The sequence below is a fragment of the Hibiscus syriacus genome, unplaced genomic scaffold, assembly GCF_006381635.1.
Source record: "Hibiscus syriacus cultivar Baekdansim isolate YM2019G1 unplaced genomic scaffold, ASM638163v2 tig00008386_pilon, whole genome shotgun sequence".
NCBI lineage: Eukaryota > Viridiplantae > Streptophyta > Magnoliopsida > Malvales > Malvaceae > Hibiscus > Hibiscus syriacus.
Genome location: NW_024062163.1, coordinates 263,856 through 324,803, shown reverse-complemented (window position 1 = coordinate 324,803; position 60,948 = coordinate 263,856). Strand labels below are relative to the sequence as shown.

At 36.4% G+C, this 60,948-nt stretch overlaps 6 protein-coding genes across 10 annotated transcripts; 3 read left to right on the top strand and 3 right to left on the bottom strand.

The window, feature by feature from the left end:
• The first annotated feature begins 2,483 nt into the window (after nucleotides 1-2,483).
• LOC120202277 (ER lumen protein-retaining receptor erd-2.2-like) lies at nucleotides 2,484-20,160 on the top strand. 2 transcript variants are annotated; one of them, XM_039202716.1, is made up of 7 exons: nucleotides 2,484-2,494; nucleotides 16,914-17,211; nucleotides 18,179-18,378; nucleotides 18,950-19,090; nucleotides 19,175-19,255; nucleotides 19,642-19,766; nucleotides 19,857-20,160. In XM_039202716.1, the coding sequence occupies exons 2-7, from the start codon at nucleotides 16,989-16,991 to the stop codon at nucleotides 19,903-19,905; spliced, it is 819 nt and encodes a 272-aa protein (XP_039058647.1). In that variant the 5' UTR covers nucleotides 2,484-2,494; nucleotides 16,914-16,988; the 3' UTR covers nucleotides 19,906-20,160. The 2 variants fall into 2 exon arrangements, with proteins under 2 accessions (XP_039058647.1, XP_039058646.1); XM_039202715.1 differs by lacking the exon at nucleotides 2,484-2,494 and having other exon boundaries at nucleotides 16,803-17,211.
• On the bottom strand, nucleotides 4,141-4,726 carry LOC120202279. Its single transcript, XM_039202718.1, has one exon. It carries the CDS (start codon nucleotides 4,670-4,672, stop codon nucleotides 4,286-4,288), a length of 387 nt encoding a protein of 128 aa, XP_039058649.1. The 5' UTR covers nucleotides 4,673-4,726; the 3' UTR covers nucleotides 4,141-4,285.
• LOC120202278 (probable alkaline/neutral invertase B) lies at nucleotides 13,177-14,896 on the top strand. The gene is made up of 2 exons (XM_039202717.1): nucleotides 13,177-13,494; nucleotides 14,470-14,896. Exons 1-2 carry the CDS (start codon nucleotides 13,192-13,194, stop codon nucleotides 14,725-14,727), a joined length of 561 nt encoding a protein of 186 aa, XP_039058648.1. The 5' UTR covers nucleotides 13,177-13,191; the 3' UTR covers nucleotides 14,728-14,896.
• Nucleotides 20,161-25,132: 4,972 nt separating the features above from the next.
• Nucleotides 25,133-35,122, top strand: LOC120202275 (pentatricopeptide repeat-containing protein MRL1, chloroplastic). Of its 4 annotated transcripts, none has more exons than XM_039202711.1 (20): nucleotides 25,133-25,508; nucleotides 25,903-26,205; nucleotides 26,275-26,806; nucleotides 26,965-27,196; nucleotides 27,410-27,473; nucleotides 27,580-27,724; nucleotides 27,833-27,948; nucleotides 28,350-28,478; nucleotides 28,578-28,751; nucleotides 28,819-28,983; nucleotides 29,622-29,762; nucleotides 30,597-30,696; nucleotides 31,210-31,318; nucleotides 31,444-31,535; nucleotides 32,064-32,154; nucleotides 32,529-32,760; nucleotides 32,859-32,951; nucleotides 33,412-33,460; nucleotides 34,134-34,227; nucleotides 34,562-35,122. In XM_039202711.1, the coding sequence occupies exons 1-20, from the start codon at nucleotides 25,185-25,187 to the stop codon at nucleotides 34,794-34,796; spliced, it is 3,420 nt and encodes a 1,139-aa protein (XP_039058642.1). In that variant the 5' UTR covers nucleotides 25,133-25,184; the 3' UTR covers nucleotides 34,797-35,122. The 4 variants fall into 4 exon arrangements, with proteins under 4 accessions (XP_039058642.1, XP_039058643.1, XP_039058645.1 ...); XM_039202712.1 differs by having other exon boundaries at nucleotides 25,185-25,508; nucleotides 25,903-26,133; nucleotides 34,562-34,796; XM_039202714.1 differs by lacking the exon at nucleotides 25,133-25,508 and having other exon boundaries at nucleotides 26,008-26,133; nucleotides 26,275-26,426; nucleotides 26,552-26,806; nucleotides 34,562-34,796.
• Nucleotides 35,123-47,649: 12,527 nt separating this feature from the next.
• On the bottom strand, nucleotides 47,650-47,955 carry LOC120202238 (auxin-responsive protein SAUR23-like). Its single transcript, XM_039202686.1, has one exon. It carries the CDS (start codon nucleotides 47,953-47,955, stop codon nucleotides 47,650-47,652), a length of 306 nt encoding a protein of 101 aa, XP_039058617.1.
• A 1,760-nt stretch (nucleotides 47,956-49,715) lies between these two features.
• LOC120202237 (auxin-responsive protein SAUR22-like) lies at nucleotides 49,716-49,967 on the bottom strand. Its single transcript, XM_039202684.1, has one exon. It carries the CDS (start codon nucleotides 49,965-49,967, stop codon nucleotides 49,716-49,718), a length of 252 nt encoding a protein of 83 aa, XP_039058615.1.
• Between the last annotated feature and the right edge of the window lie 10,981 nt (nucleotides 49,968-60,948).

The following is a 60,948-nucleotide window of genomic DNA, read 5'->3' as shown; positions in this document are numbered from 1 at the left end:
ACATAGATGCCCAAAACAAAAGAAAATAAAATAGACATTAAACCAAATATATTTAAAAAAAACAGAAAATGACTAAAATAAAAGCAATTAGAACTTGAAGCCAAAAATTAAAAAATGCAAAGTTATATTAAGTGATTAAAATAAAATAATTACACAATACGAGATCAGATTCCAACATTCACGAAAGTAGTAATATAAAAGAGTAAGGACTAAAATGAAATAAACAGAAACATAAAAGATCACAAAGTAATTAAACCAAACATCAAACAATGACTAAAATAGAATATATACGAATATGGTGACCAAATTCAAATAACAGTAAAGATAATAAAATGCATGGGATCAGTGATTAAATTGAAATATTTGAAAATATTAAATCCAGAATCAAATATAGACAAATATGATATAAAACATGAACAGTGACTAATATATAACATTTGCAAATTTCATGACCAAATCCGAATATCAAAGGAAAATGCACAATAAACTGAAACAGTGACTAAAACGAAATAAATATAAATATCACAACCAAATTATAATATCAGCAAACATAATATATAAATTAATGACTGAAATGCAATCATTAAAAACTAAAAGGCTCGAAATAAAACAATAATAATTTCATTAAATGACTTAAATAAAGCATTACAAAGGAGAAGGGACCTAAAGTGTAGTTACCCCATGCTTGCAAAACACGGGTGCCCAGACCCTTGAAACGGCGTCGTTTTGAAACCCGTTTAAATACCCCCTTTATATGTTTGAAAATTCGTCTCTCTTCATTCCTCTCCCCTTCCATTTCACAGAAAGAGGGAAAGAGAGGAAGCTCTCTGGAGCTTCAACCGAAGCCCAGAATCTGAGGAGGCTTCGCCGTGCCGGCCGCCGTTGGTCGGCGATCACCGCCGTACGTCGCCGCCAGAAAAGAGAAAGGAGGGCACCAACTGAAACGCCTCAACGCCCTGGTCATGAATACGGGGTTAGTTTCCCCGAAAATAGGCTCAAACGCTGTGAATCTATGAAGAACCCTTCGGATTCTTCGACTCCGGTGACCTTAGATTTCAACGAGGGAACGAGGTAAGGGTTTCTCTCCTTGGTTCCTCTACACTCCCTGTATTTTTTCTATTTCCTTTCTTTTTATGTTTTTATTTTTTTTTCTCTCCTCTCTGATTTTCTTTTTTTTTCTGTCTCGAATCTCTCTTTTTTTATTCTCTGTTTTTTTTTATCCCCAACCGAATGTCCCCCCTTTTCCTCTGATATCTTTGCTTGATTTATGGTTGATTTTGCTTCGTTTGGTGAGATGATGATGATGCTAGCGTAGGGGTAAGGGTCTCTGATCTTGGTAGGGACAAATTTCTCGATTTATCGGGATTTAGGTATTTTTTTAATTTAGGGTTTTGATTTGTTTACTATTTCCTTTGATTGGTTTGATTTGGAACTGATGGGGTTACTGTTGGTGCAGGTGGGAGCAGTCGGAGTGGAGCGAGACGGGCCGGAACAGTGACGGTGGCGCGGCTGCTCATTTGCTACTGGCGGCGGCGGCTGGATGATGATATGTTTAGGGTTTAAAACCCTAATTACTTGGGCCAGATCCAGGCCTGGTTCGGGTATTGGGCCTGAACAGGGTCTGGGCTCCAAGTCTTGTAATTCTGGGTCGGGTTTGGTATCTGATGGGCTTCGGGTTTGAGCCTGCAAAAATTTGTAATAATAAATAATAATAAAATAATAAGATAACGATAATAATAATAATAATAATAATAAAATAACGAAAAAAAAACCCGGACAAAAACGGGTGTCTACAGTAAACATATTGGAAGCTGTTTGCTAACCTTTGTCTTTTTCATAGTTTTGGGTATTTGGTCCTAATTCTGTGTCTTTGATATGATTCATCTGATTTTCCCTGTAGCGTGGAACGACTAAAAGATATTGGCTGCAAATGGGTCATTCTGGGGCATTCTGAAGGCAGACATATTATTGGTGAAGATGACCAGGTAAAAGTTTCAGTACTCACGTTCTGCAAATGAGTCGAAGGGCATAGTTTTTTGTGGTAATTAATGCAAAATATGTAAATACTCAGTACTGACTGTAGATTTATTGTCTTGGAGTGATGGCTTGTATCGGTGAATTATTAGAAGAAAGAGAAGCAGGGAAAACTTTTGATGTATGCTTCCAGCAACTGAAGGCTTTTGCTGGTAAGTTTTTTTTTCTATGATATGAAAAGTTAGAGATTCTATGATTGTTTATTTCTAAGGATCCTTGTTGTGTGATGGCATGTTGTCATAATTTGCATGATCTTCTTTATACAATTGTATGTGTAAGCAGAATGTACTTGCCCAAATTCAGTTCTGAGAGCGTTCTTCGTTCCACTTTTCTGTGATCTGAGGAAGGGGATGTTGTATCATCCTGCCAAGTTTGATTAGTTGTTTAGTGGCTAATTTGAGGATGATTTATAAGATCGTGCCATAGCTTTTGAATTTATCCTATTCTTCTAGATCGAACTGTCTTTGCTAGCTAATGACTCTCTACATCTCTCTTGCAGGGTCCGTGAATGGAAGCAACTGTGGTGAGCGAGCTTGCAAAGCAAGCTGATACTGATAGGAAAAATATCTGTTGTATCTTTCTAATGTGCTATAAGTTTAATTTCTGTTAAACTGTTGTGGGCACTATACGTAATTCACTGCCATTGATAGAAGAGTGCATAATGCACTCCAAATGCTTACTGTTTGATTCTCATTTGCTAATCTAAACTTCATTTACTCATTTGGTTTGTTTTAAATTGTGGATTGAACCAAGAAAAAATGCACTTTTTTTTATACTACATTATGATATTGTATTTGAGTCTTGAGAATGGTGCAATTGCTTGAAAACTATGGAAGAATCGCGATCTAATTATTTTTTATTTTTATTTTTAATTAGTATGAAGTAATTATAAAATAATATTTATTTAAAAAATTAATTATTATTAATAAACACACATGTTAATATGTTATCGATGCATCTGTTTAAACTAGGACTTTTAAGAGTAATAATTATCTTTTTTTTTTTTTCTTTTATCACTAACGTCCTTGATTTTCTAATAAGGTTTAATACCAAAATAAATGCCTAAACTATAATGCTTTTTTCAAATAGATGTCTAAACTATTTTTTGACTCATCCAGGTGTCTAACGTTACAAATTTTTTTTTAAATATCATTATATTTATAAAAAAACTTCAATTTCTCTTAAATTATAAAAAGCCCCAAAAGACCTAAAATTCCCAAATCCTATCATTAACCCACCGTTGTCGCCCTTTCCAGCCACGACCACCACCGCCATATAGTCTCTGCCATCCTCCTAGCCATACGTTGTCGTAGTTGCGGTCGATTAGCCGTCGAGATCGCGATTTTCATCTCAGAGTTCTCAAGGTATAAAACGTCAATTCGTCGTCGATTAGTTACGATTTTATGAGGGTTTTGGTTGCTGTGGGAGATGAGGTCGATTGGAGTTTCGTCGACAACAAAGGGCAATGACCGACGTGGGTTTAGGGATTGAAATGACGGTTTTCAAATCGATGTGGGTATAGGGTTCAGTGACACGTGTCACAATATGATGCTTTTAATTTTTAATAAAATTTTTAAAAGCACCAGATTATGACACATGTCACTAAAGGGAAAATTAATGTCATTGACTGCCTGGGCACCTAGATGAGTAACGTTTGTAACATTAGGCATCTGAATGAGTAAAAAAATAGTTAAGACACCTATTCTAGAAAAGTGGTATAGTTTGAGCACTTATTTTGATATTTAGTATTCTAATAATTGTCTTTTTTCTATCACTAACGTCCTTGGAGAGTTCTAATGACCCAATTATTGACTGGTGAATAACTAGACGAAATAGTCGATGTTACTTGGGATGGATATTCATGGCTTGATAAAACACTGGACCACTTGGCCAGCGGTAGGTTAGATTCCTGTTGAATGTTGCAGTCATCATGGCTTAAAAACAGGGACAGCTCGTCTGTCATGACACAAACCCGAAACCGAAAGCGTCAAATTTGAAACCGACGTTTCATTTGGTCGACAAATCGAGAATCAACACTGGGATGGTCGGTTATCTTTTTTCAAGTTCAATCTTCCCAGAAATGAACTTGGGTTTTTGGAAGTTAAATAAACTAAGCAAAATCCACTGTCAATCTTATTGTTTTCAGAACTGTTACTAGCGTACATATCATCTTGGCTCTAACAAGGCAAAACCCAGTTAAAGGAAAAAGAAAACTACAGCATAGTTTCACAAACTATAGTACTAGTACTTATCATACAAGCCAGCTCTCACGAAAAACTGACTGGTACTGCAACAGGACCAACAGCAACACAATTAAAGCAGCCACCGCCCACGGAGACATGCCTTCCGAAGAGAGTTGATGAGTCCGGCGGATATGTTGGTACGCTGATGAACCAAACAGCATACCGGAAACATCCACAGACGAAAGCCACCTTGCCAAGAGGATCAACACTACTGGTGTGGCGAAAAGCACCCAACTCGTTTGCTCTTCAGCAGATTCCACTGCTGATTCGTAGTTAAGGTAGGTTGATATTCCGAGGAACAAGGACGTGAGAGCTAGGATTAGCAGAACCGGGTAAGGCAGAGGGCTTAAAGAGAATGAATCGAAGATGGAGTCTTTTCTTCCATAATAAGCCATTGAAGAGGTCAGTATTTTCTGGCGTGTGAAATAAAGAGTGTATTTATAAATAGCACAAGAGGATGTCTAGTCTGGTTTTTGTGGTTCACAGCTTAGATTGAACCAGGGTGCTTCTGGACCGTTGATATTGCTCGTAGTTTATACTGTCGGAACTAACTGGATTCAGGTTTTTGAACTTGGCATTGTGGGACACACAAGGGTTGAAATATTTGTCGTCTTGTTCTTCCTATTGTCTTGGTTATGGTTTTTAAACATACATAGGGTAGGAGAGATGTTGAAAACCTCCATCAAAATGTTGCTTTTTCAATACAAGACTTGGTATCCAAAGCATTTATTAATTATTACTTGTTCAAAACTCTTCAAAGAAAAAAAAATTCTCAACAACTCAAGTCTTAAATCATCATTGTTTATCTTATTATCATTCTGATTTGAATGGGAATTTCTCTTAACTATAATAAAAGATTAAACCAGATAATTCAAGGAAGATGAGAGTTTGCAGAAAGGTTAATTCTTGGAAATGCTGCTGTCTGCAATACAAGAATTTTGAATAATTAAACATTTAACAAACAGAAGGGAAGGTGGGGCAATGGCAAGCACCTAGGAATTTGTTGCTTGGGAAACATACGTTGAATCTCCCTAATCCAACGTCTTAAAAATTAGCAAATATGTTACAACCTGTTTCACTTATCCCTACTACAAACTATTTAAAATCAGAATCATCTCATTCAAAAAGGTTTTATTTTGAGGCTAAATTATATTCAGAAACTATGATAGTGTATGGGCCATTGTTGAAGAACAGAATACAAAGATCAGTATATTTCTTATCTGTTTTCAGTTCACAAGTATGCCAGCTTTATAGCTGGTGTTGAGCTAATAACTGCTCTAACAATCTAACAAACTCTGGCGCCAAATATAACCGAAACTATCCACATGCTATAGCCATGCTATTGTACGTGCACGTCTACAGCTTACATTCCCTCTACTCTTTTTTTCTTTTTTTTACTAAGACAATGTTACAACCCTGGTACAACACACACATTGCGGCGAAATTCTTCAAATGCAGACTTGGAGAGTGGTTTGGTGAAACCATCAGCTATTTGATGCCCGGCTGGTATGTAGTTAACCCTCAACTGACCAGCTGCAACCTTCTCCCGAACGAAGTGTATATCGAGGTCTATATGCTTCGATTGAGCATGATACACAGGATTAGCACTCATGGCTACTGCTCCTGTGTTGTCACACCAAAGCACTGGCTCTCTCAACTGCTGAAACCCCAAATTTGCAAGAAAAGAGCTCGTCCAAGCGACTTCAGCTGTTGCGTCAGCCAAACTCTTATATTCAGCCTCCATTGTGGATCGAGATACGGTTTTTTGTTTCTTTGAACTCCATGCAACTAAACATTTGCCAATGAACACACCATAGCCAGAGATTGACCTTCGATCGTCTACATTTGCTCCCCAATCAGCATCTGCAAATGCTGATACAGTCAGTTCTGCCTTGCTTGCTTGAAACATTAACCCGTAATCTATCGTACCAACCAGATATCGAAGGATTCGCTTGACTGCAAGCCAATGCATTTCTCGTGGTGCATGCATAAATTGCGCCACCTTTCCCACACTATAAGACAAATCAGGTCGGGTGTGACATAAGTATAGCAATGACCCTACTACGCTGCGGTATTCACTTGGATTCGGCAGTAACTCTCCAGCATCCTTTGACAGCTTTGGTGCCAGAACCATTGGTGTATGGCAAGCAGCTGCCCTTGTCATGTTCGTTTTTTCTAGCAACTCTAGCACAAACTTCTTCTGATTCAAGAAGAGACATTCACGGGAGCGATGAACTTCAATTCCCAAGAAGAAATGAAGTGCACCAAGATCCTTAAGCGAAAAAGCAGAACTGAGTAACTGAACTACTGCTTGAATTTCACACGACGAGGGCCCCGTAATGACGATATCATCAACGTATGAACGTATACTAATGCATACACATTGCCAGTATCTCGTTTGCAAACAAAAAAGGATGCATCTGCTCGTGAAGCTGTAAAACCCATCTGTACAAGACTGTTGCGGAGCTTAGCGTGCCAATTCCTGGGCGCCTGGCGCAGTCCATACAAGGCCTTTTGAAGCTTGCAGACCAGTGTAGATCCATCTTCAGCAAATTGTTCAAATACTGGTGGTTGCTTCATGAATACATCCTCAGTAAGATCACCATTGAGGAAGGCATTGTTCACATCAATGTGTCTCAACTCCCAGTTATTAGACACTGCTAGTGCCAAGATTGCATTAAGGGAGGCGAACTTAACAACCGGGCTATATGTATCGAGGAAATCATGTCCTGGTATTTGCGAGTAGCCTTTCGCAACTAGTCGTGCCTTATAGCGGTGTATAGAACCATCAGGGTTACGCTTTAGCTTAAACAACCATTTGCACCCAATAGGAGTGCGACCTTCTGGCAATTTGACCAGTTCCCACGTATTGTTCCTTTGAAGTGCTTCGAACTCGGCTTGCGTTGCCTCCTTCCACTCGGTCGTCTATAGCGCCTCTTGTACCGAGGAGGGAATCTCATTATCAAAATGAATAGAATACAACTTGGGTTTGTAAATACCACGTTTACTGCGTGTTATCATCGGATGATGACTTTCCATCACTGGTAAAGTAGGTGCAACAGTAGGTGACACCAATTCTTCATGCTCTCGATTTGAGCTAGTTACTGCATCAGTATCATTTACAACAGGCACATTGAATTCTGCCCCCGAGCCAGCTATAGGAATTAACCCTTCACCTTGTGGTCCCAACATTGTTGTTATTTGATTCAACCATATTCTGGCACTGTTGTTCATCACTGTCTTCAACAACTGCAGCATCCTGATGGTTTGTAGACATAGTATCAAGACTCAACTTCTTTACATCAGCTACAATCGGAATATTTTGCAAGCAAACACCCTGCGAACCACGTGATGAGCAGGCTGCGTTTTTTTCTGCAAATGGAAAAACAGATTCGTTAAATACCACATGCCTAGAGATGTAGACTCTACCATTGTTTGCCAAGCACTGGTAACCCTTGTGTTGAGGGCTAATGCCAAGAAATATGCAGGATTGTGATCGAAAACATAGTTTGTTATTCTGGAAGGGTCTGAGATGTGGAAAGCACTGGCATCCGAAGACCTTGAGATAAGCATAATCCGGTTTTCTTTGAGTCAACTTCTCGTATGGTGTAATCCCTCCAAGAACAGATGTTGGAAGACGATTTATGAGATGAACAACAGTTACGAAGGCATATGACCAGTATTGCAAAGGCAACGAAGCTTGGGCCAGCAGTACAAGACCTAACTCAACGACATGGCGATGCTTGCGTTCGACCACACCGTTTTGCTCAGACGTGTGAGGGCAGGTCAGTCGGTGCACTATCCCGGATTTAGCAAGTAAGACAGAAAACACTCGATATTCTCCACCCCAATCTGATTGCAACGCTTTAATCGAGCCACCGAATTGATTTGTAACTAACTTGTGAAATCGCTTGAATGCTTCAACTGCTTGAGCTTTATCTTTGAGTAGATAAAGCCAAGTAAAACGAGTAAAGGCGTCTATAAACGTTACATAATACCTATAACCATTAGAAGCAACATGGGGAGGTCCCCAAAGATCAGAAAAATTAGCTCAAATGGTGCACTGTATTGGGTACTTGATGAAGGAAACGGTTGCTTGTGACTTTTACCCATAAAGCAAGCCACACAAGTTTATTAACATCAAGGTCAAGTCTTACATCAAGTTCTTTTGCAACTTTACTAAACGCAAAACTAGCTGGATGCCCCAACCGTCGATGCCACAGCTCAGATTGAGAGGCAGATGCAATGTTAGCTTCAGCAGTCTTCTTTTCTGCATCAAGCCCGCTCAGCGAAAACACATATAAACCACCTTTCTCAACACCTTGAAGTAAGATCGCCTTGGAACGTTCATCACGAACAAGACATCTTTCAGCATGGAATTCAAGATAAACCTTGTTGTCCCTAGCAAGCTTGGATACGGAAAGCAAATTTTTGGTTATATAAGGTACATGTAACAACTCGTTCAAGATCAGGGTTCTTGACGAGTCAGTAGTAAGAGGAAGTTGAGCAGTACCAATGTTATGAATATCAATGGAGGCCCCATTTCCGATAGTTAGTTTACCTGGACCTCGAAATTCAGTGGTGTTCGAAACATTTGTTGCATCTGGGGTAATATGATGCGTGGCTCCAGAGTCGACCACCCAGTGGTCATTAAATCCAGAAGCAGTGTTGGCTTGCATACTGCCTGCTTCTTGGGAGTGGCCCTTGCAGCATTCACAGCCGAGTCTCGAAGTATCAGCAGCCGAGTAATGAGCGTTGATAGACTGACTTTTACGAGTATTGTGAGTTTGAGAGTCAAACGTCACACACATAAATTCCTCATCAAACCGGTGCCAGCAACGATCTACCATGTGACCAACTTTGCCGCAAAGTTGGCATTGAACTTTGGCTCGGCCTCGACCTTGACCACCAGTTCTGTTGACAGTCGATGGGCGTATGTTTTTAGAGTCTCGACGCCCATTAAAAGACGAATCATGAACTTCCTTTCTTTTAGCTATATTGGCGGCCATAGGTACGTGATCTAATTGCTCATCAAACCCGGCCAGTTGTGCTTCAGCATCTAACAGAACAGTATGTAAACTATCCAAAGATAACGTTTCCTTCATTGTGGTGATGACAGCCATAAATGGTTGATATTCCCTAGGCAGGCCTTTCAAAATGCTTGCAACATGGCCAACATGTGAAACAGCGCTGCCACACGATGCTAGTGCGTCGCACACTTCCTTCACTCGAGTAAGGTATACCCGCATACTGTCATTGCCTTTCTGGAGTGACTGTAGTTTGCAATGCAAGCTCATGGCAGCAGTCGTGGACCTGCTCGCAAAAAGTTGTTGAACAATATTCCACACATCGGCTGCAGATTCAGCACCCACAAAGTGAGGAAGCAGAGGAGAACTGATGGTTGATAGAAGCCAAGAGGCCAGCGCACTATCCTGCGCTACGTAATCTTCGAATGCATCATTGGCACGAGTTACCCCAGAGTCATCGAGTATTGTCTCCGGTGGTGGCCTGAGCACTCCAGTTAGCAGACGTTCAAGTCGGTGGCTCCTTACCGTGAGCAGGATTTGCTGCTTCCACAGGAGGAAATTTGTCTCATCAAGAACGACATTGATTCTCTTGTGAGAGAAGCCGGTACGTGTGAACGACTCCATGAAGCTCCAAACCAAGATGCACAGACACAAGTTGTGAATTAAGAAACCCAAGATCGATCGGCGAAAGATACCATGTTGAAGAACAGAATACAAAGATCAGTATATTTCTTATCTGTTTTCAGTTCACAAGTATGCCAGCTTTATAGCTGGTGTTGAGCTAATAACTGCTCTAACAATCTAACAAACTCTGGCGCCAAATATAACCGAAACTATCCACATGCTATAGCCATGCTATTGTACGTGCACGTCTACAGCTTACAGCCATGTATCGGCAGATTCTAACAATTAAGATTTGCAGAACATACCCATGACGAAGGAGAGTGAGAAATGGATATAAAATTGGAAATTTTAGTATTCATGAAACCACCGACCTCCGGGATTATCATGTTGCCTGCCTCCATCCATGCTAAACCACATTAATATTTCTTTTTCTTCTTCTCAAAACTAGACTAATTTCTACAAACTGCATTTAATGCATGAATCAAAGGCCAACACGTACAAGGTCAACTGACAGAAATAAATTCCTCTTTTGTGGATAATTTAGCCTTACCTGATTCTGCTAAATGCCAGTGTATGCGAAACCATGCTCAGGAATTAAATCCAAGCAGTCAATGGCAGCTGAGGACACCATGGGCTCTTCCAGTGGTTATTTCATACATCCTTGCATGGGCACTACTTTGTGGCTGACAACTTGTGCCCAGATGCCATGCTTTAGGGATTAGCCCACTGCAATTCAGATGAGAGCTATAGGTCGATAATGGCCATTCAAGAGAAAGCTAGCGAAAATTTACATTCAGATAAGCACCATCCCACATTATTCACAGATTCATTAACAGGCTCATTATAGTTATTTGTATACTTAGAGAGATTTAGTTGTCAAATACTAGATTACCAGTTACGTAAACTTATAAGGGATCTTATCTATGTACTGTAGTTGATTAGGAAACTTATGTCCGGAAATTCTGGATGCCAAGGAAGGTGTTCAGGTATTAATAGCTCCATCTGATGTCAATTGTCAAGTAGAATGTTTCCAAAAAAATATTGCTTTTAGAAACAAGGCAATGATTGGCATAGTATTTAAATTTTGGACCATAAAGTAATGTAACGGTCGCATTGTAATATTTTTCAAGTTCACCACGATACCACAACATTACTCGTAATATAAAATCATAATTTATTTCACGTCTAAAAATAACTTTTAAATAATTTAATTAACTGTGTAAATTTTCGTAAACGACAGACACTGGAAAAATATGCGAGTGAATAGTATAGCGCTTGCGGGCCGGAGAATAATATGACGCCTATAGCATGAGTACAATATGTTGCCCGAAGCACGAGACCAATATGATGCATTAAGTACATAAAAAATATGGTACTGGGAGCACAAGTTTGATTGTATGGTGCACGGGATTTTTGTTAGTCACGTAACACCCTAAACTCCTAATAATTTTTCCAAGTTTAGGGATTGATTTGAAAAAAAAGTGAAAGTTGAGGTTTCCCTTAGTAATTGTACCAAATGGTACCCTTCGTGGATTTGTAATTGGAATAAATTATATCATTTCTCACTGGAGTTTACTTTCTCTCCTGTGTTATTTCTTGTAGTTTTGATATTTTCAATTTACTCACTGAACTTTCGAATTGCTCTTGTTTTGGTCACTCTGAATTATTTTATCATTAAATTTAAAAACATTTAAAATAATCACCGCCCACTATCAACCAACGTTAACCACCGTCGGCCTTCGAAATCGACAGTCATTCGGTCTCAAGTTTCATGGGCCACTTCGCCTTGACCTCCTAAGTCCGAATGTGGTGGTTGTTTCACCGGAAAATATCTCAAAATCCGTGAATCTCGATTAAAATGTTTTGATTTCCTCACTTTCGATATTCAATTCGTAGAATTCAGAGCATGTTCTGACCAAATGGAGGTCAAATTCAGGTTCAGGGGTTGAGGCGAAGCGACCCATGAAATCTAGAACCGAACGACCACCATATACGATAGTCAACGACGACTAGAGTTTTGATCTTCTCATTTTTTATCGATTTTTAATTATGTTCCGACAAAATAGATATCAAATTCGGACTCATGGGGTCGAGACAAAGCGACTGATGAAATCTGAGATCGAGCGAACACCATCTACAACCATCGACGGTGATGTCCAACGTTAATGAACAATGCACAATCACCTTCTGTTTTTATTTTATATTTTACATTATTTTTATATTAAATAATAAAAAAATAGCACATCATACCAAAATAATAATAAAATAACTTGGAGTGACCAAAGCAGAAATAATTCAAAAGTTTAGTAAATAAATTAGAAAAAGTGAAAGTACATTAAATAGGAGAGAGAGTAGAGCTCAATGAAAAATTATGTATTTTACCCTTATAATTGTATAATGCATGTCCTCCTTTTATGTGTCTTCTCAATTTTCTTGCCCAATTGCCGGTCTCCTCCAAATCCTGCAAAACGAGGATTACCGGTTGAGCAGGTAAAGGTCTAGGAGCATCACTTGCTCTCACCAGTCTCCAAATTCAGCTTATTTCTTCCTCTCTTTTTTCTCTACTCCTGGATTCTTGAAAGACTGAAACTATTTGGCTATTTGCTCAAGTCACTTCCATAAAAATGGTTAGTTATTATTATCTCCTCCTTTTCTCTCTCTTTTATTTTAATAATTAATATGATTTCACGATGAAATGTTAACGTATCTGATTCATGCAAAACTCTATTCTCTGATCTTAAACTCTTTTTTTTCTTTTTAATTGCTTGGTTGAATCGTCAATGTGTGTTTTAAGTACGTTTAGACGATTGAATTTTTGTGTAAATTATTCTTATTCGTTTTTTCACTTGATGTTATACGTTAACTTTCTGTTTGGTTAAATGCAAATACGGGATTACATTAACGGAATCACTAACTAATTCGTCTGTTTGATCCAGGAATTTTGGCGCCTAGCTGGTTTTGGCCAGTTCATTGAAAGGTTAGTTACTGACCTCCTTCCATTGGTCTTGAACTGTAGTTTAACCTGCAATCAAGTGACGGTGATTTGAGTCCTGTTTCTTTCGAATTGTAGGTTGTTGAACATTTGAATCAGGTTTAGGTTACATCAATTCAGCTTAACATTTAGAATACACATTCGGAAATGTCGTCGCCGGATGGTGATGCTAATCAGAATAAAGATACGAAAAATGGGGATGGACTCTGTACCTTGGATGGATTTGAAGAAGGCGACTTTTCAAAGTTGCTAGAGAAGCCAAGGCTCCTGAATGTACAAAAGGCAGAGCTCATTGGAAGAAAGGTTTCTCAATGAACTACCTATTGCGCTGAATCAAGGCAGAGCTACTGATATTAGTTTACCTCGAATATATGAGCCACTGGAATTTATCTCTTCGCCTGCGGGTAGAAGGTCAGGTTTGAATACACCAAGGTCACACACTGGTTTTGACGTACATCCAATTGTTGGTGAAGCTTGGGATTCTTTGAGAAGAGTATTGGTGTATTTTCGTGGTCAACCAGTTGGGACTATTGCAGCGTTGGATAATTCTGAAGAAAATCTAAACTACGATCAGGTGAAGCTCACATTGCTTTTGTAACCCTATCTTAGTTTTTTTTTAATTTATTTGCTCAACCAATATAAAAGTTCTATTAGCAAAAGAGAATTCGAAGAGGTAACAAACCAGAAACACCCAACTGCAAACAAAGACCTTGCAACCAAAACAAAGAGCAACACCACAACCCAAAAACAACATTACATTTAGACTACAAATAACAAAGTCCTACAAACCTCGAAAGAGAAAAACTGAAAATCTAGAAATCACCAACCATAGAAGATGATCCACATGATTTCACCGTGACACATGTAAACTTTGGCTGCACTCGTCCATTGTAACCAATATGGAATCTCCAAACCTTATGCCTCCATCTCAGTTGAAAGCAATATCAATTCAATTAGCACATACTCCACATGTTCTCTCTGTCACGATACTTGATCATTGTATTGGTAATGGTGATTAAATGTTAAATTTCAGTATATGAGCTGAATGTATCGTCCATTTGTTAATTGCCTGCAGTTCTATGACTGTTCTTTTTGCAGTTAATGTTTGTGACTACAAGAACTACTATTCTTGTATCACGAGCAAAGTCAGTGGTATTAATTCAAAAGAGAAAGACACAATTAGCATATCTTTCAGCACTATATTTTTCTTTCTTCTAAATACTTGGGTTAGAATGTAGTCCTTGCGGACATTTATTATGTTGATCGTTGGATGGTGCAAGATATAGAAGTATTTTACTTTTTCCTGTTTGCATGGTTTTAATTTAAAAATGGAGCTCATCCAGTTCATATTTTTCGTTTTCCCTCTATTTATCATGTTATATTGACATACTAGGTTTCGTATTTTAGATTTTGTGGCGCTTTATCCATTTGATTCTATTTTCTTTATGAACTCTCCTAGTTTTTGAAGCTCATATGAAACCAACTTTTTGAGTTTGCAAAGAATGCTTTAGTTTGTAAATATGTTTGTTTATTTTTTTTTTCTGCAAAGGTCTTTGTGAGAGATTTTGTCCCTAGCGCATTAGCTTTCCTGATGAATGGGGAACCGGAAATAGTAAAGAACTTCATTTTGAAGACCCTTCGACTTCAATCATGGGAGAAAAAGATTGATCGGTTTCAGTTTGGAGAAGGAGTAATGCCAGTCAGTTTCAAAGTTCTCCATGACCCAGTTAGGAACAGTGAAACACTGATTGCAGATTTTGGTGAGAGTGCAATAGGAAGAGTTGCTCCTGTAGATTCTGGATTTTGATGGATCATTTTACTTCGAGCATAAACGAAGTCTACAGGAGATACCTTATTGGCAGAGTTGCCAGAATGCCAGAAGGGTATGCGCCTAATTCTGGCTTTATGTCTCTCCGAAGGGTTTAACACATTTCCCACGCTTCTCTGTGCGGATGGTTGCTGCATGATTGATAGTAGAATGGTGAGCTTTTCACAGCCTACCATTCATTATGTTCCAAAATCATCATTTTTCGTTAAAAAATTAACGGTCAGTTAAGTTAGACGTTAGCATGTTTACTGCGATATGATAGTTGTTTAAGATTATGATATCATATTTTATCATATCTCAGTCAATAAGTTAACGTACATCTCATACCGACGTCAATTTTTAACGAAAAAGAAGGATCTTGGAATATAATGAATAATCGAGTGATCATTTTGTAACTTTTAATAGTCAATGGACTAAAAAAAGTAACTTCCTATAGTCATATGACTATTTTATAACTTTTAATAGTCAAAATACTTAATAAAACATTATCCTATAGTCAGAGGACCATTTGTGTACTTTACCCATTAACGTAAAATGATCACTCTAAGATTCATTATGTTCCAAACTCATCATTTTTCGTTAAAAAATTAACGGCCAGTTAAGTTGGACGTTAACATGCTAATTGAGATATGATAGTTGATTGAGATAATGATATCATTTTTTATCATATCTCAGTCAACAAGTAAACGTACATCTCATACTGACATTAATTTTTAACGAAAGAGGAGGAGTTTAGAACATAATGAATAGTCGGTGACTATTTTGTAACTTTTAATAGTTAAGGGACTAAAAAAGTAGTTTCTTATAATTAAATAATTATTTTATAACTTTTAATAGTCGAAAGACTTAATAAATCATTATTCTATAGTCACGATTTGTCTCCTATACCCTAAAATTAACTTACTTCTATTGAAAAATATAATAAAATATTTTTGAACTTTAGACATTATCCGGTTGACTTAACTTATGATATCATTAAATTAATAATTTAATACTTATGGTGATTAACTATTGTGATAGTTATTCGTAAATACATTAATTATACAGATGTAATTGTTATTGTAATTAAAATGTAAAGCAAGTTAGGCTATAATTAGGGATGGTCATGGGACCCGATTTCAACAGCCCGATCCGATTCGACCTAAAAAATGTTACACCATCCACCCGATCCGAATTAGATCCGATTTTTTGAGATAAAATTCGAACCCAACCCAAAATAATAAAAAATATTAATTGTATTTAATAAAAATATGGATTTAATTAAAAAATTAATATATAGAGGAGTATTATTGTAATTATTCCTAAATATATAAGATAAAATTATTTTTCGAGTCGGGTCGAGTATTTTTCACCTTAAACCCAACCCCAAAATTTTAGAAAAAAATGTAGGTCGAGTTGACCAAAACCCAACCGAAACCCGATTCGTGCCCTTCCCTAGCCATAACCGACATTAGAAAAAGTTAGATTATATAATTTATGAATGGGCAAATCCTCCTATCCACGTTATAAGATATGAATTTAATCTTTACATTTTAATTGAATTCATTAATTGCTCTTAGTAATAAAAAAAAAAGTTATTCTCTTAAAAATTATGTGTTCAATTAACTGTATCTACAAGGTTTAAATTGTTATATATTAAGAAAGTTCCGAATATATATTATCTTATAAAAATCTTAGATTATTCTAAAAAGATATTTATATTGTAATTTAAGTAATTTTATTTTTATATTTTTTTAGTTTTAAAATTGTAACCTAATCTAAATAATATAAGAAAAATATAATTAAATTATGATAGATTAAAATAATTAAATAAAAAGATATAAATTTATATATAATACATAAACTAATATTAAAATTTTATTAAAAAATGATTTGATTCGTAACAGAAAATTCAGAATTTTAAAAACATATTAATAAAGTGACCAAATAATGTACAAAAACTAAATCCACAGAACCACAACTTACGTATATTGTAGGGACTTATTATATAATTAAACCATTTATAAATTATAAATTCAGATTTCTCGCCCGTTAAGTAAAAATCCACCCGAATCACTTGTAACTTTCTTAGTCCCAATCGAAGCGATCGAGATCGGAGATTCGAGGGGAAGAAAAAAATCCAAATATTTTTTTTATTTTTCTTTTCTAATAAACGGAAAACTTAGATCAAATTCTCAATCCTACTTCTTGTAAATCCCTAAATTTCCCCACATATTCTCGGGAAAAAGAATAAAGGAGAGATGAAGACACCGAAACGGCCGATCCATGCGGTATCGATGTGGGTGAGACGACAGCCGCCGAAGGTGAAGGCTTTTTTGGCGGTGGTATCGGGGATGGCTGCGCTGGTTCTTCTCCGATTCATTGTACACGACCACGACAACCTCTTCGTCGCTGCCGAGGCTGTCCACTCCCTCGGAATCTCCGTCCTCATCTATAAACTCACCAAAGAGAAGACTTGTGCTGGTAATTAAAAAAAAGGCGAAAACTTTAATCTTTTCTCCAGTTGATAAACAATTCTATATTTTATTATTCAAATTGTTTTCGATTAGTTTGTAGCTTAAATTTAATACATTATACATGGGTGTTTTTTCCTTCTAAATTTAGTAATTTCAAAAACTCGTGACGGGTAATCGCTAAGCTGCAAAATTTTAAAGGTTTTGGTTTGGCAACTATGTGTCCAGTGTAAGGATTTTTTTATTTGCTTTATAGTTCTTTCTAGGTTGAGCTCCTGGCTTGATTTCTCTTCTCTTTCGATTGGAATCAATTTTTTTTTGTTTGGTGAGTTGAATTCAATTCTGATTTATAAATCTACAGTTTTGTCCTAATTCTTTTCACTTATCACGAAGTTTATGAGTTATGTTGCATTTCATGATACGATGTTGATGGTTTTGATTGAATTTCGTTCTATTTCGTTGGAGGATGTTTAATTGAATTCTGACGGATAGAATATTTAAGTTATTTTGTGTGGTAATGATCTTTCTATGGTGTTTTATCAATTTTCGATAAAGGGTTTCTTCTTGATGCAAAGGGAAGCCTTTTTTGTTTGTCTTACAATTCAATAAATTTTGCCAGTTTTCCCTCTTTTTACTTGTGCCTCATGCTATTCCTTTCCGTGATAAAAATATGCAATTTTTATGGTGTTTTCCGAACTGTTAGGCAGCACTAGAATGTTCAATTGATAAAGAAATGCAGCTTTTGGACCAAGAGGAGCTTCTCTCTCTCCCGATTTTCCTGCAATGCTTAATGCTTGCTTGTTATTTAAATTTATTATGTCATCTAATCTTGGTCAGTTGTTTACGCAACATAGATGATTTAATTGATTAACCTCTCAATTATTGGTTAAGTGTATTTTAACTGAGTGTAGAAAGCCTTTAATGATGAAAATATTGGTTTCATTCAATTATTTGAAAATATTTTTGAATGGTTGCAGGATTATCACTCAAAACCCAAGAACTAACAGCTATCTTTCTAGCTGTTAGGCTGTACTGTAGCTTTGTCATGGAATACGACATACACACCCTACTTGATTTAGCCACGTTGGCTACAACTTTGTGGGTTATTTATATGATCCGTTTCAAACTGAAGTCCAGCTACATGGAAGACAAGGACAACTTTGCGATATATTATGTTGTGAGTTTTTATCAGTCTTATTTGCAGTTATATGTGTGCTGTTCTGTCCTACGAATTGTTGGGTTTAGAATTGAATCCTACTGGCTTTATCTCCAGTGTTTCATGTTTTCCTTGTCAAGAGATTGTCTTGTTTTCTTGTAAAGCTTATTCTCTCAGTATCTGATGTTTATGTAATGTTGATATAGATGTCCATGCTTACTGAGGCAAATTGCTGCAATATCTGCATACTAGAAAATATAAATCTCCTTTCCTTCAAATCTGTTTCGGAAATAAAAGATCTACTTAGTTTTGACTTTTTTTGTTCTCTTTCTTCTTTTTCATGTATAGTCTTCTAATTGTCTCCATTCAGCTGTAATTTATCATTCTTTTTTTTTATAAGAAGCATTAATTTATCTTCAGTTTTCCTTGGTGCTTGTTTGTTTTAAATACCACTTTGAAAGACACCTTATACCTCGCTCTTCTTGTTTTGATTCACAGATTCTATCTTGTAACCAATTAGATTATCTGTTCCTTGATTGGGTTTTTGTAACATATTCTAGAAATAATGCCCTTGCTTACAATTTGGATTCAGGTTGCCCCTTGTGCAATACTAGCTCTGTGTATTCACCCAACAACTTCTCATAATCTAGTAAACAGGATTTTCTGGGCATTCTGCGTGTATCTGGAAGCTGTTTCTGTTTTACCTCAGTTGCGAGTGATGCAAAATACTAAGGTCAAAATTACTTAGATGGTCGATATACTTTCATAAGATTTATAAATATATCGTCCTTAACTCATCTTCTTTATGTGTTTTCAGATTGTTGAGCCTTTTACAGCTCATTATGTATTTGCCTTGGGTGTTGCAAGGTTCCTCAGCTGTGCTCACTGGGTTCTACAGGTTTGATCTTGTGACATTAAGTTGAACGTGATTGGGTTTCAGTTAGTCATGTATTAACATTAGCTATTTTAAAATTGACTCATTCTGAGCATTAAATGGATACCAGTCTGTTTATTTATAATTTTCCTACTTTGGAAAAAAAATAAATAGACAGCTTTGACCTGCATGATGAAGGATCCTGAAGGTTGGATTGAACGGTTGTTGCCTAGAATGAGGCTGGTTGTTGCGTTTAGATGTCGATTCCAGTCATTAGCCACATTTGGTTTTAACATACATATTTCTGTGTAGAGGGGAAGCTTTATATGATACTGGTTCACGAAATGTTATTGTGAATCTTGAGGGTGATAGTTTTAAGATGTTAATCCATTCTCTACTGCTTTCTACAGGTTCTAGACAGCCGAGGACGCCTGCTGGTAGCCTTGGGTTACGGATTGTGGCCTTCTATGGTTCTTATATCGGAGATTGTTCAAACTTTCATTTTAGCAGACTTCTGTTACTATTATATCAAGAGGTCGGCTACAACCTTTGTAAAGTGGAACTAAGTATCCTAGTCCGACTACATATATGTGTTTTACTTACATAATCATTTATGCTTTTGCAGTGTCTTTGGAGGGCAGCTTGTTCTCCGTCTTCCCTCGGGTGTTGTCTAAGTGAAGATAATGTTTTTTGCTGCGGTTTGCAAGGTGGCTGCCGGAGAAAGCATAACTTGGTTACAGATGTGACTTGTCCTTGTTTAAGTTCTGGTTTTTGCTCTCGGCACATTTCTTGTGACTGCAAATTAGTGGTCTGTTTGTAATTTTCGGGATGCAGAAACTTTGGGCAGATGTTTGTAGGGAAAACATTTCATAGATGTTTGATGTCAAATGCCTAACCTGCTGCCTGCATATATAAAGTTATTTATTATAGACTATTCCAACAAGTGGAGGGTGAAGAAAGTTCTACCTTGCATTATCAAAATTTTAATTCATGTCAAGGTATTATTTATACATTAACGGATGTTATCGCTAAACGAAGGCCGACATCACTTCAGGTGCTGTTGATGAAATTGTTCATGACTGTTGTGTTAAGGTCCATTCGACGCCTTGGGAGACGGGTGATACTGCAGTGAAGGGTTCTATTGCTATTTGCTAATCCTTCTTGCAAGATTCGTCAAATGATCTATGCAACGGTTACCCTCCATAGAAGATGATGGATCTGGATAACCTAATCTTCCTGCGTTAGTGCTTAACAATTCTTAATCAATGTGTCCGATGAGTGCTCATCTGAAAAGGACGGCTGAGCATATAAACCACAAAAAGTGCATCAAGTTCCACGATCAACCATGATAACCCGATTTCATTAGCGAAACACAGACCTTACCGAACTCACCACCCATGCTATAAATAAACGCAAACTCCATCATAAAGCATCGAATCCAAGCTCCATTTTCATCTCGCAAAAAGACCACCAGCTGCCAAAAGAGGCGTCATCGGAATTGAACAACATCACTCCCAGTGGTGGTTTATTCCAGCCGACCCAATGAGACCCTCTAGCTATTCGGGTCACTTCGAAAAGTGTCAATATAATGAGTAGCATCAATTAGGCATAATGTTAAAAAAATACCCTAACGTTTGATTAAATAATCACTCTAATTTTTATTCTAATTTAGAGCATTTTTGACACCAATGTTTTACTGCCTAACAAAGTATTAACTACTTGGCATACATGATGCCCGACTGTCCACAACTGCTTCCCTGTTCCCATTATCTACCATTTTATAGGATCTTAGTAAATAATATTCTAGGCTATTCATTATAAATATCTTAGGAGTCGTTCTTAGTGTTATGATTATTTTTTGAGTTTCTAGAATTATTGGCTGTATTAGTGTTGAAGATTCTTGCACAAGAATACTTGTAATCCAAATGATTGTTTCGTTTTCATATGCATTTCTTTCCTTGGCCTTTCGCCCTCTAGCAATTCAGGTTACTTCCGAATGTGGCACGCTGGACAAGCTGTGTTTCGGCTTATCCAAAGCACAAGAAGGAAAAACATTATGTTTTGCAACCAAATATGAAACTATTGATTTGTGTCATAAGCCATAAGAAAAAGACATTCGGTCGGGGCATATAACTAACCACATCCACCAGATATTCACATAATTCGGGTTCGGGTTGTGAAATTCCTCCTTTGCTATCATCATTCTTGGATAACGTCTTTCCTACTTTACACCATAAAATTCTTCAGCTGTACTTAATTTAAGGGCTTACCTAAAAAAGGTGCAGTAATTTAAAGGATTTTTTTAAATATATCATATGAAACCGGTTTTTTGTGAAGAAAAGAAATTATCGTTGGCTAATTTGAAATGAACATGATCCCATACTGTGGAGATTTGATCGAACCGAGGTATGATCTGTACTGATATTGAAGTTCATGCAAATATCCAACTGTCAATGTCGAAGGGATTCGTTTTGAGTTAAAAAAGTCAAATGCGGAAATGCCCCAGCCTAGCAACCATATAAAGAAATAAATCAATTGCACTACTTCTCAACCTCAATCTCTTTTAAAATTCAAGGCGCATGATTTGCAAGTAATATTATAAGTATCTACCTGGAAATGCCAAACTCACACGCATAAGATTAATTATAAAATTTATAAGTTATGGAGTGCATGTCAGAATATCTTCTGTAAAGGTTACTGTAGCACAGGGATGAAGGAACTTTGGAATTAAAATGAATATAATAATATATATATATAGCAGCCAATATATTTTAACTTTCTTCTTGTTCAGACTCATGAATGCCTATATATATGGACAACAACATGTGTAGTTTCATGCAGCAAACGCATACATTTAACACAGAAAAGGGTTTGAGCCGATAGAGTTAAATAAAAATGATGGCAGGAAATGGGATTGTTGCAGATGAAGAAAACATCTATAATGACACTAAAGTCCAGGATCTTGCCTTTACTCCAACGTAATTATGCACCGAGTTTCATTTACTTCGTTTTGAGGCCTGAATTATTCTTAATTTGGGTTGAAGTTTCTTTCATTTTTGCAGGCGAGGGAAATTTAAGGAAAAACCCGAGGCCAAAGTCCCATTATCGACCAAGGTGTTAGGCCTTGAAGTGCTTTCCTCCTTGGAGGTTAGTGCTTGAATTCCCAGATATTAATTGTTGTTAAATTTTGAGTTGCTATGCATTGTTTAACTGTATTGGAACTTGGATCATAGGTATGGAGGGCTTCTTTGGCAGAGCTTCTTGGGACTGCGGTGCTGGTTTTTGCATTGGACACCATTGTTATCTCGACATTGCAGACCGAAACAAAGGTACCCAACCTTTAATGTCGGTCCTGATTGCCTTCGTCGTCGCCATGCTCCTCCTACCTAATATTTTTCGGTCCAGCTGTTGTTAGAGGAGGTCACCTTTGGAACGGACACTGGATATTTTGGATTGGACCGGCCATTGGGTGCGTGGCTTTTGTTCTATATGTTAAAATGATTCCACGTGAGCATACTCACAGCTACTGATTAAACGAACAGATATTGTTGCTTGGTTATAAGTGTCGTCGTTGGGAAAAATATGTTGAGCCTAGCTTATCCTGTAATATTTTGCCTTCATGAGGTCCTTATTTAGCTGATTATATAAGCTTTCATCTTTTTTGTCTGTTCAAGTATAATATATGTCATTGGATAAATAACATTTAATCCCTAAACTTGATATTTCTCGATTTTGACATTTGAATAATTTAAAATTAAACTTATTAACCTAGTTTTCTTTTTAATATTTTTGTGTCATCTTCTTCTTTCTCTTTGATTTTTATTTAGTCGACATCGACACCAATCTTAATGTTGGTTGCCAATAGGAGGATATTAGTTTTAAGGAAAAATCGTGCTTGAATTCCCATTATCAGTTTTGGTCCGCTTTAGAACCTAAACTTCATGGTTATCAAAACCGGACCAGACCGACCGGTTCAACCGTTTGAACCGTGAACCGGTGGCCTGTCTGGTCCGGTTACCTCACAAAACCAGACTAGCAATGAATCGGCTGAAAATCGGTAGAACCGGCTGAAAATCGGGGTGAACGGGCTAAAAACCGGTAAAACCGGTTTGAACCGCCGGTTCACTTTTTTTCTTTTAAAAAAAAATTAAACCAAACGACGTCGTTTGTTCAACGAGCCGAGTCAAATTCGAGTATTGTTGAGCTCGACTCGAACTCGAAAACTTTAAAAGTAAACTCAACTCGACTCAAAAACTCACGAGCTAAAAATTATCGAGTTCAACTCGAACTCGAAATATAATATTAAAACTTGAACTCAAAAAGGCTCGAATTCAAAAAAAAATTAGAAGTTCGATTGAAGCCTAAAATTTGAGCTCAATTGAAGCGAAAGAATAGTTGGCTCTGTGCTCACCAAAAGGCTCAATGATTTTGAATGTCAAATTACCTCTATTATTTATAGAAGTAAGTTGGGATGCTCTTCTATGTTTCTTAGCCATGTGAGATTGTTTTGTTATCATATTTTTACTTTTTAAACTTTTGAGATGCTCTTCTATGTTTCTTAGCCATGTGAGATTATTTTTTTTAAAATTAAACTAAATGACATCATTTGTTATGATTTTTTAAGCCCCAATTTTATTTTTTTGATTATAATTATATTTATTATTTAATATGTTTTACCTTAAATATTATGTTGTAGTTGATTTGAATCATTTTGTTTCATTTGATTTTATGGTTTTTAATTTATATATGTTATGACTTGTGATATTTTTATACCTTTTAATATTGTAAACTTAAAAAAATGTTACATATATATTAATATTGCTTTGAATATTATGTAAAATTTAAAAAAAAAATTATTTATATAAAATCCGGTTCAAACGCGGTTGAACCTGGTTGAACCAGTGAACCAGTACTTTCACCGGTTCAATGTCCGGTCCGATTTTAAAAACATTGCTAAACTTTCACTTTTTTCCCCCAAAACTTAATGTCAAGTTTTGGACGGGTAAAAAATGAAACAAAAACTAAACGTTAGCTATGATTTTGAAAAAATAAAAAATAAATACTAAAATAGATCAAAACTGATAATCTAATGGCGTAATTTACCCAAAAAAATTAATTACTAAAAAAAATCAAAACTATAACTCATATTAGAAATTGTCCTCAAATTTAAAAAACTAATTCTGATATTAAAATTTAAACCAAATTTGAGAGCTGTTGTAGTTAAAACTGACAGTAACTACTTGGTCTTTGAGCAAGGCAAGGGCATGGAGATCTTATTCCTCGTCGTTCCACACATTGTTGACTTCTTCAACGAGAATGGAGATTGAAGTTGTCATATACATCGTGACGGAAATAGGGTGGCAAACGACACGACAAAATTAATATGGAATCTTCCGTTTAGTACTCGGACGTTTTGGTCTCCACCTATAGAGCTGCTTGTTCAAGATGAAATTCCGGCCGCCGCAAGGAGCTTAGTGCCTTAGGATATCAGTCCATTCAGTTTTCTTTCTCTTGCATTCAAATAAAAATAAATACTTTTTAAGTTAGATTAGTATTGAAGTTTTTTTAACATAAATAAATTCCAAAACTTGTTTAATCTAAAAACTATTTATTCTCTATTATGTACTGGATTAATCAATTTGGTGCAATGGTTAACCTTTAAAGGTTGTGTTTTGAGAACGTGTGTTTGAATCGTTGGATTAAGTCTGTTTTTTCTCTCCCCCTATTTTCAAGAATCAATTTTTGTACCCACAATCTTATTTTAGATTTTCTGTTTTACTTTCTGGAGAGAAAATAAGTTTGGGAATTGAATAATGACTGGGAAAAAGAAGACAAAGTTTGCTGCGTCAGCAAGTATATCCGCTAGAGTATCACACCACCAATAACAAACAGTAAGCATAACATCGTTCATTTCGTTACTCGATAAGCTACTCCTTTCCTTTCTCTCCTTTCAATGGATTCCAACGTAATCTTCTTCTCTTCAAAGTTCCAGACCCCAAATTTCACACCTTCTTTTCCATCCCCCTCTTCCACTTCCCGCCCTCTAATCACCCGACAATTCCTTGGTTTCACTCACAATCTCTGGCCTCCCGGGGGGTCTTCTCTCAGGAAGAAACGCAAAAGCTTGGGGTTTAATCGCCTCCAATCTCCCCGCTTTCTCGTCAGAGCTTCTATAGACTCCAATTTGGTTCTCGTTGTCATCGGTGTAACCGCGTTATCTGCTTTATCTCTTACTATCTACAATCAGTTTTTGAGAAAGAGTGCGACTTCAAAAAGGGTAAGTTAGCTGATTGAATTGGAGGTTACTATTTGGTTTAACATAAGTTTTTCTAAATTTGGTTGTTGTTTGCGTTGTTGGTTTTCACTATCTGTTTTTTTTAATTATTATTAAGTGTTGGGATTATGGTAGTTGTACAAAGAACTATCTGAGAAGGCTCGAAATTTGAGCTGTGAATGAATGCACAGATAAAATTGAGAAAGATGGTTTAAGCACTCTCGTAATTATAATTGCTGTAGACCAAACTTTGGGGAACAACTTATTTCATGATAATTATGATGATTTTCCTTTCTATATTAGGATTTACCGAATTCTGGCATTTGGGTTGCCTTTGGGTTTAATTCTGTTTATTTTCTGAAGTGACTAATTATTCTAATATGATGTCTATGCGCAGGTATCTCGTCCGTCACGGTCTGCTATACCTCAACAACGAGAAGGAAAAGATGTGGTGATCCAGACTGCTGACAGTCAGAATTTGGAAATGGGTGATCTTCAAAGGGAAACTTTTACAAAAGAAAATGGTGGTTTTACTAAAAACATGAGGGAGGTGAATGATGCTTCTGAAAGTAGAGAAGTGCTTTTGCAAGAAACTAGTGTGGTGAACGGTGATTCTTTGTTGGCTAAGGCATCTTCTGAAAGTGAAGAGGCGCTTTTGCAAGAAACTACTGTGGTGGATGGTGATTCTCTGTTGACTAAGGCATTTTCTGAAAATAAAGAGACGCTTTTGCAAGAAACTACTGTGGTGGATGGTGCTCTGTTGGCTAAGGCATCGGAGTCAAATGGTGCTGATTTCCTGGCATTTAATGATAATGATTCTGTTGGTGTTCCTGAAGAATCTGGAACTACTGATATACCTCTTCAACCTACTGTGCAGCTCGAATCAGGAGCAGGACAGTCACTTGAGTTTGACACAGAAAGGTCTGAACTTCATTTGGAAGAAGTTGTGAGAGTAAATGGATTTGAAGCTGATTTCCCTAGACTAGCTGTAGAGCCAAAGTCTAGGGCTTCTGCGGCTCTTGCAGAAGATGTTGTTGTCCTTGTAGGAGGAGGTGAAGCTACTAGAAGTTATGACATATTCAAAGAATCTGGAAGAGAAGAGCTTCACACTTTTTATAAGGCTGACCAGTCGGTGGAAAAATCGTCAACAAACTTGAACGGTTTGACCCTAAAACCAGCGTCTTCTCATGTTCTCTCTCCACATACCAATAGGTTTTCTTCACTGAAACTGAAGCTGAATGGTGAAGTAAACAGAGGCGTCAGAGATCAATTATCAGCAAAGAATTCTCTCCAAACAGCAGGTTATGCAAAAAAAGACATCTGACATTATGATCCCTTTTTAATGTATGTTGTAGTTAGCATTGACATCTTTCCTTTTTCTTTTGATCCATATTTCAGCAGTTTGTCCTGAATTTTGGCTTTTTTGGTTACTAACATTGTTTGGATACTTCTTATCCAGAAATGGTAGAAGGAAAAGTAACTCAGCCATATTTTCAAGGAGGCTTTTCTCACAAAAGAGAAGACTTCAGAAGACGTAGGGAATCTCCAAGAGACGTGGAGAAAAAACACTTGATTCAGGAGAAGGATACAAAGCTGGGCCAGTTTTCTGTCCCAAATGGGGAGCTTGCTAATAACAAGCACCATCTTGAAGAGCATTTGAGTTCTTACAACCGTTTACTAAGACATGGAAGGTAACTTGCCATTATCTACATGTTCAGAAACTTTATTTGTCCCCCTTTGGCTAGACTAATTTAATGCTGTATCAAAAGCTTGTCTTTAAAATGAAATAAAGCTTAGGTGAAATTGATCACTTTTATTATTAGACACTGACATTTTAATTTCATGTTGTGATCTCTAATAACTATTTATTTTCATCTCTTAATCTTGTTTTTGATTCATAATAGGTTAAGTGACTGTGTAGATTTGCTTGAAGATATGGAACAAGGGGGTTTGCTGGATATGGATAAGGTAGGGCTGGTAATTTAGCTACATTTCATTGGGTTTTCCAGAGAAAAAAAGGAGTGGTGTTAATGTTATTCTCTTTTATGAGAACATCAAATTCTTTTGGTTTCAGGTTTATCATGCAAAGTTTTTCAAAATGTGCAGTAGGCAAAATGCTGTTAAAGAAGCTTTCCGCTTCACAAAGCTGATTCCGAATCCAACCTTGAGTACATTTAATATGCTCATGTCTGTATGTGCATGCTCTAAGGATTCAGAGGGTGAGTCATTATGTTTTGTCAGACTGTTAGGTGCTTTTAAACACTTAATCTGCATAAGATACTTTTGTTTGAATATGCTTTGAATATCTAATGTCTTTGCAAATTTAGGAGCCTTTCAAGTTTTGCGACTTGTCCAGGAAGCTGGTTTCCAAGCTGATTGTAAACTTTACACTACATTAATATCTACATGCGCCAAAAGTGGCAAAGTTGATACAATGTTTGAGGTATGGAAACTTCTAACTTTTCTTGGTACCACCAAGCTGTTCACGTCTTGCTGTTACAGTTTGCATTTTCATTCCGCTTTTCCTAATCTTTCCACCCTCACATGAGAATTCTTCCCTCTGAAACTGATTATATGTAGAAAAAAGAAATCTACTGTTTAATCTTTTTCTGTTTTGGAAATTTGAAATTGAAATTTCAGTACAGGTAACTTTATTTCCTAATTTATTTTTTCTTCGAGTGCAAACTGATAGAAATGTTTTCTTCGTATTTTCATTGCATATCACATGTTGACCAAATCTGACAGATAAACATTTGGTGCTTTTTGGTTATACAATTACATTTCATAAAAGCAATTTATAACTTACTAGTGAATAGTAATCTGATTGTTAATCTTACTCCATAGGTGTTTCATGAGATGGTTAATGCTGGAGTGGAACCTAATGTTAATACATATGGAGCACTGATTGATGGTTGTGCTAGAGCCGGGCAAGTGGCCAAAGCATTTGGTGCTTATGGAATAATGAGATCTAAGGTATTATTATGAAAATAAGTTATTTTCTCTTATTTATTTAGAAGTTATTTTATTATATGTATAGTTTCTTCACACTAATTAAAGCAATATATGCAGTAGAATGTAAAGCCAGACCGGGTTATATTCAATGCACTTATCACTGCATGTGGCCAATCTGGAGCAGTGGATCGTGCTTTTGATGTGTTAGCAGAAATGATGGCTGAAACACAGCCTATAGATCCGGATCATGTTACTGTTGGTGCATTGATGAAGGCGTGCTCAAATGCTGGTCAGGTATGCATACCAATTGTTGTCATCTTTTCTCGGTTTTCCTTTAACATCATAATGTATTTGCTTACAGGTTGATCGGGTACGAGAAGTATATAAGATGATACATAAATTCAACATCAGGGGCACTCCCGAAGTTTATACAATTGCTGTTAATTGTTGCGGCGGGACTGGTGATTGGGAGTTTGCTTGCAGTGTCTATAATGACATGAAAAAGAAAGGTGTGGCTCCTGACGAGGTATCCTCTTGCTCCTCTACATTTTCTTTTCTCCTACTTTTCCCTCGTTTTTATCTTTGGGGTCTGCATGCCCTCCCCTTTGAACATAGGGAATAGTGTTAAGTCATGATAGGGGTTAGGGGGGGGGTGTTTATTTTAAAATGAAATACTCATTTTGATCCTGGTTCTGAGTTTGTAGGGTCTCTTATTTTGTGAGTTAAATCTGTGTAGTCATCTAGGTCTGGGGCTTTTCATAATGCTTGAGAGTTGTGACACATAATACACCATAGGAAAAAGCAATCGCCTTTTAATTTGGTATTTAAGCATTGAATCATTGCTCTCAAAACTGACCAACAGAATCTAATTGGTCATCGCACCTGCCTCTTTGCATTAAAAAACGACTGCAATGCCGTTGACTGGATTTGGCACATTCTTGTTTCAAGATAAACTAGCAGCTCCTATGAATAATATTGTAGGACTTTTAAATAGTCTGAGGTTCACTAAACTTAAATCAATTTTTGCATGTAGGATGCCATGTCCTTGATCTCAGATCAGTTGTGATCATTTTTTTTTTCTTTTGTCGTTAGTTTTTTTTTACTGTATCTTGATTTATCTCTTTCTTGGCTCATTTGGCAATGATAATGTTTGCTTTAATGCAGGTGTTTATCAGTGCCTTAGTAGATGTTGCAGGGCATGCTGGAAAGCTAGATGCTGCTTTTGAATTGGTACAAGAAGCAAGGAATCTAGGGATTAATACTGGGATTGTGTCATATAGTTCATTAATGGGAGCCTGCAGCAATGTAAGTCTGGCCAGGCATTCGTGTTGAGAAAATTGATTAGCATATTACTGTATTGAAGTACTAGAACAGCATGATACACACATGATGTTTAAGGTTTATTGCTGTTTCAAAATAGACAATTGCTGAATCATTTGATTTTTGTGTATTTCTTTGCTTAGCCATGCACATGCTGCATTGGGTCTGGCATTGAAATTGTCTTGTACGCAATTTTTTTTTTGATAGGAATTGCAGGCCTCGTTAAAAACCTCCTTCATGATTAAAGGAGCTTATAGAGAAGCTCCTTAATCAGCGGAAGGAGAAAAAGAGTGCCTTAAGATTTTATTAACCATAGAAAGAACACGATACAACCAGGGAGCCACCCCCAATATGAACAAAACACCAAAAACAGCCACCAACAATCCTACCAGAACCAGCCTAATCCAACAAAGCAACAACAACAGCCTAAAAAAGACTGGCCAAACAAAAAACCTAAACGAGGCCCGATAGACACTCAATCAAACAAAACAACCAGAAAAAAGCCAAGGGTGACAGATGACTAAAACCATAAAAGCCAACTTCTAACTCAAAGGCCACAGAGCTTTCACATGATAAGAAAACAAAAAAAAAACACGCACATAGCCGCCTTTCCACCACATCACCACGTCTTGTTGGCTAAAGACCATCCGAACTTCCAGCTCCAGACAAAAAGCATGGTGTAGATCACCTGAACCTTCTACTCCTTCCCCCGCCATCGTCTTCCGACAATAGATACACTACTGCGCCACGTCTTGTACGCAAAATTTTTAATGCCATATGTACTGTAATAACAATGATAACTTCTCTGATATATTTCAGGCTAGAAACTGGGAGAAGGCACTGGAGCTGTATGAGAATATAAAGGCTCTTAAACTGAAGTTAACGGTTTCTACAGTTAATGCTTTAATTACTTCCTTGTGTAAGACTCTTATCTGTTATTGTTATTTGTGGCTTCAAAGTTAACAGTTTATTAATTGGTTATGCGGCTTTTTGTTTCTCTTTGAGACAAATTATGTTGTTAATTTGTATTGGAGGTCAATGCAACTATCAAACCAAATATATGGCAAGTGAGAGTTGCTTTAAATTAATAAATAGTTTATATATTATCTTTTGCCCTTCCCTCAAAAGTTATATCTCATTTAACCCTTTAAAGGGTTAGGTTAAAGGTTCATAGCATTGATAATCTTAAAGTATAATATAAAAATACATTATTTGAACATAAAAAAAATGGTTGTCCCTTTTTTTCATATATATGGGGTAAGGGGGAGGTAAGATAGTAGGCTACCCCCAACACCAGGTTGAGAGCAGCTTCCGTAAGAGACCTCCGAATTATGAAATGCCCTCCGTGGGACTCGATCCCACGACCTCCGAATTTGAACATGATAGTTATTAATGATAACTCGAGTACAGACTGATACCGTCTTAAATACAGGTGAAGCAAATCAGCTGCCTAAGGCCTTGGAAGTTTTGTCAGAGATGAAGCAATTCGGATTGAGTCCAAATACTATTACATACTCAATACTTTTGGTGGCAAGTGAGAGGTAAGTGCACACTGGAGTCTGGTAGTATCACAGACACATAAACAGTATATGTATGCATTTACCCAGTCAACCTCTGAAGTTTGGTGCATTAACTACCGTTTTCCTTCATCATCTGTCTTTAATAGGAATGATGATCTTGAAGTAGGTCTCATGCTCCTCTCTAAGGCAAGAGATGATGGGATTGCAACTAACCTCATCATGTCCAGATGCATAATTGGTAAGTTTAAACTCTGTGTTGCTTAAGAGTGCTATGATATTACCTTCTGAATGACTTACCTCGCTATTATGCTTTCCAAAGGTCTTTTTCCTCTCAGTCCCCTTGAAAATTGGTTCCTTTATTTGCTGTAGTAAGTTCCTCTTTTGGAACTAATAGAATGTGGTGGTTTTTTTTTATAAGAATGTTGTGGTGGTTTTGGTGATGGATTTTTTAATTTTTTTTATTTTACTACTTAAATATCCTTACCAATCAAATACTTCGGATTTTAGCTTCATGTTCATGGTATTTATTTGAAAGCAAAAGTGATTTTATCGTGTTTTATGCTTTTTGTATTTTAAGCATATGAATGCTTGAACTGCTTGGTTTGTAGTTCACACACACACACGCACACACACACACACACACAAATTCCAAGTGAACTACAGGGCATTCATATAAAGATCATTTTATCCCCAGTAATTTTTGGTGCACACATACGCACACAATCTTCAACGAGTTTATATAACCCTTTCGGTATTCTCTTTGTAGACATGTGCTTGCGAAGATTTAAGAAGGCTTGTACGGTTGGTGAGACTGTTTTGTCTTTTTATTCAGGACGACCGCATATTGAAAACAAATGGTACAGGATTCCTTTGACAACTTTACTATTTTTTTTTAATTAAACCCACTTTTGCCTTTGATCTTAGTAGAAATACTGAAGAATTGCCAATTTTTTCTTTGGTTGGGGAGGGTTGTATTCTATATGACCTCTCTTTATCATATATTTAAGGGGATATTATACTTACTCCATTTTAGTGGTGTTAGCTTTTGCTTTACTTTTTAAATGATACCTGATCGGCGAACTTGGTCAAATTTTCCTACTTCATGCTAATTAAGTAAACAAAAAAGTTTTGATTGAAAAATGCTATCTATGATTCCTGCTTTCGTTATTTACTTTGAAAACTACGAAAGATTTTGGCAATAATTGATTTTGATTTCTTGCTTGGATTTTAGGACGTCAGTTGCCTTGACTGTCTACCGTGAAACTATTAATGCTGGTACATTACCTACCATGGAAGTTGTTTCAAAAATTTTAGGATGTTTACAGCTCCCTTGTGATGATTCTGTGAGAAGTAGACTTGTTGAGAACCTTGAAGTTACTGCTGATCCATCAAAATACTCTAGCCTTGGTTCACTGATAGATGGATTCGGCGAATATGATCCTCGTGCTTTTTCAGTAATTGAGGTAAGTAATGCTCAACTGTAATTTGCCTGTTCTTTGTGCTCATGATTTGGAATTTGGAAAGAGTGGTTATATCCCATGCATGTGTTACCCTTTTCTAGGAGGCTGCTTCTTTTGGGATTGTTCCATGCGTATCCTTCAAAGAAAGTCCTATTGTTGTAGATGCAAGAGAGATGCAAATTAATACAGCAGAGGTATGTGCATCTCTTTCCTCTTGTGTAATGTTATAAAAGGTTCCATATCTTTAAGGAACTTTAACTTTGCATGCAATGAGGTTAACTGCTTCCTTATGAGAGTGCATTGGACTTCGGAAGCTTTATGTGTCCTATTGTTTAATGAGAATATGAATGCTTGAACTGCTTGGTCTTTATAATTTTATTTGAAGATCTATGTATAATTTTGACTTTATAACAACTGGAATTTGATTAACCTGAGAAAGTTTCTGTTTTCCCCTTTGGAATTTTATCGTTTTTGTTCCAGATTCCTACGTAGTATATTATTATTTTTTAGTTCCAATGTACAAAAGCGTGAATGAATGGTCAGAATTTTATAAAGCTCAACGAATTTTATACTGTGTGCGGTTGATTTGAGCAAACTACATAATGCTTTAGTTAAGAATCTCATATTACTAATTACTGTGCACAATTTGGTCAGGTTTATCTCTTAACCATCTTGAAAGGTCTCAAGCATCGGCTTGCTGCTGGTAATATGATCTCATTTTCTTTTCTTTTATTATCTACTCTGGGATTTTCCCCGACTTTTTAATAAATCCCTGATTCGTAAGATTGCTGGAACTACGAGAGTGTTTTAGCAGAAGACTATCAATGCAAGGGAAAGAGTGTGCGGGAAGAGCAGTTGAAATTCAGTTCATCGGATAATAATCAGTTGCAATTTCAGTTGTAGATTGTCGAGGGTTGCTAGGAGGGTTTAAATACTGCAATTGTAAATTGAGAAGCTATGTTGAATAATACCGTTCTCATTCTGGGAAGTTTCTTGTCTTTTATCTCTAAAAACCTCCATTAGTTGCACTGTTCGGAAGTTTTTCTCTCTTCAGCATCCCTACAACACTAATTTCATCTCTATTAGATTCTTTTCATACCATCTTCAACGATTTACAACTGAAATTGGAACTGATCAACTGACTCTCAACTGCTCTTAACAGCCGACTGCTTCTCCCACACATTCTTTCCCTTGCATCAACTAGTATTTTGTATACATGTCAGTTTTTACATTAGGATGGATTGTACCGTGTGATACTGATAATCAAATGACAGAAACAACTTATTTAATTGTATAACATTGGTACATGATAGGATTGCTTTCATATTACATTACTAACTTCTGTCGGTATTCTTGGTACACCCATCTTTGTGCAGGTGCAAAATTACCAAGTATATCCGTCTTACTGCCCTTGGAGAAGGCAACATTATTGACATCTAAAGGGGAGAAATCAATCGATCTTGCTGGAAGGTTAGAGGAGCTTCTGCTTGCATAAACAACATTCATGCAGTCATACTACACACCCCAAGTATTTCCACAATCAGTGCTAGATATCTTTAGTACTTTATCATGTGTTAATAATGTAATGGTTCAGAAAGTGATTTTTGTTAAAATTAAGGAATACCAAATTTTTCAACGGTAAGAAAGATATAAGACCGTTTATGAGGTGGTGATTATTTTAAGTAGTCGTCGTCACAGCAGAAACTAGCGGTTATCAGTTTATATTTCATGCAATGAGAATATATATCCAAAAATCTATGAATTGGAATGATGGTTTCTTATGTGAGCTACTTTTGTCTGACAGGATTGGCCAGGCAATGGCATCACTATTGAGAAGAATGGGGTTACCATACCAAGGGAATGAATCCTATGGAAAAATCAGAATCAATGGCCTTGCACTAAGAAGATGGTTTCGACCAAAGCTTGCTTCTCCATTCACTGGAAAACCAGGTGAGTGGAATGCTTCCCGAATGCGATTGGGAAAAGGAATCTCCCATCAGCAACGCAACATTCGAACCGGCAATCTCTCTTTGCATTAAAGGTCGAATCTTTGGAACTGATTACATGGAAGAATCAGTTGTCTCTCCAGAAACAAAAGCTGATGATTTGTACTTTCACGGCCTTCTTCTACTGACTAGATTGATGAGTAGTCGATGGGAAGATTAACAAAGAATTTTTTCCGGTCATCATTTTGTAGCTTTTGAGATTTTGGCTCAAGAACTTGATGAAGTTAAGAACATGGATAAAGAAGCTTGGTATACAAGATATTTATTTATTTTCTCTGAAAATAATGTATAGCGTCCCTGTCAGCTTAGACTTAGTGGTTTGTACTCCGTACAAAGGGTTTGCAGCTTCTTTTTTTTACGAGAGATGAGATTGGAAGGCAAAGCAACTAGTCGCATTGGTATTTCACCTATATACACCATGTAACTATTAAGTTCAATTACCAGACCTTTTGTATTTTCCTGACCAAGCTATGCAAGGACAAACCTAGTCAGAAATAAAAAACAACAACAACAACAAAACCCTATTCCTATATGTAATGGGGTAAGGGAGAGGTAGGGTAGTAGGCTGTCCTCCAACGCCAGGTTGAGAGCAGCTTCCGTGGAGGACCTCCGGCAGTCAAAAAATTAAAAATAAAGATAAAATACAATGTATACTTAAATAAATAAATAAAATACGTAGTTGAACAATCTTCATATGCAGTCCTCATATGCACGTCTGTAATGGTAAGTAGTCCCTGCAAATAAATCCCTGCATAAAAATATCTGCATATAGACAGAAACGTAAGACCCGGCCAAAATTATAAAGAGGAAACATGTTGAGCAGTATACACAAAATTCAACGATAGCATGCTTCGAGAAGGGATAAAGTCAAATGGGTTAGAACCTAAACTAAGGCAACACTACTCTGCTACCTTAGTTCTAGGCCTTCATAAATTCCAATGACAGAAACGTATAAAAAGTATAAGTAATGAAATTACTACAAAGGCATTAAAAGAAGACAAAGATGATACACAGATGTGACTCGCCCTACTCGGCTACCCTGGTCTTAAGTCGCCATAATTTCCTATCAGAGTTCATGTCCTCGGTAAGGGCTAAATCCTTCAAATCAGATCTCAAACAGTCTTCCCATTTCTGCCTTGGTCTACCTCTCCTTCTGGTACCGTCGACTGTAATCGACTCTACCCTCCTAACCGCATCCGATGGTTGTCGTCTTTGGACATGCCCAAACCACCGTAGTCTTCCCTCCCTCAATTTTTCGGTTACATGCACCACCCCTAAGGACATCCTAATAGCAGAGTTTGGTGTCATGTCCCACAACGTCCTACCACATACCCATCGAAGCATTCTCATTTCTGCGGCCTCCATCTTCCTTACGTGATCCTTCTTGATAGCCCAACATTCTGATCCATACAGCAGCGCTGGTCTTATTGCCATTCTATAAAATTTTCCCTTAAGTTTTAGAGGTACCTTCTTGTCACACAAAACTCCAGTAGCAGCCCTCCACTTTAGCCATCCCGCCTTTATACGGTGAGAAACGTTTTCATCTACACCCCCATCTTTACGTATCATAGACCCTAGGTACTTGAAACAATCCTTTGAGGGGAGAATGTGTCATTCTATGTATATTTCTACATCTTCATCGTTTTGGTTCACACTGAAGTTTGAACATAAATACTTTGTCTTTTCAATATTGATCCTTAGACATTTTTATTCCAAAGCTGTTTTCCAAGTAGACAGTCTACTATTCAGCTCAGTTTTAGTTTCAGCCACTAAGACAATGTCGTCAGCGAAAAGCATACACCATGGCACACCGTCTGGTGTCGCACAATAGATGTCGTCCATAATCAAAGCGAAGATGTAAGGGCTAAGAGCCGACCCTTGGTGGAGTCCGATTTCCACCGGGAATGCCTCGGTGTCACCAAATGTAGTCCTGACATAGGTAGTAGATCTACAGTACATATCACGAATCGCGCGGATATAAGCAGTTGGGATCCGTCTCGTTTCCAATGTCTTCCAGATCGTATCGCGGGGAACGCTATCATACGCCTTCTCAAGGTCAATGAACGCCATGTGAAGATCTCTATTTTTTTTCCCTATATTTCTCCATAAGCCGTCGAAGTAGATGAATCGCCTCCGTAGTAGACCTGCCTGGCATAAAGCCAAATTGGTTTTCTGAAACCCTAGTAACCTGTCTCAACCTAGCCTCTATCACCCTTTCCCATAGCTTCATGGTATGACTGAGTAGTTTAATACCTCTGTAGTTGCCACAACGTTGGGGATCGCCTTTATTCTTATAGATTGGTATCACCGTAGACTCTCTCCACTCCTCTGGCATCTTGGCAGTCTCTAGAATAATATTAAAGATGTTGGTCAACCACTTAACTCCCTCTTCTCCTAGGGCCAACCACACAGTGATAGGAATTTGATCTAGACCGACAGCTTTGTCCATTCCCATCTTTCTAAGAGCCATTTTGACTTCCTCAAATCCAATCTTACTTGTAGGGCAGTCAATGACCGTTGTATGATGGTCGGTTGACCCATCAACGGTACTATCTCTACAGGGAGAGGCACCGTCATTAAATAAGCCAATAAAGTAACTACCCCAAACCCTCTTAATATCATGATCTTTCACTAAGAGGACACCATTGTTGTCCTTAATAAACCTAATGCTACCTACAGTGTGAATTCACAGAATTTACTATGATGATGTGAGGAAATTGGATATTCAATACAGAAAACTACAGAAATGTCTCTACCAACTGAATAGGCATTCTATTAGAGATGTGGCCATTGCTAGATGTTGATGCACCATGGGATTCATGGCCTACAAATCCCACTCCTTGTCACAAAGCAATAATGGAAGCGGCGCGTGAATATCAAGAAAGTATTCTTGATCCCTCAGAATGGTCCCAAGATTACCCTTGGATCATTAACACTGCAGCAACACTGTCGACAGAAGAAACAAACTCAGCAACAGTTTTAGCAGATGAAAAAATGGACGTGAACCCAGAAGATGCTTATGAAGCTTATCGTCTGGAAAGCTACATAAGAAACAAGAAAAAGAAGACAAAATTATTGAGCTGAATCTGACTTCTGATGAGTCTACAGATTATAGTGATATTTAAGCTTTTATGCTTTTGCTTTTGCTTTTACGTGTTCTAGCTTTTGCTTTTATGTATTCTAAATTTTTAGACTTTATCGGGTATCCTAGCTTTTGCTTTTATGTATTCTAAATTTTTAGACTTTATTGGGTATCCTATGTTTAATGCTATTAAACGTGGAAAATTTGTATGTTTGTCGTATTTCTCTCCTCCTGCTTATAAATGGAGAATTGATGTCTGTAAGAAGGCTAAAATCGTGTGTTTTCCTCTAAAAATGGCTTTCTAAGTTTCTTTTCTTCTTTTTTTCTAATTCTTTGAGGATGAATGAATAGATCTCCAGTGAGTTTTTTTGGTGTATGCTCTGCAATTTGCCATTTATATGAATCTTGTTTGCATCAAAAACCATGAAAGCTTAGACTGAGGAACTAAGTATGATGACAGTTTTGAAAGGAATTGTGATTAGTTATTGTAGCTAACAAGTAGTATCCCTCTGGCTGTAAAGAAGCCCTTCATATGGCATATCTGCTACAGTATTCCGATCATATTTCCAGGCCATATTAATACAGGAAATCATCAAGAGTAAATGTATACTTTCATTCATTGACTGAGAAATGTTTGCGATTTCCTTGTTGCTGAACTTTCTTCCATGGGATCAGGATGCACCGATTTATAAGAGATGAAACCTTTGGATACAAGGGTAACAATTTTAGTTGATTTCATACCGGACCCTCATAAATCCCATCTCATCCCTTAATTCCTTCCTCTAACCTTCTTTCTTTTTATCTTTGATTTGTTAGACCCTAAGTTTCATTCCTTTTCTCATGTTGATCTGATCAACACTGGCCGATGATTCGGTCACTGTTGTTTTGTAAACTTGTGTAAACTACCTTCTTGAAATTCTATTTATTCTTGTGTGTTTGTTTTAGTCCCACAACTATTTATTTAGCAAATCTAACATTCTGTTTTATTTCTATTTTGATCATCACTTATTAAATTTTCATTAAAAAGTAATGGATATGATAATATGATATTTTAATTTTAATCTTAAAATTTATACAATTTAATAGTTATGTCATAATTCAAAATAATTTTTAAATTTAATTAATATTTAAAATATTTGAGTCACGTTTCAAAATTTTCAAATTCTCATTTCTTTCCCAAATTTCAATGTTAGAATAGAGCAATGTGCCTCCTTATCTAAGGCAAAGAGATGATGGTGTTGGACCTAACCTCGTAATGTCTAGGTATGCATGGTTGGTTAGTTGAACTATGTGTTGCATAGTTGTGCTATGATATTAGCCTTTGAATGAATCTTACCTAACTATTATGCTTTACAATTTATTTTGCTTTAGTATCTTTTTCCTCTCCATCTTTTCCTCCAAAATTAATCTATCATTTGCTGTAGTATGCTAATTTATTGTAATTAATAGAATATGATTGTTTGTTGAATTGAAATTTGTTGTTATGATCGGTTATCTCTTTTGTTGTTATGTCGGTGTCTTTTCTAAATCATGATAGTTATATATATGTTGATAGAGTAAATAGATAAAACCATCATATAACAGATTTGACTCTGACAGATTACGTGACTCTGTCAATGACCATGTCAAAATATTGTGATTGAATAGAGGATTTGAAACTTCGGAGGTTTCGAATGATCGGAAGAGTTCCCTTCAGAAGCTTCGATAGACGAATGAATAACAACAAAAATGTGATTTGCGAGAAGATCCAGAAGATGTACAACACTGCTGATACTGGTGATCCATCAAGATGCTCTAGTGTTTGTTCATTAGAGGTAAGGAATATTCAACTGTAAATTGCCTGTTCTTTGTGCTCAGGATTTGGACTGTTCCATGCGTAAAGAAAGACCTGTTGTTGTAGATGCGGCAGAGTTGCAAATTAATACAGCCGAGGTATGTGAATCTCTTCTGTCTTTCAATGTTGTAAGAAAGTCCCATTTCATTAGAAAAAAGTTTACCTTTACTGGGATTCTGCTTAACTGCTTCCTCATGAGAGTGCATTGGAAATTGGGAGCAAAAAATGCCCTGTAGTTCACTACGAATATGAATACTTGATCTGCTCGGTCTTTATAATTTCCTTGGTGATCTCAAATAATAGACAAATCATAGGGTTATGGGTGTCTATTGTCAGTAAACAAACTGTGATTCTGAGAGGACCCTCCATGCAAAAGCTCACATGGGTTATTTCACACACTCTGATCTATAAGTACTTAGAAAGGATTTAAATAACAGTGTGTTATCGGAAAAACAACCGTTATATGGCGGCAATAGTTCGTTCTGAAATTATTATTGCACGATTATAATATCTGTTAAGACTCCAATAATATCTTTATACTTGCAATTGTGATAAACGCAATAAAAAACGCGGTCGAAATTATAGAATGATTATATTGAGTTTTAAGTATTGGGGAAATAAGGTTCCCAAGAACTCTATAATTACTCTCAAATAAGGTAACAAGTGGAAACAATAATAACGCAAAATCAAATGTAGAAACGAGATAAAGTAGGGATAAATAAGACTAGCCTTATTTGATGCTGGGGATACGAATCGAACACCAGATTTCTTTTAGTTCAGGGTGTCGAAGTATATAATCAGTCTGGATATCCTTAGAGAGTGCACAAGGATCTTTAAACTGATTAACTGGGACACAATGTCCGACACTCGCAAGGGGTGGGCTAGGCAAGAGTGTGGTGTTCGATGTAGGAATTTCAGGGGTCAAATCCTCGGTAGACTAGAGGGGTGTGTGAGCTCCGAGAGACAAAGATCCCTTAGCTGCACCATGATGTCTACCATAACGTAGAGAGTATCACAAGAATACTCGCTAATGATTGAGATTAAATAGATTCATTATACCTTTTTATCATATGTATAAGTATGTTATAAATGAACCCTATTTAGTATGATTTAGTTGTTAGTGTGGCAGTGGGCTAGTTAGCTCATCGTTTGAAATTTGTTTCTTTACGCAGATTCTTAGGTAGAACACTTGAAGAATTTTGGTACCAAGTAGAACCAGACCCAGATTTCGGAGCAAAATACGTCTCGATTTCTTTTTAGAGGGCATGTATATTTGTAACCCTTATTTTATATAATCGAGTCGTAACTTGTTTTAAATTCAAGATATGTACATTTGATTTTTGTATTCGTGAGAGCTCCCAACTATAAATTGTTTTGTATGAAAGTTATTGTCTATTTTATCACAAATAATTATTAATGAATGTTTTTCCATTGAATATGATAAAGAAAATTTTGGTTAGCCACTCCAGTAGTTTCGTGTGATGGACTGTGTGTCGTACTAATGTAGGGTGTTACATCTTCCATAGGGAAATTGTTAATTTTAATCACCCAATTATTGAACCCCTAGTAGCATTAGTGATAAACTATCCAATTTATCACTTAACTTTTTAGGACTCTTTCATTTTAGTCACAATTTTTTAAATATATTTTAATCTAAAAAATCATTAAATCTCCAAACATATGATGAAATGACATTTGATCAAATAAAATTCACTTTGATCGGTCACATTACTTTTATCCATATTTAACCTCTCATTAGACCTTTTTCCTAATTAATTTCATCACATGCTTTCAAGACGGATGTAAGATTTTATGTTAGGAGAGACGAATTTGAAATTATAAAATTTTAGGGGTGAAAACAAATTGTTAGATCGAATCTATGGTCTCGTCTCACGATATTTAATTAGTTGAATATCCCTATTCTCATTAAATATTGGTAAAATAAATAATTAATCAATTGTTTGATATGTTTATTTATTTATTTATTTAACTTTGGCATGTGTTTTCAAAGGTTGTACAAGGATTAAAACAGAGAAATATCATTAACTTCGGTAACAACGAGCAACCTAACGTGGTTCAGAACCCACTGTCGAACCATGCAGGGGCAGGTGTCAATGCAATTATTGAGAAATGAGGAGCAAGTGAGGGTAAATACCCTAATCCAAATGAACGCCCACCATTCTAGGAGAAATAGGGTATTCTGGCTGAACAAGGGAAGGTCATGCTTCACAACAATCACATTTTCCTTTTGCAACATCCTGTTTAAATTCATTTTTTGTGCTTTTTTATCTTTCTTTTTGTAAGCATATAAATAAATCTATGTTGCTTTAAAGATGGTGAGCATTGAATCAAATTTGCAATCTTGCAGTTCTTCAAATATTAACTGAATTAAAAACTCTTTAGTTAATCAGAGTTATAAATCTTTGACAAAATGACAAAATTGAAAACTGATAAAAAAAATGACCCTGAACCTTACCCCAGAATATACATTCGAACACCATACCCTTCTCTTGCAAGGACCAAGCTAGCCTTCTCTCCGCATGAAGCTACAATTAAGGTTTTGGCATTCAGGTATGTAAAGATGTAGACAAAATGGGGCATCTTACACATGAGATTGCAAAGCCTATTGGTTTATACTTTTGTTAAAGACGTTCAATGATGATCATGATCTTCACAAATGAAACAGTCGAGTAGGTGAATCTAGTTTAGGTCAGTTTCTTGGAAATTGAACTCTAAGGATGAGATTTTCTGAATTTCAGTTTCTTGGAAATTGAACTCTAAGGATGAGATTTTCTGAATTTCAACAACACTTAGACTATAACAGGTTCTCATTGACAAGTTTAAGAAATTGAATCCATATACCCAGAATGTAATTATACGTATATACAATAAAGCTGAGCTATTCCGCTAAAGCAATTGGTTATAGAGGAAATTCGAAAGCCCTGGCTTTATGAATAGATTATATTCAAACCATGACATTGATCGGGTACTTGGCAATTCGGTGTTTGCTCCAATGTGGTTGTCAATTCAAAGACTTTGTGATGACATGAATCCTTTAGCTAGCCAAACAAAGGCAATTATAAAATATATTTATACAATAAAGCCAAACAATGGCAAATTAAATCCAATTTTCTAAATATCGAGTTTCGATAAAGATGGACTAAGGGAATCAAAGAACACTTGTTATAGTTAATTTCACACAAGTACTCAGGAATTTCATTTTTAGACCGATATTTCTGCACTGCCTTTGTTAGAGGAGTCTACAAAGCTTGAACAAATGGAAGATTTCAGAGAACTGAAATACAAGTGTTCCAAAATGTCTAGCGATCGAATATGCTAGTTGCTTCCTTTTGTCTGCTTCCACTTAATATGCCAAGCCGAAAAAGAAGGGCATGTCACAAGGTTCACAAGGGCATATAAACAAATATCTCAATGGCTGAAACCTTAGAAAATAAGAAAGCCAACTTAAAGCCAACTTGAAGCCAACCTATCAATTTTGATACTTGTCAAAGATATATAACTTTGAAATGTTAAAGGGTAGTTGATTTTTTTGATATTCGGTGATCTCATGTTTGCGATTTGATTGTGAGCCTGAATTAAGGGACAATCTTTTACAATCAATTTAGATATATTTTTATTCTATTTTTGAATTTTATTTTATTTGGTGTGATAAATTTGTGATAAAAACGTGGTTCGCGGAGTCGTCACCAATCTTTGATTAGGGTGAATTGAATCCAGTTACAGAGCATGGAAAAGAGGTCCAACGAAAGCTTCAGGCAATATGCCCAAAGGTGGAGAGATGTAGCTGTGCAAGTTCATCCACCGCTCGAGGAATAAGAAACTAATATGCTTTTCGTGAACAGTATGAAAGCCCCATTCTTTGGCCACCTCATAAGAAATTTATCTAGGAACTTTGCTGATGCGGTCGCGACAGGAGAAATGATTGAGATGACGATTAGGAGTGGGAAGCTAGATGAAGGAGAATACAGTAGGAAGCCACCAGTAAAATGGAATGATAGTGAGGTTAGTAACGCGGGGAAGTATGAATCCAACAACTTTACTGTGTCCCGACCTCAAGCCACTGGGTCATCCATGCAGAACCCTGTCCAACAAGGGGCAAAAGAACTAAGTCATGAAAGGAAATGGATTCAATTTGACCTCTTTCCCCATCGGGTAAAAGACTGTTTCGACACAAATTTTCAATAAAAAAATACATGAATAAAATCTAAAATATATAGCAAATTAAAATGTTTAGGTACATGAATTATAATTCTTAATTCTCTACCTATAACTTTACATTCATAAATATGTAATTTCAAGCTTACCAATAACAATCTTAATTAGTTCCACATCTAAGCTAACCAAACTACAACATCTTTGCTCTTCCTAATATTCTTATTAAAATTAAACAAACACAATAAACACTATTTTTTTGGAATTATATGAAATTAATAAAACTATGCGAAAAGTCTTGATCTAACGATAAATAATAACTAAATTGTCTAAAGATTTAGACGTCAGAATTTGTAAAAGATTTGAGATTCAAGTGCCAATAACATTCAAAAGGAGAATACATATATGCACAAGAAAATAGAAATACATTAAATTAAAAAAATCAAATAAAGTATCAAAACATGCAAGCTAAAGAAAACCACTACAGTTTTTCTTTTTTGAAAAGGAAGGTTTGAAGGATCTTATTGATAAATCTCATAACAAACCAAAATCACAACTATAGGCTCTTAAAAACCAGATCCCCACCTCTCAGGATCCTTTATCACCCGCTTTGTAGCCCCCCAACACAAAAACCATAAGCTCTTAAAAACCTTCAAGAACAACACAACTTAAGAGCGACCCTTTGAATTTCAAAACCAGCCTTGATAGAGACACCGCAACAACGAATCACCACTTATAAACCCAGGACGGTTGTTAAGGATGCATCTCTGTCCAAAGAAAGACTCCTTGCTCGCACAGGGATACGTTAACAAAACGCCCAAAAGAAATGAAGAAGTCTCATTCACAACCCCACACAGCAGCCCTGAAGCGCTCAAATAAACAAACAGTTGCTAGAAACTAAACCATCAAAACTCAACCTCAGACACCTCTGTTAACAACCTGAACCAATTATCGAAAGCATCCACAAAAACAACGAGCAGCGACGCTGATAGCCAAACCAAAAACAAAACGAGGTAGACAAGAAAAATACCAGCACGGGACCAGAAGACGCGAGAAGCAAACAAGTTACACTCTGATTATACATACATTAGGACATATGACAAAATCGTCAACATGAAAGCAGGCAGCAGGCTACTTGCTTTTAATCCAGAAACCAATTCTTAGCAGCGTCAAGTGCAGGATTTGTTCAATAGTCCAACTTTGGTTGTTGTAAACTATGTTGCACGGATACGGATACGGGACGGGGATGGGGACGAGAAACGGCAATTTCTAAAATTATAGGGTACGGGGACTGTAAGGGTATATAAAAAAATTTAAAATTATAAATAGAAGTAAGTAATCATAAATAAATTCAATATTTCTTATAAAATTAGTGTAACACCCTAATTTAAATCTAATTAAAAATCCTAACATTTGAGAATTTTTTCTAAATCCCTAAATTAATTTTTGTGGTCAATTTGAAAATAATGAAAAAATTTGTTTCCATATTCGAAAGGCCTAGAAAGCTCAGGGATCAACTGGCAATTAGACCAAAACTTATTTAAATACTATTCTCACTCTTCTTCCCCCACCCATCGCTTCTTTTTCTTTCTTTCTCTATTTTCAGAAAACCGCCCTCGCTCATTCATTCTTCACCGTGCCGCCGCTGTTCGCAACCTGTTGCAGTCAAAATTACCCCTGGTGACATCCCCGAAACGTCTCCAAATAAGCTCTAATTGTCCCCGAATTCAATCACCAGTACCCTACCACCGTGACACGTCCCTAGTACGTACCCCAACCGTCTCCGTACTGTCCCCGTGCCGAAAACGTATCGGGTACTTGAAACGGACTCCTTTGTCATCCATGTGCTTCATAGGTTGTAAATAGCCTCATTCCGACAGAGCCATAAAGTCCAAAAAATTGATCCCAAAAACGCCAAATTCCAAATTGATTGAATATGTTTATGATTAACAAGAATATTCTTGTCAAACACCCCTATATACCACACAGTGTCCTAGAAGATGAGGGATCTACTATTCCACTGCCTGTCGTGGATTCAGAATTTTAAGAATGGATGTCCAAAATTTTAATTTTCTTTTCTTAAAAATAATGAGTATGCAAAAATTTTTATGTTTTCCATTTTGCTTTAACATATCAAATTAAATTTCACATTTTTTTCTTAAATAATGAGGATGCACTTGATCCTCTATGTGCTTAGTGCATCCGCCTCTGTCCACTACAATTAATTAGATATGCTTTGACATTATGAAAATCATAGAAAATCAAAAGGCAACATAATAAATAACCTCCAACAATAAGTATTTTATGATACTTTTTAATAGTGTTGGGGAAATCTCACGTGCGACAGCTTTAATATACGGATAAAGAAAGAAGCTACCGGTTTTGTTATTAATTTTTTTTAACATTTCCGGTAAAAAATTACCTAAAACATTATTTCTATCGGTTTTGTTATTATTGGGCACTTTATTGGTTTTGTTAACATATCCGGTAAAGTTCTACTTAAAACATTAATTTTTTCTACCGATTTTGTTATTATTGGGCACATTACCGGAAATGTTAAAAAACATTAATGTTTAGATAGAAATAATAATGTTTTAGGTAATTTTTTACCGAAAAATATTAAAAAATAATAACAAAACTGGTAGCGCATTTCCTTAACCTATATTAAGACTACCGCACGATAGAACTACCCAATAATGTTATTATCAGTGGTTGATGGAGTTGGTCACGAATGGGGACAGATGGGTGCAATGATTCGAACAATGTAGTGACTTAAATGGAGCTGTGATAATAGTCGATAGGAATAGCTTGGGAAAGAGGCTAATAAGAGTTTGAAGTTGGGTCAAAATGGATTTATCGTGATAGGTTAAAGTAAGTTTATCTTGTCAAAAATACCGTGAACATCTATTAATTTTTTTTACAATTGAATGACTAAAATATAAAAAATTAAATTTGGTGACTAAAATGAAAGTGTTTTAAAAATTGAGTGCCTAACCGAATAATTTACCAATAATAACAATGAAAATTTAACGCATTAAAATAAGGGTAAATTATGCGTTTAGTACCTAAACTTTTAGTTTTGGTCAATTTTATGCCTAAACTTTCAATTTTTTTAAAACTATACCTCAAGTTTAGTTTTTGTTTCATTTCAATGTTTCTGTTCAAAATTTAACGTTAAAGTTTGAAAACAACTGATAGTTTAGATACTAAAACAGACCCAAATGTTTAGGTTCTAAATAAACAACCATCATAACAACTATGCTTAAATTAAAAAAGGTTTTTTTAATGAAAATAAAACACATTAAAAACTAAGTGACTATAGTTTATTCTATTTAGTGCGTCCTGGACAAGAGGCCGTGCGTGGAATATTGGTACTCCGAGGATCCTTATTGAATTTAAGGTCTGCGTATGGATTTTGTTTCATTTGATTCCTTGCTTTGAACAAAATTTGAAGGAAAATATAAATTTTGATTTGATGTCTATATATTTTGAATCTTTAGTATTTTTTTAATTATATATATTATTTTAATTCATTTTCAGTTACTAATATCAACTTACATATAAGGTTATTTTACATTTTATTAATTACAGGCACAAAAGACGTAAGTATTTTCTTTTAAAAACTACACAATTAAATTAAAATAAATTTAAATCATATCTCAAGGCTCGGTTTATCCATGTCTAATTAAATCAGGAATTTGATCAATAAACGCATGAAAAATGGATATTTAGATGGTCAAGAACTTTCATTTGTTAATGCGTTCAATTTGGGAAACGGCTTCCCTTATCCATCATCATCATTCATGAGGACTGCATGCATGCAACTTAGACGTTAGACTGATGAAAGCGTCTTCTTTGCACGGAATCGTGAGGCCGCCCTTCGGATGATCGAAACCGAACTCTTCCTCAGCACGGTTGAGCAGTACGGCGAAGGAAGGATGGTTCAAATACGAAATCGGGACGACGAAACGTTTCCGTTGCGCCTCTCCAACATAAACGGCAACATGTCCTTTGGGAACATCGGATTGTTTCCGAGAGAAACTGGAATGGTGTTTCAAAAGTTGCCTGGAACCTTGGATCATCGCCGGCAAACGAAAACCCATATTTGATCAACGAAGGTGACTTTAAGCTGAAAGGAGGTTGGTATTGTTGTGTTGAGAAAGCGAGAGAAATGCTTGGAATTGGAAGCTGGAAGCTTGTTTTGGTGCATGTATTTATACACGGTGAGTTTTGTTTTCGTCAGCTGGTTTGCAGTTGTCCACATGGCTGAGATCACTCAACTTTGTTAATTAAATTTCCCGAATTTTATGGTGCAAAAAGCCGAAACAGACCCACTTGCTCCTTCAGCTTCATGGGGGCATGGGCTTTTTACTTTCTTTCATTGAATAATAATCTGAAGACCTAATTAATTTGCATAAATCTGTTTTGAAAAGATTATAAAGTCTACCGTCTCTATTTACCATGGTTTTTAGAATCGGACCGGTCAGTAAATCGGCCGTGCTATCGGTTCACTAGTTCAACCGGTCGAATCGGTCAGACCGATAGTAAGAAACAGACGACGTCATAATTATTTAAAAAATTAAATAAAAATACTAAAAACATTTAATAAAAAATAAAAAAAATTTAGGTTGAACCGGTTCATGGTCTGGTCCGGTTCGAGCGGTTCAAAGCCGATTTGAACGGTTGCTTGCGGTTCACTAGAACCGGTTCAATATGGATAGAATGGACCGGACAAAGCAACGATTCCCGATTGAACCGGTTAAACCGACCAATCCGATCCGGTTTTCAAAACACTACTATTTATCAATGTTGGGTGCAGAAAGCTTGCAAGTTTTGAGTTATATAAATTGAGTGGCACATGTACACGTACATGTGTGTACTGAACTGCATGATTAGATTCACGTGGGCAGCGGCGGAGCCATATATTTCTCAGGTTGGGCACGTATTAATTTTGAAATTCAAATATTATTTTAGTTAATTTTTTTATTTTATTGATAGTATTTACTCTAAAATTTTATTTGTGTTCACTCTGAAATATTAATTATGTTTGCTCATTCAATAATTTTATGTTACTAATCAATATATGTCGGTCTTTAAAAATATTTTTAGATTAATTATCGCAAGTAGTCATGACATTGGAATCGCATGCATTAATTGCAAAATTCTTCATTCACTTCAAGGATAACGTTTTGAAGTAACTAACCCGTCAAGTTGAATTCACCGACACAAAGCAACTTGCTACTATTTATAGGTAGTAATTAGAGCAAAATAATGTAGGTTGGAATCCAAATTGAATGATTGAATTAAAAAATTATCAAATTTTAAGACTAATTTGAATAAAAGGAATTCAAAGATTAAGTTAGAAAAATTACTGTATCCCCAATTTTTTTTCCTTTTCAAATTATATGCCTATGTGTAAATAGAATTTTCTTCCTTCTAGTTTTGATAAGAACTTGCAACTTCCCAATTTAACAAAAATAGTCTTTAATAACATAGCAATTCGACATTATTTTAAAATTTATATAACATTTAACTAAATTTCATTTTGATGTTATAAAGGTTTGATCTTAGTTTTTTGAAACCAAGAATTTAAGTACATTTTATCGGTAGAAGACATTATTATTATTATTTAAATTAAACTTCAAGCGAATATTTATTTTCATCTTCAACCTTTTGATTTTAAGTATGCATAAACAAATAAATTATACATATTTTTCCCGTAACATTGAAAATTAGAATGGACCTCAGATCAAATAACATAATTTTGTTGATAAATTTGAAGCTTTTATACATTACATTGATTTACATTTTTTTTTCTCTTTCATAAATGGAAAAAAAGGAAGCAAAATTGTGAAGTGGGCATCTATAAGGCCTGCAATCGTGAAGTGAGAATTAAGAAGGCGTCTTCTCTGCAGGGAATTGTTAAAGCACCCATGGGATGATGGAAGCCGAACTCTTCCTCAGCCCGGTTAAGCAAATCCTGGAAAGAAGGATGGTTCAACACCGATATGGGAAGCACGAACCTTTTTCTTTGTGTCTCTCTCGTGATACTATGAGACTGCAGCTTCAGAATTTGCTTGGCGCCGGCAATCATGGACGGTACACGAACACCCATTACAGCGTCTGATTCCAATCAATCAACAGGGAAAATGCAATCAAATTGTAATATTGAACTCGTGAGTTTTGTGGGGTTTGAAACTCGGGTTTTATTTATAGAGTTCGGAGAGACCCCAAATTGTGTTTAGAGGACCAGTGATGCAAAAGACCACCTAGGGTTAGCAGTTTTGTTCGAGAAAACAGAGGGCCGTACCCGAGAAAACTCGGACCAACGTGGTCATTAACGATGCCATGCGATGCAATATTTGTTTGTTGATCATTGTGGTACTTTCAACTGCTGGTAATTAATGATAAGTGGGATTGGTCCAAATTAAGCTGTCACTGACCAAAGTATAATATGCTAAAACATAAGATTTTACAAAAATATTCTTAGCATGTACGGAATATCTAGTTTTTTCCTTTTCTAATTTCAAAGTGTGTTTTTTAATCCGATACAATCGAATTTTAGGTATTGTATCGTTTATACAATTCAACCTTTAATTTTGTCAATTATAACATTGAACCTTCAATTTTGTCAATTATAACATTAAACTTTGATTTTTATTTCAATTATACCACTAAACTATTAATCATTAATGTCACGATGACGTGACTGACGGTTGTTTACGTGGTTGATGGCTATTGACATAAATACCTTACTAAAACGACGTTGTTTTGATCTTGTTATTAACGAAAACAAAACAAAAATATTGTATCATAATAAAATATAAAAATTATGGAGATTGGAGTAAGACAGCAATTGCAGTACTGGATAGCAGCGGCGAATTCGATGACCATTTTTTTGGGGGGAAAAAACAATTGAAAAGCACATGCATGAACTGACGACTCACCGACTTCAACCAACGCGCCATATCTCGGCACCGATTTCAGCGTTACATGCATTGGCTCTTAAATGCGAACATTATTAAAGAATTGGATAAACATCTAAAAAGAAAAGCTCGATCGAGCATATATGAATGCAAACAGCCAACAAGTAAGGGCGGCAGTTGCAAAGAACAATAAATCGTATGCCAAGTTGAAGTCAGTTTTCAACTTTCCAAGCATTTAATTCAGTTACTGACATGAGGAATCTGCAACAAACGCACCAGAGAAATTATTGCTTCTTTTCGATGTGGAAACCAGTGGGCGATCTTCCTTATAGTAGTATTTTTTTCTGTATTGCTTTAGCTCCAAGTTGTAGTATGTCCATGCATGCAAAATCCTTGAGGACTCCTTTACGGTTGCAAATGCAGATACGACGTCTTAATTGCAGATATTATAATGTGATTTATTTTTTTAAAAGTAATTATATTTTTAAATTGTGAATACGATATCATGATAATTTTGAAAATGTATTATTATTTAATCGTTACGCTACATTATGATTATAATTTAATAATATGAGAACATTTTTGCGTTGATGAAGATTTATTAGTTTCATGACTGTAACAAGAGCTTTACAACCCTATTTATGGGATTAAATAAGAAATCAAAGTTGTTAGTGGATGCAATCTTGGCCATTTTTTTAATATGATCTAATCGACTAATACCTTTAAATTTTCCATAAAAATGAAATGAAATGGTTGATCTGATTTTCAAGCAAAGTTGCTCAGAACAACAGGTTTTGTTGTCAGCAAAGAATTAAAATCTCATTGCCCTACAATTTGTGTTCTGTATTTTACAAATTACAGTATGTTTACAGGCCAAGAAAATGATTTTTTTCCCATCCTTTGTTGGTGGTGGAAGCATCTATGAACACTTTAATACTGTAGTTAGACTGATGAAGTAGTCTTCACTGCATGGAATTGTGAGGCCACCCATTGGATGGTTGAATCCGAATTCTTCCTCGGCTCGATTCAACAGGGCTTGAAACAAAGGGTGGTTCAAGTAAGACACCAGAATCACGAACCTTTTCTGCCGGTTGCCTTCCCCAACATAAACTGCAATATGGCCTTCAGGAACATTTGATGTTCCCAGTGGTGCTGCATTCCCAAATTTTCCGGAAAGCGTTCGCTGGAGCTTTTGTTTTGCATGAGCTAATCCCATCAGTTGAATACCCGTTTTACTGAAGAAAATAGATAGCACAAAGAAACAAGAAGAAAGCTTTGGTGTTTTTTGAAGGCTGAAGACTTGGTTTTCGAAAGTTGCATCTTTAAAGCCTAATATATAGATGTGATAAAAGCAATTTGCAAACCTTAAAGAAACTGGATAGGATAGTGATATGTTATAGAAGAATAATTAGAAACATACCAGGTGAAGCAATTAGTTGAGTTTCACATGGTTCTGCTTTGTCTGGTGCTACGCATTATGCCCTACCACCTTAAAAGAAAGTGGCAACTTGTGAAATTTTTATGTGAATATTAAGTTCCCTATGTTTTGAACTTATAAACGCACTGCTTTCAACAAACACTCGTCTTGATCCTAGGCTATTGAAGATTCATTTCCATTATTCACTAAAGCATTGAACTTAGACGCTTGTTCCTTACTTGCTTTAGTACCTACTACCCAACATGCTTTTGAGGGTTATTGCAGATCCTCTATATCACCAAGACTTGTCTGAAGCGATGTTTTGAGACCATTGAAAATCACCTAACTTTTTGTAATGGTAGTAGAATCATCCTCATCCATTCATTTAAGACTGGGATCCAGGACTAACTTGGTCAATTCACACTCAATTCAGCTATTGAATCCATAGTCAAACCACCACTCGAAGACACTTGAAAACACATGAATGCATGCACCAACACCAGTATCTTCTTAGTTGACTTCATTAAGCTAAAAAACCAACGTTTCCATTAGCAATATGTAACAACCAAGCAGTAAATCTTCAAAATAATGAATAATATGGTCTGCATGTCGTATACAGTCTATAGCAGTTTTCTTTCAAACTTTCACTCACTGATATGTTGGACTTGCACATGCATTATAATCATAAACTCCATGAGAATTTCGGCTGGACCACATTTTTTTTTCTATTGATTGGTAGGCCATGAGAATTTAGGATTGCAAAAGTTATATTAGCGTATCTGTGGAAATCTTACCAATATAGCTAGTGGAAGGCATATCCATGTGATTCATGATACATGTCGACCTTAAACAAATCCCTTTAAAGTGAGACCCTATCTTGAACACTTAAATCACTGTCATTTACTGGTCAAAGAAACTTTAGAATATCAATACACCTATGCCAAGTATTGCTATACAGAAATCTTTTTACCTGTTGTTCAAAGCTTTATACATATTAACTTTTAAGCAGCTGAAAATCAATTAAGTCAAGACTTAATAATTTTACAGATATGATACAAACTCTAATATCTTTTTCGTGTGTATAGAATAATAGAATTCCATCATCTCTCGTTTTCTCTCGTCTCCTCATCCATGGTTTGTTGTATCCAAGAAATCTATTGGTTAGCTAGGAAACTATGAATATGCCATGTACCGAGACACTTCAGCATCGAGGAGGGGTTTGCACGTCATAATTACTTGATGGTTGACTTGTGCCTTGATTACAGTCACCGATACTCATGGTTGGTCAAGAGCTAACTTTCTCAGTCGTCTCAGACAGAATCAACTAATTGGCGTAACATCATCACAAGGATGTTTTAGTGTTTGTTTTCAACCTATCATCCTTTAAAATCAAAATTTCACCCACCAAAGTTTCCTCAGATCACCAGACACTTACTTTTTCAAGTTGTTGAGCAATGTCACATGGACTTCTAACTTGTATCATCTTGTGTTCAACATATTCATACAGAACAAACTGTACAAGCAGGTCAAGTCTTTGACCTTAGAGTCACCAAACATGTAGGGCTCTGAATACCGACTCATAGTAGCTAGTGGATACGATTATTTGTATCATCTGGCAATGGCTGAATGATAAATACTATCTAAAATGGGCCATTAATGTTGGTTACATTGAATTGTGAGCTATATAATAGGTTGCAACAGTATAGACTAATGTACCTACTTGTCAAATGATGTTATTATTTGTTGGGACACAAGGCCATATGAATCCTCACAATATGCCTCTAAAGCACTCTCTCTTCAGTCTTCACTCAATTTGCCTGAGGCTGCTTACCAATGACCATAAATCATTTGCTTCTCTATAAATACAAATTCTAATGGATAGCCAGCCACCTGTGCCAATTGCCTAAGCCATTCCTAGCCAGTCCAGTACTTGTAAGAAAAACAATCACAATTCAAAACAGTCATGGGTTTCCACTTGCTGAGAATTGCTAATGCTAAGAGGAGCCTAAAACGGACACTTTCATCTTCGGACGCAACAATGGTGCCTAAAGGCCACTTTTCTGTTTATGTTAGAGAATCTGAGAAGAAGAGATTCGTTGTCCGGATATCATTCCTGAAGCATCCTTCGTTCCAGAATTTGCTGAGTCAAGCTGAAGAAGAGTATGGATTTAATCCCTATGGGTGCTCTGACTATCCCCTGCAGCAAAGAAGCTTTCATTGAACTCGCCTGGAACCTGCAAAGCTCATAAAAAGATATGATATAAAATGTATGAAAATGGCTAACCAACTTGATTCATTTAGGAAAGCGAGTGTATATGGTGGATTGTTTTCTGCAATTCCATGCCCGCCCTTGTAAACTTTATCAAATTTGCTAACAAATATATAAATGACAATTTATTAAAAGAATATTGACTAGTTCTTTTCATGATCTTCGTTTCTGACAAATATATTACATTGATTTGAGATGGCAATGCCAGGCTTGTCCGTTCTGAAGCTTCCTTCTTAAGAAACTATAAATGAAGAAGTTAGCAGAATTCATAACCACCTGAGGGTTGACTATTATACAAACTACAAATTCCTTATCCTCATGTGAGCTGAAGAATTGTCTTAAAAAAGAAAAAAGAAGTTTCAGGTCAAGTAAAAGAAAATTATTTCTTGGATCTCTGAACTCCAGATTCAGTGAATCTGGAGGATTAGCCAGAATACCATAGATTTCATGATTTAGTTTAATCAAGCAAGCTTTAAAAATTGAGGGTCAAGGCCTTCCTTCCTCATTGAGTGGGCCAATGACCAAACAATGTCACATGGATTGGTTGTTTAATTATGCATTCAAAATAGTCACAGTCGTAGAGCAAAAAATACAAACAGTTCATCATAATTATCAAGCAAACATGTAGGGCTTGGCCTTGGCTCGCTAGTGTAGATGATTATTTTTGATATTTTTCTGGTCTCCACTTCATAGCATTTAATCCATATAATATGCTACGTACCAATTAAGCAAAGTCATTATCTTATGGCCTTGATTCAATAATAATAGTATGTCACAAATGGGCCATTATTGGTTCCCTGCAATGGTGAGTTCTCCCTCTATCTCTAAGTTACCAAACTTGTCAAAATGTTATTATTTGTTGGGATGCAAGGCCATGTGATTCCTCCCAATTTATGTCTCCAAAGCATTTTCTCTTCACCACACAATGAGCCTGAGACAGCTGACCATATACAACATTTGCTCTATAAATACAAATTCTAATGAATAGCTTCACCCTGGGCCAAAGCATTTCTCTAAGTTCCAATTCCACTCTCACATTTCTTCATCTTAACAATCTCACGAAAACCATGGTTTCCGCTTGCCAAGAATTGTTAATGCTAAGCTGAGTCTGAAACAAACTCTTTTATCTTCAGAGACGATAGTGGTGCCCAAAGGCCACTTTGTTGTTTATGTTGGGGAAGCTGAAAAGAAGAGATTTGTTGTCCCCGTATCATTACTGAAGCATTCTTCATTTCAAAATTTATTGAGTCAAGCCGAAGAAGAGTTTGGTTTCGTTCACCCTATGGGTGCTTTGACAATCCCTTGTAGCAAAGAAACTTTCGTCCATCTCACTTGCAGTCTGCAAAACTCATGAGAAGAAATGACATGAAAATTGGCTAACCAAGCAGAGATTGATTGATCTTTGTAATGGGCTGGGGTTGATTTTCAACACTCTCCCTCAACACCAGCTCTCACTATTTCAATGTGCCGAGCTGACAGCGAAATATTTCGAACTTGCTTGAACTCAAACTTTTTGTGAACAAGTCTGCAACTTTATCATCCGTCTTGATCTATTTCATCTTGATTTCTTCTTGCAGAACTTTTTCTCTGATGAAGTGATAGTACACTTCAACATGTTTAGTTCTTGCATGAAAGACTAGATTCTCTGCCAAACGAATTGCCGACTGATTGTCACAGTATAATGGAACTGCATAATCTACTAGTTGATGTAGATTATTCATCAACTGTATCAACCATGTACTCTCTTGAGCTGCCATTGTTGCTGCTTGATAGCTTCGGTGGTTGACAATGATACCGTTGGTTGTCTCTTGTTATACCAAGAAATTGTCCCGGAGCCAAGCTTAAACACATACCCAGTTGTTGATCTCCTGGTGTCATGATCTCCTGCATAATCATCATCACAATAACCAACTAACATGCAATCTTCAGCTTTCTTGTACAAAAGACCATAGTCAATTGTACTCTTCGCATATCTCAGTATTCGTCGAACTGCTTCCAAATGAGGCTTCTTTAGATTTTGCATATACCGACTCATCACACCAACTGCATAAGAAATGTCAGATCGAGTCAAGGTTAAGTAGATCAGACTACCTACCAATTGTCGATATATTGTCGCATCTTCTAAATCTTTTCCTTCATGTGCACACATTTTGGCATTTGGTTCCATTGGCGTCGAAATCAACTTGCATATGAGCATTCCAAACATGTTCAACAAATCTTTGGCATATTTCTGTTGCCACAGAAATATTCATTCGTGTGTGCGATCAACCTCTAGACCAAGGAAGTGCTTAAGTTGTCCAAGTTCCTTCATCTGGAAACGAACTGATAAATTCTCCTTCGTCTGAAGAATTTCTGCCTCATCATCACCGGTTATGATTAAGTCATCCACGTAAACTAGCACGATAGTTAGCTTACCTTCATTGGCTTTGACAAACAAGCTAGAATCTACAGGTGTTACTGAATAGCCACTTTTCGTTAGAAATTCAACAATCTTACCATACCACGCTGATGCAGGGGGATCCGAGACAGATGATGTTGAGCTGTCAGATTGCACCTTGATGGCGCTGAGATACCATGAGTTGGCAGATCAGCGCAAAGGCGGGAGTTGATTGTGATATGTTTTTTTCGACCTCAAATTCTGCCGTTTTCCCCTCCGAATCATTAGTTTTTTTTATTTTTTAATATTTATGGTAATATTTCGCTTGTCAGTTAGGAAGTCAATTTAAATCCGATTTGGGCCGTATTTTTTTCAGATTGTTTATTTTATTTCGAATTTTAATTTAGAGTGATTTTCAGGATTTTGTTATTTTTGGTAAAATTTGGATAAACATGATTTTTGGTTATAACAGTCCGACTTGTGGACTGATTTTTACATTGTTTGATTTTATAATATTTCGTTAAACCCTAGAGACTTGTTTTCTCTGGTTTTGGGTGAATTTTCTCTTGTGAATCATCTGTTGGAACCAGCCTACAGGATAATCGCTATCATGTCCGGCGTCACACGCCCTAGGTGCTTGTTTCAATCCTTAGAGAGCTTTTTGCAACTTACACACATATTCAGGATGATCTTGGCTCTGAAAACCCATTGGTTGGGTCATGTAGATCTCTCGATATAGGTCTCCATGAAGAAAAACATACTCCACATCCATCTGCCACAAATTCCAGTCTTTGTTGGCTGCAAGTTCAAGTAGGACTCGTACGGTTGTAAGTTTTTCCACTGGACTAAATGTTTCATCATAGTCTAGTCCATACTGTTGAGAGAACACGAGCTACCAATCGTGCCTTGTACCTCTCGATTGACCCATCTAGACGACACTTTATCTTGTAAACCCATTTGCAATATATGGGTTTAACATCTTTTGTCTTTGGCACAAGAACCCAAGTTTGATTTTACTGAAGTGCATCGATCTCTTCTTTAATAACTATCGTCCACTCAGAACACTGCGATACTTCTTCAAATGTCTCAGGCTATGTTACTTCTTCAATTATGGTTGCATTGGCATATTTGGAATTTGGCCTTCGTATTCTTGTTGACCTTCGGAGTTGAAATTGTGGAATTGATTATTCTGTTTCACTAGGCCCACCTTCTTCATTTAGTTGTTGATACACACCAGTTTGCCAAGGATTCTGAGTCACTCTTTGTTCGACATCATCGCCATTTAGATCTCTTGATTCATCTGAACTGGTTTGGAGTTGAACGGTATGCTCCCCTATCTTTTGTTGCAGCTTGTCTCTAAATTCTCTCGAATCTGGCAACACCTCCTTCTCTGAGGACCACCAAGAAGATGCTTCATTAAATATCACATTTCGTGAAGTGCAACATCTTCCACTCATTGGTTCACAACATTTCCACCCCTTTCTCTGGCTGTCGTATCTCACAAAGATACATCTAACAACTTTCTTGTCAGACTTGCTCCGTAAATGATCAGGAACAAACACATAAGATACACAACCAAATACTCGAAAGTAGCTAACTGTAGGTTTCACGTTCCATAGTTTCTCAAAGGGTGAAACAAATTCTAACCTTGGTTAAGGAAGTCTGTTGATCACAAAGGCTGCAGTCCTCATTGCTTCAGCCTAAAACCTTCCAGGTACGTTCTTTGCATGTAGCATACTTTGACAAATTTCTGCAAGATGTCGATTTTTTCTTTCCGCTACACCATTCTGTTGTGGTGTGTTGGCACAAGTGTATTGATGACGTATTCGACATTCCCTTATGTATTGAGAGAACTCGTTTGGGCTATATTCATCTCCGTTGTCTGTGCGCAAGAAACATATCTTCTTTCCCACTTCTCCTTCAACTAACTCTCTGAGCTCTTTAAACTTTGAGAATGTGTCAGATTTTTCTTTCATAAAGAAAACCCACACATACCTGGAAAATTCATCAATGAATGTTACCATGTACCACATACCGCTAATTGATTGTTGCTTAATCGGTCTGAACACACCAGAGTAAACCAACTCCAATAGTTCTTTTGCTTTAAACTTTGACTTGGCATATGGTAATTGGTGTGCTTTACCATACTGGCATCTCGCATAGACCGTGTCTGTTCTCACGTCTAGTTGAGGAAGCCCCTTAAGCATCGACTTCTTCACCATCACACTTAGCTTGGAATAGGTAACGTGACCTAATCGCATGTGCCATAGATCTGATGTCTCATTTTTTCTTTTCTTGTCTACATATATAGACTCTGCTGACATCACGTAGATTGACTCCAAACGTCTCCCCTCTATTGTCGGTGTTTCTAAGATTTTAAGGTCACGATAAACCTTCACGTCTTGGGGACCAAATAAGACATAATGGCCTGATGATGTCAATTGAGCCACATATAGCAAATTTTTCTTCATTCCTAGGACATGGTAAACATCTTGAAGTTGTACCTTGTTAGAATTATATCGAGGCGTAACTATCGTCTTACCAATATGAGTTATCGATAATCTTAAGTTGTCAGCTGTCACCACCACACGACCTCCCTTACACTCAGAAAGGTTTTGCAACTTCTGTTTGTCACCCGTCATATGATTTGAGCAGCTCAAATCTACGATCCAATCATTCTCGTAGTCAATTCGTTCTGGTTTTGTTACAATGAGAGCTAATTCTTCTTCCTCCATAGCGAATAACGCTTCAGCATCCCAACCATCTTCACTATTCTCCTTTGAGCTGGAAGTAGCAGTATTACTTTCAACAGACTTTTTATTGGTCCAACAATCTTTTTCCATGTGGCCCATCTTCTCGCAGTTGTAGCACTTGCCATCGAACTTTCTATTATTACTGTGATTCTTTGAAGCTCCCCTTGAATGAGAGCCTCCATTTCCTTGGTAACTTTTTACCTTGTCACCATCCTTTCTAGATCCACTGCTAGTATACCGCTTGAAATTGCTTTTGCTTCTGCTGGTGTAGAGTGCTTCTGTAACATCCTCCATGCCGGGTTAGTGATTAATTTGTAAAGTTTCAGCATTTGGTGATTTAAGTAGAATGATGGAAGAGTTTAATGACTTATTTGAGTTATTTTGTGTAGGATTGAATTATAAAGAAGGAAGATTAGAATGACAAAATGGTCTTTTTATAGCAATATAATTTTGGGGTTAGTATTATATTAACCACGTGGATGTATAGGAAATTAAAACAAGCTTCCAGAGTCATCTTCTTCTTTCTTCTTCTTCATACGTGAGACCCAAGCTAAGGCAAGATTTTCTTGTTAGTGAATTTCTTGATGAATTTATGGTTGATTCATGACCATTAGGCAATAGTTAAGCTTAAAGGAAGTTTAAATTGTTTTAAAACCTCAAGAGGAGAAGTATATGAAGAATTAAAGAAAGGAAGTAGAAAAGTGAAATCTTATATTAGAGTTCATAATAAGAATTAGAAGTGAGAATTGACTTGTCATCAAGTTAATTAAGGGATATGAAGTGTTGGAATTGGAATTAGAACACCTTGAAAATTTAGTGTGATTCTTGAATGCCATGTAAATAATGGAATTTTGGGTTTAAAGAAGTGATTATGGAATAAAAATGAGTTTAAATATGTGTATGGAAGTTAGGAATATTAAAGGAAGTAAAATATGAAGGTTTAAGCTGAAATGAAGTGAATTTTGAGCTCAAAATAGGATTTCTGGGCTAGGGGAATCGATACCCATTCAAGGGGAATCAATACCCCCTAAAACGAATATGAATTTCCAGAACGCTAGAGGGGAATCGATACCCCCAGGGGGGAACCGATTCCCCCATAATAAAAAAAGAGAAAAGAAAGAAGAGAGACTAAACTATCAATTTCTTAAATTGGTAGGCTATTAGAGGTTAATTTCAAGACTTAGGCATCTGATAATCATCTTGAAAATTTTTCTTATGTAGATATTGAGCCTAATCGAGTTCCGGAACCATCGACAAGTAGGATCAATCGAGGGAAAAACAAAGAAATCTAGGTGAGTGCATATGCATAGCATGAATATGTATTTTATTCAGTTCTAGACTTGTGATAAGTCTA

What these genes read in the sequence shown, in the direction of transcription:
- LOC120202275 (XM_039202711.1), top strand. Translation starts at nt 25,185, where the DNA reads ATGGATTCCAACGTAATCTTCTTCTCTTCAAAGTTCCAGACCCCAAAT. An exon ending in ATGCTCTAAGGATTCAGAGG is followed by an intron (nt 27,725 to 27,832) that starts GTGAGTCATTAT and finishes TTGCAAATTTAG; the next exon opens with GAGCCTTTCAAGTTTTGCGA. An exon ending in CAAGCATCGGCTTGCTGCTG is followed by an intron (nt 33,461 to 34,133) that starts GTAATATGATCT and finishes ATCTTTGTGCAG; the next exon opens with GTGCAAAATTACCAAGTATA.
- LOC120202279 (XM_039202718.1), bottom strand. Translation starts at nt 4,672, where the DNA reads ATGGCTTATTATGGAAGAAAAGACTCCATCTTCGATTCATTCTCTTTA.
- LOC120202237 (XM_039202684.1), bottom strand. Translation starts at nt 49,967, where the DNA reads ATGGGTGTTCGTGTACCGTCCATGATTGCCGGCGCCAAGCAAATTCTG.
- LOC120202277 (XM_039202716.1), top strand. Translation starts at nt 16,989, where the DNA reads ATGAAGACACCGAAACGGCCGATCCATGCGGTATCGATGTGGGTGAGA. An exon ending in GTGCTCACTGGGTTCTACAG is followed by an intron (nt 19,256 to 19,641) that starts GTTTGATCTTGT and finishes TGCTTTCTACAG; the next exon opens with GTTCTAGACAGCCGAGGACG. An exon ending in TGTTACTATTATATCAAGAG is followed by an intron (nt 19,767 to 19,856) that starts GTCGGCTACAAC and finishes ATGCTTTTGCAG; the next exon opens with TGTCTTTGGAGGGCAGCTTG.
- LOC120202278 (XM_039202717.1), top strand. Translation starts at nt 13,192, where the DNA reads ATGTACAAAAGGCAGAGCTCATTGGAAGAAAGGTTTCTCAATGAACTA. An exon ending in AAAATCTAAACTACGATCAG is followed by an intron (nt 13,495 to 14,469) that starts GTGAAGCTCACA and finishes TTTTCTGCAAAG; the next exon opens with GTCTTTGTGAGAGATTTTGT.
- LOC120202238 (XM_039202686.1), bottom strand. Translation starts at nt 47,955, where the DNA reads ATGGGTTTTCGTTTGCCGGCGATGATCCAAGGTTCCAGGCAACTTTTG.